This window comes from Sinohyriopsis cumingii, chromosome 9, assembly GCF_028554795.1.
Source record: "Sinohyriopsis cumingii isolate HCF-2022 chromosome 9, ASM2855479v2, whole genome shotgun sequence".
NCBI classification, from domain to species: Eukaryota; Metazoa; Mollusca; class Bivalvia; order Unionida; family Unionidae; genus Sinohyriopsis; species Sinohyriopsis cumingii.
The window spans coordinates 120,986,882-121,058,970 of record NC_142969.1 but is presented as its reverse complement, the minus strand read 5'-3'; the positions used below and the strand labels follow the sequence as shown (position 1 = coordinate 121,058,970).

Genomic DNA, 72,089 nt, shown 5'->3' with positions numbered 1-72,089 from the left:
TAAATACCCCATCAAAAATTTCAGAAAGTCAAATTTTTGATCAAAATTATATAATAAATAATACAAACACACACACCTTCGGGGAATACACAACACGTAACAACTTTTCCTTTTTTTCTGGAACGGGGGTTGGGGGTTGGTATCTGTCTGGTGCCCCCCCCCCCAAATCCTTTCAGTCCATCTGAATGAAATATTAGACAACCTGCCGCATCTCTTGTGTCAAACCGAGCACCATTCATATATACTGGCAAATTTAGGTCAAACAGTCGTTTTTATACAATGTTAAGTTGTAAAGATATTGTTTAAGCATAAACAGTATGAACTAAACAAACGTTCTATAGCCTTGCGCGACGAAATATGGTACCAACAGAGTAATCAACGTTGAATTATCTATGTAACCACTGTAGGTAAAGTACAGGTAGTAATGCAAAATGAACTGGCTTGTATCATGGCTCGTATGGCTCTAACTGACTGGTCACATCTACTTGAATAATGCATCAGAAAGAAATAGTATCGAACCGATCGACGCGATTAGTAATAAACACATATACGTACTGTCTTTTGATCAATATTTACGTTGTCATTAAATAATCTAGAGAGTCTGAAGAAAGAAAATCTAGTAGAAGATCTTACCTTCGCGTCAAGGAGTAGATTAAAATGTATATAAGTCAGGACAGGTGTGTTCATGTTGTTTACAAAGTCGGGACAGGTGTGTTCGGCTTGTTTGTTAAACGGCATACGTCATGGTAAGTGGAGTGAGACTTCGCAGGGGATTCCCAGGTGGAGTTGCTTCCCATTTCAAATAATATAAGTGTGTGGCTCCGGTATTTTAGACTGAGGTCTTTCTAGGCCTCAAGCTTAATAGCATCATCCTCATTTATTTTGTGAGCCGAATGGAAAATGTATGCGCCACCTACAGGTCGCTTGAGGCCGTCTTTTAACAGCCAGGAATAAAGAGTCAATTGGTATAATTTATGTAGGTGCATTCTGCCCTCAAACATTGCTGATATTTGATCTGTGGGGTAAATTAATATATTTTCACGTTTAGGTGAAGTAATATAAAGTGCAGTTATGTTGAAGACATAGTGGTTATATAATTGTAGCCAAATTGACAATTGCATTCCACAAAGACACAGGGTAATCATCAGTCTCGTGGTACTGCCACTACCTACTTACAGAGGTGGTGGAGGAGAGAAATTATTCTGCGTTGGGTCTCTTAGAGCTGTGCTCTACAGACTGATAATTTTTCATATATATATTTAATTGATTAAAATTAAGGTACAAAATTTGCACCGCCTGTTGTTAGGCCAAACTATGTTATGCAATGGAACACCTAGTTACATACTAATAATGCTGCTGGTACTGCTACTACCCTATCTCTGTATATGTCTGTCTGTCTCTGTCTCTGTCTCTGTCTCTCTCTCTCTCTCTCTCTCTCTCGGGGCCCGGGTGGCGAAGTGGACTCACTCTCTCGTCTTGAACGATCAATGACATCTCACTTCTGTCCTCTTTGTTTCTAGTCTCAGGTTCAGCCAATGTGGGAATGCGAGAAAGCTTGGCCGTAGCTTCCGGTACGGTGCGTTGGTGGTTCTTATTAAGAGATGATATATGACTGAGATGAGATAACATGCTTAGATTTTGGGCTGTTCATATTAGAAATCTTAAGTTGCATTCCTCTAAATTGGTTTTATAACAATATAGGGAACATTGATGGCTTTGTATCTTAATTTTTTCAATGAGCGGACGATGTATGTACTTATGAATAATATTCTTCAATTAATTCACTATTAATTCACTGTTCACTATGATTAAATTCCGATAAAGAATAGAACAAGAAAATATAAATGTCTTGTCAACAATAAATATCACAAAGTAAATTTAGTAACTTACGTTTGTCAAGTCCTAATAAGAAGATTGCAAGGGATAGATGACAAACGGAAGACAGAATATGCCAATTGTAAAATCTAATTTTTTCATTTATTATTATTTTGTCTTTGTCGCAGTCAAACAGGTATCTTGTACAATCTGAAATTAGACTTAATATTAAAAATGATATCCTTATATAGTCTGCAATTAGAATATGTAATTAGACTTAACATAATTCATGATACCAGATTTCTTATAAATACATAGACATATATTTAGTTAGCTTTTGAGAGGAAAGGAAATAACCTGAAAGCTTAATACGCACAGCTTTAGGAAAGAATTGACGCACTTGTTTAATATATGTAAACAGGTAAATGTTAGTGTCTCTTCTTATGATAACGTAAAAGCCTCCTGTTCTGTATGATTTGTTGTTTGAGATTTCACTGTAGTATGTACCAAATATTCATATATTATAAGACATTAATATATTGAAAACATTTACAGCAAAGCAACACAAAGTACGCTGTGTAACACAACGGAAACGCAGTGGTGCTAACTAACGTCTCCATTATAAAGGACTATCTCGATGCTGGAGGGATCGCTCCTGTGGCCTAGTTGTTAGAGCGTCCACCTTGGATGCGGGAGGTTGTGGTTTAGATCCCAGGCCGAGTCATATCAAAGAATTTACAAAAATGGTACTTACAGTTGTCTTGCTTGGCGCTCAGTATTAAGAGGTTAGTGTTAGGACTGGTCAGCCTGGTGTCAGTATAATGTGACTGGGTGGGGTATCATGCTACATATCTGCAGCATGATGCCCCAGTGCTAGACATCACTATAAACAGCCACATTCCAGACTTCGTAGTGATATGACTTAAAATTGCTAAAGCTACGATAAAATCAAAATCCCAATCACAATCGACGTTTGAGAATGGTTGTAATGGTATCGGTCAGCAACGGTCCAGTTGTAACGGTAGGTGACGTCTGCATCGATGGTTAGCACGCTGGACAACAGTTATAACGATTTTTTCGACAACTGAAAAGATATATATCCACTGTACAGTTGTCTCAGTTTTGTGAGCACAAAATTAATGAAATAACAATGTTAGTATTTGATAATTTGTCAATATAGCTTCTATCATCATTTTCATTCTGCTCTATACAATTTTCCTTTCGTATTTCAATGAATTCGCTCATTGCTTAGAAATACACAAAGATGTATGCTAAATGTATATCAAAGAGTTAACTTGGTAAGTAAATACATCCATAAATAGCCAATGAAATTCAAGAAATTTGGACATGTCAAAATATGTTTTATTTCAATGAGGTATTTAATAGTCTATTAAACAATGACATAATAAAGAATTTTTATGAATGTAATTAGACCTTACGTCTAACATCACTCTTTCGACTTTACATCTTGCAAATTCTTTGTTCTAATATAATGGTTGCTATAGTAACAAAATAAATAATATTATGAAATGGGGTGTCAGAGGCGTCGGGGAGGGATAGCACCTCTCAGGACAGTTCATCAACCTTTGGCTCCCCCTTGGTTCACCGCTCTCACTTGTGGCTAGAAGAAGGTGTTAGCATACGATAGCGGTCACACCCTGATACTTTAAACCTCTTCGACAGATGGGCTAAGCCAGGTGAGGATAGCCGACGGGTCATAAACCGTCGAGTAGTTAGGGCTTGTTTACCTAAGCACGTGAAGAATGGACATGGCGGACTGCGCGGAGGAAACCACCAGCTCGTTCGACGGGCAGAAAGGCGAATCTAGCAACACGTCATGGAGCGTGAAAACTATGGTGAGCCACCTAGGTCAGCATGGCCATCCAATGCGTCCAGACCTGTCTATAGTTGTCTCAACCATGTCTTACTACTGGATCCAGATAGACCAATGTGAGAGATTGAGGCTGACAAACTCCGCAACTCTCCCAAACATCAATCCAAGTTAGGCACAAGTCACGAGAAGATAACACGTAAGCTGTAGCCATGAACCTGCGCACAGGTGGTTCAGGGCATAAGGTCGCTTTCGACTGGAACTAGCCAGCCCCCAACGTGTCTGAGCAGCCCATTTCAGGATCGCTGTACTTACCTCCATAGCATGGCGAAGGGGCTAGAAAAGGTGCATAAGCAGAAACTGCTTATCTTCACCCTGGCCAATTTACTTCAGCTGACGAGGATCCCCACCTTGCGGTCGAAAATCAACAAAAAACAAACGATGACGGTGCTTACCTTCGACACATGAAACGTGCAAACTCTTTTGGAGAAATCCAACGCAGATAGACCAGAAAGACTGAATGCACTGATTGCTTGACAATTGTCACGATATAATGTGGACATAGCAGTTTTGAGCGAGACTCTCCAATCAGACGAGAGTCAGCTGTTAGGTGCTGACGGCGGATATACGCTATTCGGAAGTGCCCGTCGCAGTGTGGAACGTCCAGTGGCAGGTGTCGGATTCGAGGTGAAGTCACACCAAGTGCACAAGCTTACCATCCTTGTCAAGGACCTTAATGATCGCTTAATGAATTTTCAGTTCTCACTGGGTACAAGAAGAGTCCCATGTTAATCATCGTCCACAGTTCAACAATTACCAACTCAGATGATGTGAAGGATACGTTCTCTGATAAACTAGATTCGCGCATCTAAGCCACACTGAAATCGAAAAGGCTAGTCATTCTAGGCGACTTCAACGATACAGTAGCGACTGACCGCCATACTTGATACGGATTTGTTGGAATACTCGGCGTCGGCAAGTGCAACATCAGCGGGTTCCTGATGCGCTGCACATAATCTCATCAACAACACATTGTTCCGCCTACTACCTGAAACAAGACGTCATGGATGCACCGCAGCTTAATGGATTGGCATCTCATCGACTACGCGATCACCAGGAAGAAAGGCGGACATGAGGTACGAGTGAAGAAGGCCTTTTGTGATGCTGATTGCTGGACGGACCACTTTCTAAATGTGTCTAGGTTCAACTTTCACATCCAGCCCAAGTGACGTCCCCAATGGAAAAAGACCGTAAAGAGACTAAACACATTCAAGCTGAAAAATAATTAAATCACCGAGAGCCTCTCAAACATCCTGAATAGTACACACAGACCAGAAGATTGACCATGCTACTATTGAGTAGGACTGGGTCCCCCTTTAGAGTGTGTGTTTGTGTGTGTGTGTGATTTGGAATTTTAACGTAACTTCAATAATTTTTCAGTCATATCGCTACGATGTCTGAAGTGTGTCAGTTTTAGATATGTCTAGCACTAGGGCATCATGCCGCAGACAAGTAGCTTGATTTCCCAGCCAGTCACATTATCCTGACACCAGACTGACCAGTCCTAACACTAACCTCTTAATGCTGAGCGCCAAGCGAGACAGCTGTTAGTACCATTTTTCATAAGTCTTAGGTATGACTCGGCCGAGGATTGAACCCACGACCTTCCTCATCCGAATCGGACGCACTAACCAATAGGCCACCGGAGCGGTGTCTCCCCCTTTAGAAACACTGTCTATCAAATCTCTACTTACATTTGAGAAAGACGGTAAGCGAGAACCAGGACTGGATCGACGAGAACGACCAGGAGACACTACTCGCAGAAAAGCAACACCTTCATAAAGCCGTTCTGAAGATCCTTCATGCGCGTCCAAGAGGGCAGGTTTACCAGTATGCACAGGACATATCAGGCGAAGCTTCGCAAGATGTAGGATTCTCTGATCCACAGTAAAGCAGACGAGATTCTGGCCTATGCAGACATAAACGACACAAAGAGCTTCTACGACACCCTGAAAGCTGTCTACGGCCACCAGTCCTCTAGTTCCTAGCTTCGTCAGTTCAAATCGAACATGGGTCCTCTGCAGCAAAGCGAAGATGGATGTGATGCCGGCCCTCGTGACAACCTCGGTATCAGGAATTTCGTTTGCCATCTTATCCGCATAATCCTGCGAATGATATAGCATCACATCCATCTTCACTTTGCTTCACTGGACCCAAGTTATACAGGCGGACACTTCGTCCGCATACCCGATGAACGGATTCCGAAACAACTGATCATGGCGAACACTCCGAGGGAAAGCGCGCTGTTGGAGGACAAACTATGAGATTCAGTGACTCTCTGCAGGTGTTTTTGATAAACCTTCATACCATTATTGCCTTATGGGAGACCCTTGATCAATATAGAAAGATCACTGGCGCTGTTGGAGGACAAACTATGCGATTCAGTGACTCTCTTGCAGGTGTTTTTGATAAACATTCATACCATCAGTATCTTATGGGAGACCCTTGAGCAAGATAGAAAGATCACTGGCGTTTGCGCTGCAGGACAACAGAGAAATGCCGATTTTCAGAGAAAACTTGCCACTCTCCTGGCCAGAGCTGTCAACAATTTTACTTGTGTACAAATCCTTGTGTTTACCACATGCGGGGACGACTTACTAGTAATCTCTAGGCACACGACTTGAGAACATAGAACTGAAGCTGTGGTCGTCATAGTCACCGGTGAACGACTACTACTGTCATGAAATACGCGTGCATAACATTTCGGATCTATAGTCATTGCTTCATTTTGTTTTATGTTTTACTCAACTACACGTATATTTCAAATATCTAATTTTCAATTGCTCTTAGGGAAACATATGTATAATTTCTAAGCTATGATTTCGTTTCATCTTTCGTCAGTGTAGACGTCACAAACTCAATATTACATCTTTGTTTGAAGATACTTCAAAAATATTCAAATGAATTTGAGAAAATGTGCTATTTTTAGTGTTTAGGGATTAAAAATGTTATTATTTTATGAAAATGGAGAGAGTTTGAGGCAATCATAGGTCGCTTCGTTTATTTGAGTAAATATCGAATGAATTCATTGTTCATGTACGTTTGCTATGACATACTTGATGTTTCTTGAAGAAAATTTCCTACTGTGGATGCTGACTTTCCTTTTTGTGGAACAAATATTGATTTTGCATCATACCGTTACTTTAGTTCGTACCCTCTGGGTCACAGCCTCAGTGCCGAAGCTTAAAATGTTTTAAAATCCCCACCCTATATGCACGTATAAACGCTTCCTTCGCTTGAAAAGACTCACTAAGTAATACGATGTTCTCTTATTCTTTTCAGTTGAAATTTTGGGCAAGGATCTTACAATTTATTTTGCAGAAAACAATTTTTGTCTTCTCCTGGCTGTCAGACATATACTTTTTTAAATATTGAAATGTTTAGTACAAAATATTGCCCTAATACCCTGTCACGTAGACCAGATGGTGCTGATTAACCTTTCCCCATAACAAGTAAACAAAAATGGCGAATATTTACCATGAACATCTTTGTCTGATAATAAGCCCGCACTTTTAATTTTTAGGAACTATTCTGCATTCTTTCTTCCTTTTCGTTCAATTCCATTGCTAGTTTGAATATATTTTACGTCATAAATTTGTAATTGAAGCTTACAAAACGTACGATAATGAAAGTAAATGATTAGAACGAATGACAACTGGCTTAAAACATTAATGCCCGTCTCCTTTTACAATGCAAATATAGTAAATATATGTGATATTAAGTTTTAACGACAAAAACTTAGTTTTAAAAATAAAAGCGAAGAGTCTGTTAAACATTAGCATTTAGCCAGGCTATAAAAAGCAGGAGGACGAAGAACAAAGGAGTATGTGCAAGACGAGGATAGCTAGGGAGTATGCGAACGACGAGGATAAGGAGGGAATATGTGAAAGACAAGGATAACGTTAAAATGAGAAATTGTCAATCTCCTTGTTACACATGAACGCACATTAAAGTTCAACAAGAGATATAGAACCATACGTGTCACGTACACTGAAAACTATTGAAATGAAACGTGTGCTACGAAGCAGAAATGAATCAACTATTCATTTGTGCTTTCATTAATTGATTCTTACATCTCCGCAGGTGTCCATTTAAACAGGATAATACATGGTCAAAGAACAGAGCAGTAACGCAACAGTAAAGAAGTTTACGTTAAATATAAATGTACATCGTATTAGCTTTAGTTTTGTCTATAATTCTGTATTATGATATTTGTAATTGTATTCATGTAGTGTTGCACAATGTCGGTTGATTAAATATATCAGGAAATATTTAAAATGACACCGTCCATTCATCTCATGTCCTATAAGTCATTGGACATGTTTCATTACAAATATTATATGTGTGTCCGTTCCTTAAGATGGAAATTATTGCTTGAAATTTTAATTATAATCTGAATAATCTTTCTTGTTTCGTAACACGGTAAATTTCAGAGCTGGGGTGATTTAAATGTGTACAGTTTATTGTATATATCCATAACACAGAGCTCGGTTCTTCTGACTTGATACCATGCTGATGTTGATAATGACAGCGATGTTGACCACAATAATAATAATAATAATAATAATAATAAGAAGACGAAAAAAACAAAAAAAAAATCCCAAACAAACAAGAAGACGTAGAAGAATTAGAAATGAAAAAAAGTAAAATGGTACAGATATTTCTTCGTATTCCTCTTCTTCTTATCACTATTATCCTGAGCACAGAATTAGGCCCCTCTCCCTAGAAAAATCCCAAACACGACACACCCACCCACCCAAAAAAACAACAAAAAACCCAAACAAAACAATAACAATGAAAGAGCTAGAATACATTTACAAGGACAGTATATATCTTATACACCAGGGAAAATCAACCTAGACTGAGGAACGTGTGATAAGCTCACAAATTGCATTTTTGGTAGGGTGGTAACCGCTCAAACTTACCAAATGGGTCCATGTCGAACTAGTGTTTCTGTACTAACGCATCTTATCTCCCCTCCCGAATAAACGAGATGACAGAAAGGGGAGATATGAATGATGAAATATTTACTGAGATGGCCGAAACAATGGATTTGAGCACGTGAACCTTAATACTACAATTAGGAAATATAGTGCAGACATTTAAGGTTCACGTGCTCAAACCCCTTGGATGGGTAATGCATGTGATTGAATACTGCGATGTCATGCGGTTAAGTAGTGCAGTTTGTTACGATGGGTTACGTTGCCTCTTACCGTCGAAAGAGATACATATGGGTATAAATAGGGCGAAAGATATTATTTCATTCTTATGATTCTTATTTCCTATAGTCTTGTTTTATTTAATATCAGTCTTCAGATGGGTTTAATGTATTTTTATATAATTTTAACACGGAAGCTTATGCAATAAGCATTTATGTGCGAAGTTTGCTTCTACTAAAAGTGTCCTTGCTCAGGCAGTAGAGTAGGTCTTTGTTAATGTTCATCTCCATTATGTACATTTTGTCACCAGACGTAGTTTTATGCCCCGTGATTGTCGGAGCTTCTCCTTCTTTGTCCATTGGTGTTTTCATTTATTGCTAGGTATCAGGTTGTGGTTATTCCGCTGGTATCTGACAAGCTTTCTTCGGAATCCCTTGGTAACTGACAAGCCTTGTTTGGGTCGAAAGGTTGAACCTGTTGAGATTGAAATCCCTGATTTATGCTCTCCTTGTGCAGTTACTAAAGCTATGGCAAAAATAGCTCTTGATAATGAAGTTGATTAAATTATTCCTTTATGTGACACATATATTGGTCTTTTGATGAGGTCACCTTTCTGCCTAGTATTGATCAAATAAAAGTCATTGATCACGGTGATCCTCTTTTAACTACTCATTCTCTCAGTTCTAATCAGAGTGATAAATGACAATCTCTGGTTGTTGAACTGGAACAATATCTTGAGACCTCCTTATAGTTTCAGATGGTCGAATATCTACATAGGCCACATCTGATTGGAGAAATCAAATGTACTTTGATAGATTATGTAATACTTTATAACACACATACAAGACTTTTCCAAATAAATACACTTACATATAAAGTGTAGGATCGAAAAGTAATATTGCTGAAACTAGACTTTGGATAGGTGGAACGTACATTGAAACTGCGTTTTATGAATTCTTTCTGACCGAGGAATCATCGAGGCTTAGCTCAGTATAATAACTAACTAAATTAAGACAATATAGAAATATATTTACTTATATGTCTATGCTATGGGCTACTGACTCTCAAACACAACTCGACATGTGCATTGGATTCCAGAATGTTTATACAGCATCTGCCAGTTTATGTAAAAGCATGTCTTAGATCCGTTGGAGATGTTATACACATTATGTACTTCAACGAAATAAGAAATCATTTGAAACACATGGAACCCGAGAATCCCACAGTGAATGGATAAACTTCTATCACAGTAACCTAATATATTTTAGGTCAGGATCTTAGCAAAATGTGTCCAGACCAATTGCAGTGTGGCTTCATTTTGAATTAGAACAACGCCAATACACACCCATGTATGTTCGTAATGCAGACCTCACAACAACTTGGCATTGAAAACCTAAACCTAAACCACCAACCATCCTACCCAGATTTAGCTACTTGTGGCTGCTTAACGTTTCAAAAATTGAATGATTTGTGAAGAGGAAACTATCAAGAAAACAGAATATACATTGGTACTAATATCGGTGACTCGCTTCAAATGCCGTCAGCTGCTTAGATGCTACACGCACTAAGGACTTGCGTCACAAGATGGGAGGAGCGCATTAAATCGAAAGGAAGTAACTTGACAAAAAGTTAAAACTATTGTAAAGAGTTATGCATCCTTTATTAGCGCGTTTGTAATATAACATTTTGGAATAGTTATATATTTTTGACATGCTATATTCGATTCTTCCTCCGTGTGTTGAAGGTGTTCTCAAAGACTTTTAACAAATTTTGCCTCATTCTTTTTTTGTAAAAATTATAATCAAGAGACGTGATGATATATTTTTATAGATCTACATTACAGACATTCAAATAGGTCTTCAACTAAAACGGTCGAGAATGATATTATATATTGTTGTAAGAAATCACAACCTTTAGACCCAGTGAAATATATATTTGTACATACGAATTTCGAATTATGCCTAAGTTTAAACAGATTTCAACATTCTCAGACGTACTGCTTAATTAAGCATGTGTTTTGTCTGGCATCATTATATGTTTCCTTATTCACAATATACTAAACAAATGCTTGGAAACTGTTTGAGAGACTATGGAGGTTTGCTATTTGTCCTTCTTTATAGAATTAACTTTAAAGTTACATATTGCTGTACTAATATGATGTTAAAGTAAATCACGGATTCTTTTTCAAAAATATTCTTCTAACGAGGATTGCATTGGAATTGATTATGTGACTTATAGTTCTGCGAATGTATTCCAATATATCTAGGACTTTTGTTCACAGTGCAAAGAACACTACAATTCTTATATTAACAACATTAACAATTGAAACAATTTCTCTCCTGTGCACATTTTTATAAAAACCAGCAGATCTGTCACTGAACGAAGAGTTCATTTAATACTGGTTTCTTTTTTCATGTTTATACTTTGATCCAAAAGGAGTTTATTTAGTATGAATTAACACCTTTGAGTGTAGGTGAACTTTTTGAAATCAAAAAGTAAATACAGTATCCAATTACATATTATTTTATGTCTTAAACAGAATTGTTTTATTATTACTAAATTAATATATTATAGTAGCGACATGCACATGAGAACCTATTAGTAGACGATCTCCACATTAATTAACAACCCCTGAAATAGGACTATGAACATAAAGATGTATATTTAGTTTTCTAGAATCTGGTAAATGGAAGGAAATGATGTCTACTAAAATTGTCTAAATCTTTTATAATCTATAACTGGCAGCTCTCTTAAAATCCAACTTCTGTCTTACTTTTATTCTTATTTTGCTTTCACATAGATGAAGTGGATGACGAGTTTTATATTATGGGTTACGGTATATATATATATATATATATATATATATATATATATATATATATATATATATATATATATATATATATATATATATATATATATATATGTGTGTGTGTGTGTGTGTGTGTGTGTGTCCAAAGCCCTGTGTTAGGACTACTCCTTGATTGTATCATCAATCATCATAGTTATAAAAGAACATACAGCTTAAACAGTGATATAGCTAATACGATGTACATTTATATTTAACGTAAACTTCTTTACTGTTGCGTTACTGCTCTGTTCTTTGACCATGTATTATCCTGTTTAAATGGACACCTGCGGAGATGTAAGAATCAATTAATGAAAGCACAAATAAATAGTTGATTCATTTCTGCTTCGTAGCACACGTTTCATTTCAATAGTTTTCAGTGTACGTGACACGTATGGTTCTATATCTCTTGTTGAACTTTAATGTGCGTTCATGTGTAACAAGGAGATTGACAATTTCTCATTTTAACGTTATCCTTGTCTTTCACATATTCCCTCCTTATCCTCGTCGTTCGCATACTCCCTAGCTATCCTCGTCTTGCACATACTCCTTTGTTCTTCGTCCTCCTGCTTTTTATAGCCTGGCTAAATGCTAATGTTTAACAGACTCTTCGCTTTTATTTTTAAAACTAAGTTTTTGTCGTTAAAACTTAATATCACATATATTTACTATATTTGCATTGTAAAAGGAGACGGGCATTAATGTTTTAAGCCAGTTGTCATTCGTTCTAATCATTTACTTTCATTATCGTACGTTTTGTAAGCTTCAATTACAAATTTATGACGTAAAATATATTCAAACTAGCAATGGAATTGAACGAAAAGGAAGAAAGAATGCAGAATAGTTCCTAAAAATTAAAAGTGCGGGCTTATTATCAGACAAAGATGTTCATGGTAAATATTCGCCATTTTTGTTTACTTGTTATGGGGAAAGGTTAATCAGCACCATCTGATCTACGTGACAGGGTATTAGGGCAATATTTTGTACTAAACATTTCAATATTTAAAAAAGTATATGTCTGACAGCCAGGAGAAGACAAAAATTGTTTTCTGCAAAATAAATTGTAAGATCCTTGCCCAAAATTTCAACTGAAAAGAATAAGAGAACATCGTATTACTTAGTGAGTCTTTTCAAGCGAAGGAAGCGTTTATACGTGCATATAGGGTGGGGATTTTAAAACATTTTAAGCTTCGGCACTGAGGCTGTGACCCAGAGGGTACGAACTAAAGTAACGGTATGATGCAAAATCAATATTTGTTCCACAAAAAGGAAAGTCAGCATCCACAGTAGGAAATTTTCTTCAAGAAACATCAAGTATGTCATAGCAAACGTACATGAACAATGAATTCATTCGATATTTACTCAAATAAACGAAGCGACCTATGATTGCCTCAAACTCTCTCCATTTTCATAAAATAATAACATTTTTAATCCCTAAACACTAAAAATAGCACATTTTCTCAAATTCATTTGAATATTTTTGAAGTATCTTCAAACAAAGATGTAATATTGAGTTTGTGACGTCTACACTGACGAAAGATGAAACGAACGCATAGCTTAGAAATTATACATATGTTTCCCTAAGAACAATTGAAAATTAGATATTTGAAATATACGTGTAGTTGAGTAAAACATAAAACAAAATGAAGCAATGACTATAGATCCGAAATGTTATGCACGCGTATTTCATGACAGTAGTAGTCGTTCACCGGTGACTATGACGACCACAGCTTCAGTTCTATGTTCTCAAGTCGTGTGCCTAGAGATTACTAGTAAGTCGTCCCCGCATGTGGTAAACACAAGGATTTGTACACAAGTAAAATTGTTGACAGCTCTGGCCAGGAGAGTGGCAAGTTTTCTCTGAAAATCGGCATTTCTCTGTTGTCCTGCAGCGCAAACGCCAGTGATCTTTCTATCTTGCTCAAGGGTCTCCCATAAGATACTGATGGTATGAATGTTTATCAAAAACACCTGCAAGAGAGTCACTGAATCGCATAGTTTGTCCTCCAACAGCGCCAGTGATCTTTCTATATTGATCAAGGGTCTCCCATAAGGCAATAATGGTATGAAGGTTTATCAAAAACACCTGCAGAGAGTCACTGAATCTCATAGTTTGTCCTCCAACAGCGCGCTTTCCCTCGGAGTGTTCGCCATGATCAGTTGTTTCGGAATCCGTTCATCGGGTATGCGGACGAAGTGTCCGCCTGTATAACTTGGGTCCAGTGAAGCAAAGTGAAGATGGATGTGATGCTATATCATTCGCAGGATTATGCGGATAAGATGGCAAACGAAATTCCTGATACCGAGGTTGTCACGAGGGCCGGCATCACATCCATCTTCGCTTTGCTGCAGAGGACCCATGTTCGATTTGAACTGACGAAGCTAGGAACTAGAGGACTGGTGGCCGTAGACAGCTTTCAGGGTGTCGTAGAAGCTCTTTGTGTCGTTTATGTCTGCATAGGCCAGAATCTCGTCTGCTTTACTGTGGATCAGAGAATCCTACATCTTGCGAAGCTTCGCCTGATATGTCCTGTGCATACTGGTAAACCTGCCCTCTTGGACGCGCATGAAGGATCTTCAGAACGGCTTTATGAAGGTGTTGCTTTTCTGCGAGTAGTGTCTCCTGGTCGTTCTCGTCGATCCAGTCCTGGTTCTCGCTTACCGTCTTTCTCAAATGTAAGTAGAGATTTGATAGACAGTGTTTCTAAAGGGGGAGACACCGCTCCGGTGGCCTATTGGTTAGTGCGTCCGATTCGGATGAGGAAGGTCGTGGGTTCAATCCTCGGCCGAGTCATACCTAAGACTTACGAAAAATGGTACTAACAGCTGTCTCGCTTGGCGCTCAGCATTAAGAGGTTAGTGTTAGGACTGGTCAGTCTGGTGTCAGGATAATGTGACTGGCTGGGAAATCAAGCTACTTGTCTGCGGCATGATGCCCTAGTGCTAGACATATCTAAAACTGACACACTTCAGACATCGTAGCGATATGACTGAAAAATTATTGAAGTTACGTTAAAATTCCAAATCACACACACACACAAACACACACTCTAAAGGGGGACCCAGTCCTACTCAATAGTAGCATGGTCAATCTTCTGGTCTGTGTGTACTATTCAGGATGTTTGAGAGGCTCTCGGTGATTTAATTATTTTTCAGCTTGAATGTGTTTAGTCTCTTTACGGTCTTTTTCCATTGGGGACGTCACTTGGGCTGGATGTGAAAGTTGAACCTAGACACATTTAGAAAGTGGTCCGTCCAGCAATCAGCATCACAAAAGGCCTTCTTCACTCGTACCTCATGTCCGCCTTTCTTCCTGGTGATCGCGTAGTCGATGAGATGCCAATCCATTAAGCTGCGGTGCATCCATGACGTCTTGTTTCAGGTAGTAGGCGGAACAATGTGTTGTTGATGAGATTATGTGCAGCGCATCAGGAACCCGCTGATGTTGCACTTGCCGACGCCGAGTATTCCAACAAATCCGTATCAAGTATGGCGGTCAGTCGCTACTGTATCGTTGAAGTCGCCTAGAATGACTAGCCTTTTCGATTTCAGTGTGGCTTAGATGCGCGAATCTAGTTTATCAGAGAACGTATCCTTCACATCATCTGAGTTGGTAATTGTTGAACTGTGGACGATGATTAACATGGGACTCTTCTTGTACCCAGTGAGAACTGAAAATTCATTAAGCGATCATTAAGGTCCTTGACAAGGATGGTAAGCTTGTGCACTTGGTGTGACTTCACCTCGAATCCGACACCTGCCACTGGACGTTCCACACTGCGACGGACACTTCCGAATAGCGTATATCCGCCGTCAGCACCTAACAGCTGACTCTCGTCTGATTGGAGAGTCTCGCTCAAAACTGCTATGTCCACATTATATCGTGACAATTGTCAAGCAATCAGTGCATTCAGTCTTTCTGGTCTATCTGCGTTGGATTTCTCCAAAAGAGTTTGCACGTTTCATGTGTCGAAGGTAAGCACCGTCATCGTTTGTTTTTTGTTGATTTTCGACCGCAAGGTGGGGATCCTCGTCAGCTGAAGTAAATTGGCCAGGGTGAAGATAAGCAGTTTCTGCTTATGCACCTTTTCTAGCCCCTTCGCCATGCTATGGAGGTAAGTACAGCGATCCTGAAATGGGCTGCTCAGACACGTTGGGGGCTGGCTAGTTCCAGTCGAAAGCGACCTTATGCCCTGAACCACCTGTGCGCAGGTTCATGGCTACAGCTTACGTGTTATCTTCTCGTGACTTGTGCCTAACTTGGATTGATGTTTGGGAGAGTTGCGGAGTTTGTCAGCCTCAATCTCTCACATTGGTCTATCTGGATCCAGTAGTAAGACATGGTTGAGACAACTATAGACAGGTCTGGACGCATTGGATGGCCATGCTGACCTAGGTGGCTCACCATAGTTTTCACGCTCCATGACGTGTTGCTAGATTCGCCTTTCTGCCCGTCGAACGAGCTGGTGGTTTCCTCCGCGCAGTCCGCCATGTCCATTCTTCACGTGCTTAGGTAAACAAGCCCTAACTACTCGACGGTTTATGACCCGTCGGCTATCCTCACCTGGCTTAGCCCATCTGTCGAAGAGGTTTAAAGTATCAGGGTGTGACCGCTATCGTATGCTAACACCTTCTTCTAGCCACAAGTGAGAGCGGTGAACCAAGGGGGAGCCAAAGGTTGATGAACTGTCCTGAGAGGTGCTATCCCTCCCCGACGCCTCTGACACCCCATTTCATAATATTATTTATTTTGTTACTATAGCAACCATTATATTAGAACAAAGAATTTGCAAGATGTAAAGTCGAAAGAGTGATGTTAGACGTAAGGTCTAATTACATTCATAAAAATTCTTTATTATGTCATTGTTTAATAGACTATTAAATACCTCATTGAAATAAAACATATTTTGACATGTCCAAATTTCTTGAATTTCATTGGCTATTTATGGATGTATTTACTTACCAAGTTAACTCTTTGATATACATTTAGCATACATCTTTGTGTATTTCTAAGCAATGAGCGAATTCATTGAAATACGAAAGGAAAATTGTATAGAGCAGAATGAAAATGATGATAGAAGCTATATTGACAAATTATCAAATACTAACATTGTTATTTCATTAATTTTGTGCTCACAAAACTGAGACAACTGTACAGTGGATATATATCTTTTCAGTTGTCGAAAAAATCGTTATAACTGTTGTCCAGCGTGCTAACCATCGATGCAGACGTCACCTACCGTTACAACTGGACCGTTGCTGACCGATACCATTACAACCATTCTCAAACGTCGATTGTGATTGGGATTTTGATTTTATCGTAGCTTTAGCAATTTTAAGTCATATCACTACGAAGTCTGGAATGTGGCTGTTTATAGTGATGTCTAGCACTGGGGCATCATGCTGCAGATATGTAGCATGATACCCCACCCAGTCACATTATACTGACACCAGGCTGACCAGTCCTAACACTAACCTCTTAATACTTAGCGCCAAGCAAGACAACTGTAAGTACCATTTTTGTAAATTCTTTGATATGACTCGGCCTGGGATCTAAACCACAACCTCCCGCATCCAAGGTGGACGCTCTAACAACTAGGCCACAGGAGCGATCCCTCCAGCATCGAGATAGTCCTTTATAATGGAGACGTTAGTTAGCACCACTGCGTTTCCGTTGTGTTACACAGCGTACTTTGTGTTGCTTTGCTGTAAATGTTTTCAATATATTAATGTCTTATAATATATGAATATTTGGTACATACTACAGTGAAATCTCAAACAACAAATCATACAGAACAGGAGGCTTTTACGTTATCATAAGAAGAGACACTAACATTTACCTGTTTACATATATTAAACAAGTGCGTCAATTCTTTCCTAAAGCTGTGCGTATTAAGCTTTCAGGTTATTTCCTTTCCTCTCAAAAGCTAACTAAATATATGTCTATGTATTTATAAGAAATCTGGTATCATGAATTATGTTAAGTCTAATTACATATTCTAATTGCAGACTATATAAGGATATCATTTTTAATATTAAGTCTAATTTCAGATTGTACAAGATACCTGTTTGACTGCGACAAAGACAAAATAATAATAAATGAAAAAATTAGATTTTACAATTGGCATATTCTGTCTTCCGTTTGTCATCTATCCCTTGCAATCTTCTTATTAGGACTTGACAAACGTAAGTTACTAAATTTACTTTGTGATATTTATTGTTGACAAGACATTTATATTTTCTTGTTCTATTCTTTATCGGAATTTAATCATAGTGAACAGTGAATTAATAGTGAATTAATTGAAGAATATTATTCATAAGTACATACATCGTCCGCTCATTGAAAAAATTAAGATACAAAGCCATCAATGTTCCCTATATTGTTATAAAACCAATTTAGAGGAATGCAACTTAAGATTTCTAATATGAACAGCCCAAAATCTAAGCATGTTATCTCATCTCAGTCATATATCATCTCTTAATAAGAACCACCAACGCACCGTACCGGAAGCTACGGCCAAGCTTTCTCGCATTCCCACATTGGCTGAACCTGAGACTAGAAACAAAGAGGACAGAAGTGAGATGTCATTGATCGTTCAAGACGAGAGAGTGAGTCCACTTCGCCACCCGGGCCCCGAGAGAGAGAGAGAGAGAGAGAGAGAGACAGAGACAGAGACAGAGACAGACAGACATATACAGAGATAGGGTAGTAGCAGTACCAGCAGCATTATTAGTATGTAACTAGGTGTTCCATTGCATAACATAGTTTGGCCTAACAACAGGCGGTGCAAATTTTGTACCTTAATTTTAATCAATTAAATATATATATGAAAAATTATCAGTCTGTAGAGCACAGCTCTAAGAGACCCAACGCAGAATAATTTCTCTCCTCCACCACCTCTGTAAGTAGGTAGTGGCAGTACCACGAGACTGATGATTACCCTGTGTCTTTGTGGAATGCAATTGTCAATTTGGCTACAATTATATAACCACTATGTCTTCAACATAACTGCACTTTATATTACTTCACCTAAACGTGAAAATATATTAATTTACCCCACAGATCAAATATCAGCAATGTTTGAGGGCAGAATGCACCTACATAAATTATACCAATTGACTCTTTATTCCTGGCTGTTAAAAGACGGCCTCAAGCGACCTGTAGGTGGCGCATACATTTTCCATTCGGCTCACAAAATAAATGAGGATGATGCTATTAAGCTTGAGGCCTAGAAAGACCTCAGTCTAAAATACCGGAGCCACACACTTATATTATTTGAAATGGGAAGCAACTCCACCTGGGAATCCCCTGCGAAGTCTCACTCCACTTACCATGACGTATGCCGTTTAACAAACAAGCCGAACACACCTGTCCCGACTTTGTAAACAACATGAACACACCTGTCCTGACTTATATACATTTTAATCTACTCCTTGACGCGAAGGTAAAATCTTCTACTAGATTTTCTTTCTTCAGACTCTCTAGATTATTTAATGACAACGTAAATATTGATCAAAAGACAGTACGTATATGTGTTTATTACTAATCGCGTCGATCGGTTCGATACTATTTCTTTCTGATGCATTATTCAAGTAGATGTGACCAGTCAGTTAGAGCCATACGAGCCATGATACAAGCCAGTTCATTTTGCATTACTACCTGTACTTTACCTACAGTGGTTACATAGATAATTCAACGTTGATTACTCTGTTGGTACCATATTTCGTCGTGCAAGGCTATAGAACGTTTGTTTAGTTCATACTGTTTATGCTTAAACAATATCTTTACAACTTAACATTGTATAAAAACGGCTGTTTGACCTAAATTTGCCAGTATATATGAATGGTGCTCGGTTTGACACAAGAGATGCGGCAGGTTGTCTAATATTTCATTCAGATGGACTGAAAGGATTGGGGGGGGGGGGCACCAGACAGATACCAACCCCCAACCCCCGTTCCAGAAAAAAAGGAAAAGTTGTTACGTGTTGTGTATTCCCCGAAGGTGTGTGTGTTTGTATTATTTATTATATAATTTTGACCAAAAATTTGACTTTCTGAAATTTTTGATGGGGTATTTAATCCCTAGTATTATCTAAAAGGTTGTTCGTCCGACCCTGGGTTAAAACCCCGGTACTTCCCTTGTTTGTTTGGTGATCTATGCCAGAGATCTCTAAGACCCGTGTGTGCTATATGTGTATGCTATATGTGTGTGTCCTATATGTTTCTATGTTGGGACGGCTTCTGTAGTCAAATTTCCCCAGTTGTCTTCTCGTATACTATTAGGCTAATAATTTTTTATTTTTATTTTCCATTAATTATTTAGATTGAGTTTTTGAGATTTGATAGAGAAAACGGTGTGAAAGGATGAGCAATAACGTGGCGACGAAAACATTGGGCAGAATGGACTGAACTGTTGCTGCCTTCTTAGCCTATCTAAGCGACATTCTTTTATGACTGACTGACTATTTCCTCTTCAGAAGAGATTTCATTCAGTTAATTTTTCATTATTACACAATAGAGATAGGAGCATAGCTTAACATTAATGGATTTACAGCACACTAAACATGTAATATATATATATATATATATATATATATATATATATATATATATATATATATATATGTATGTATATATATATATATATATATATATATATATATATATATATATATATATATATATATACACATCCATACATACATACATACAAGCATATACATACACACATACATACACATACATATATATACACATACACATATACACACCAACCCCACCCCACCCCACCCCACCCACACACACACACACATATACATACACATACATACACATGTATAAGCAAAGAAAACACTATCTAAACACATGAGTGAGATAACTCATTGCAAAAGAAATATATAAGCAACAGAGATTAAGAAAGGAAGAAAAGGAATTGGAATTATTTACATTCGCCTAGAACGGTTTAAATAGATTATCATATTGGCTCTCACTTAGAACACCTGTAAATAATTTATGAGATCGAAATGAAATGGGTCCATTTCCTTAATTTACTGAATAAGCATAATATCATATTTCATTTTCAAGTTAATTTGTTCTTCTGTACATTGTGTCTATTCCTTTAGCCAACACACACATGAATGCCTGCCATGAGTGATCATCCATAGAATCAAAGATGTCCTCTCTCTTGCTCAAAAGGATATGAAGTAATGTTCATTGTCCTGACATAAAAGCCAGTGTAAGTCTAGAATGTCTATTGTATCTATTAGTTGTTCAAACATAGTATTACGTTCGTCGTTTAGGGCTTAGCAGTATAGTAAAAAATGCTTGGCTGTCTGTAGTCAATCTTTTGCAGAGTTTACAGTTATATTCATTCTCTGTTGAAATTGAGCACATAGTTAAATAGGCAATGTTAACGAAGGTCCACATTTTATAAGGAAAACATTTACCAAGCTTTCCGACAGCAAATATTTGAAGAGTACTAAGGACACTTGCATAATGTAAACGTTCAGGTCTCATTCCAAGTTTAGATCTCCTCAATGATTCTTCGCAGCAGTGAACTTCCGTTTCAATATTCCTCCTCCAGACTGGTTTCGGGACAGAATATTGGGTGTTTACGTATGGGTGGAAACAACCGCCAAGCTGGTATTTCAAATGAACACGATATGCATCTTTAACAAAACCAACCCTGTCGCTTTCATGTCTCAGGTAGTCAAGAATTCTTCTGTTGAATATAATTTTCCTTGCTAGTAAACCATTAGCTCTGCAGATTTTATTGAACAAACTTACAAGAGCTCACATAAGAGGGACTTTAATAAACTGCTCCTTATTGCATGTCCATTCAGGTAGCGGAGCTTAAACAGTTTGGGTAAATCATAGTATATTTCAATTTGTATGTATATATGTATATATTACTTTCACATTTTCTCAATTATCATTATTATTAATATCATCATAATGAACATACAAGAAAGTGACTTTTTACATTTTATTATTATTCATGTTAACACGTGTTATATATATATATATATATATATATATATATATATATATATATATATATATATATATGTATATATATATATATATATATATATATATATATATATATATATATATATATATATCAGCAAATGATCGTGTGTCAGAAATTGATTCGACTAATTGTACAAAACTGACATCGAACAGAGCAAAACTAGTTTTTAAGCAGCCTGAGCGTTTTTGACTCGCAGTGAGATGCTGTCAGTGTAATAATGCAACAGACACAAACAATATTTATTGTTTTTTTGCCTGCAACCGGCGTTCAAACACCAGGAAGTAAAAGAAATCTTACTGTTTGCCGCTCAGCATAAAGAAGCTAGTGTTATGACTGTTCGGCTCGGTGTCAGGATAATGTTACCGGGTGGAACATGATGCTACATGTCTGCAGCATGATGCCCCAACTATCAAAGTAGTACACAGTAGACATCAAAGCGATACCTCTCAAATTGTTAAACCTACTTTAAAAATCAAAAGCATACATACTTATTATAATAATAATAATAATTATTATTATTATTATTATTATTGTTATTATTGCGATTAATGTTAATAAAGTTTATCGAGATATAATCTATAGTTACACAACTTTAAATGAAGAAACGGATGGCGCTCTTGCTCCTCCTTTTGCATGTCTATACCGACTGGATTACAATATTAGCATTAGAGCTTGAACCGATAAGTTGTGGTAGCCACATTATTCAGATTAATACTTCCATTAATTGCAAAATATTGAAACGTTTTGTCAATTATAACAGTTTTGTATGTTTATTGTTTGTCGCTGTCCTTTACTGGATAAAGACTCGGTGAGAGATTAAATCAACTGGTCTATTTAAAAGCAAGTTTTACCCTATTTATTGTCAGTTTTGTTCAAACAGTCTAAAATATTATAATTATCTAAAATATTATAATTGTCTAAAATATTTTCAGATGAATCACACAAAAATCAATGAAACAAATTAAGTCTCCTTCAATGATTATTGCATTGTCGATATGTACGCTTGTTTGGCATTAGCCGGAAATCCCACCCAATCCACCCCACCCCACCTCACCCCACTCTCTCTCTCTCTCTCTCTCTCTCTCTCTCTCTCTCTCTCTCTCTTCCACTGTCCTCCATGCATTTTGTAATACTGCATTTCTAGCCCATCCCTATCCCGGGGATAAATAAAATTCAACACAACTAAAGGAGGTTATACTAAACATATAAGCAAATGCAGTTCCTCGGTGAAGATAAATTGTACATATGCATTCTATTAAAGATAAAACTTCATGTGCGTTCAGGGGATGAATGGGTGTAACTATTTACACAATTCACGTTCTAAAGTGCAAGACTTATATAATTAAAATGTAAAAACTAAGTCAAAATTAACAGAAAACGAAATGTCTAGAATTCCGATAGTTTGTATGCATTGCTTCTCTTCCGTACCTGTTACTGAATGTTGTACTACAGACGTTAAGTAAATGTATTCAAATTTGTACATCGATTCGTCATAAATGTATACATACTTATCTTGATATACCAGAAAGAGATTTCCCCTGCACTTAACTGATTCACTAACTTTGCTTTGATGAGTTTTCCCTATAGTGAATACTCTTTTACAACTATGAACAACCGGGAAAATGGGTAGAAATACGAACCATTAAAATTGCTTATGAACTGAGTTTATAGATTCTCATTAAGCCTCAATACCGCTGTAATGATGAGATAATTAGACAAATTCCGTGTGTGACTGATCTAATAACAACAATAGTCGTACGTGGCTCACAAATTGGTTCGAGGAGGTATGAAGAGAGGCAGGTTCACTTCTTTTAAGCGGATCTGAGAAGAAAAAAACATACATTATATAAAAATAAGACTCGGATGAATATTATTTATCAGCTGGGGCGCTCTAATAAGGATTTAACTTGGGCTGAAGACTATTCGACATCGCGTGGTGTTACATTCTTACGTTTACATTGGTGACATCATCAACTCTTTTGTTGCAGCTTTCAATTGAAATCGGTTGATCCACGGAGGTCGCAGATTAATTCGTACATATGTGAAAAATAGCTGGTTCTCAGTTCGAGGGAGAAATTACATGGCTCATTATGTGATGAAATGTCAATAGTATTTGGTTTTAATGGAACCCAACGATGTTTAGAACCAATATATTTCAATATTCAGTATTATTCAAATGAGTAGACATACACGACTCTATGCACATGACCGCGGCATAGGGGCTTTAACGATCTATGAAAACCGTTTTAATTTGGGCAGTACAGTGCTATATTGTTATTTCTGCCTTGGGGATAACACCGTTTCTCAGCGCAAGATATGCCATACATGGCGGCCAGTATCACGGTTGGAGGAAGAACCCGGTAAAAACCCCAAGAAGAACCACGGACCCAAGGGAAGCTACCGGCAAGCTTTATCACATACCCACATTAGTCGAGCCCGAAATCCGAACCCACGCTGACGGAGGTGATATGGCATTGATTGGTAAACTAGAATGCTACAGACCATTCGGCCACAGAGATTAATTCGTATTCTACTGATATTCCAACTTGGGTCCGCAGGTAAAGGCACACAGTTCCGTAGCAGTTTTTCATTAGTCGCAAACCAATAGTACTATACGATACAGAGGGCAGAAAACAAATAATATCAAAATACGCTAAGACACATAAACGTTTATTTTACTAAGAAAATATAAATGATACAATGACGTCCATATTATTTCTTTTCTTCTTTTTTTTGTAACGCAGCTATCCAAGGACAAAGTTGATTATATTCAGGACATTGTCCTAACTGTCAAATGACGAAGTAAATTGGTATGTATTGTTTACATATTATGATATATTTGCAGATATTGGATAAGTCATGGAATTCAATCAGAAGAATATAAACTTTGGGGTCCCGCTGGTGGAAGCTGCTTTGCTTCATTTAGATTTCCTGCGAGAAGTCAACAACAATCCATCTTTAAAAAGAATGGATGTTCTCGACAGGGCCATTTATAGATACGAACACTTCTGGCTTCCTCTTGCTGCAGAAAATCAAAATGAGAACCTGGTGGCGCCTTTGGATATCCATTGGGTATGGCACTGTCACATGCTTTGTCCAAAAGTCTATGTAAAGGACTGCATGGACATCGTAGGTGTAGTAATCGGCCACAAATTGGTTAAAGATAGATGCAAAAATCTAAAGAGATCGCAAAGTCTGTGGAACCAAAAGTACCAAGAAACACGTGAACCTTTCGAATTGGACCTTCACACCTTGCCTACACAATCAAAGACTATTACATAAATGTCCCGGTTATCATACGATATCAAGGAGGCTGCATCTAGACAAGCCGTTTTCTACTATCAGGTCTCTCTGTCACACTATAGAGATATAAAATTTCTTGAGAATGGACTTCTTCGTTACAAGAAGTTCATTTTCCTAAAGCAACAGAACCCAGGAGAATTTCTGGTGCCTTGTTATGATATCGACCTCATTTGGCATACACACCAGTTACATCCACATATCTATAAACGTGACATGGAGAATCTCGTTGGCAAACTTTTTAACCATGACGACACTGTAACTGATCGTAATCCTGGATCCAAACTGAGCACAGCTGACCTGAAAACACGCGACCTATGGAAGAAAGCTTTCAACGAATCCTTCTCGATGTATGGAGCCATGTATCGTGGAAATCCGCCTCAAGGAAAACTGAGTATCCTCGAACCAATGGATATTCACACCTTTTCCACCAAGACAACTGATGTTAAACTTGACGAAGTTGTTCTTCATACCGCTCCTGGTCAACATTCAAAGTTTAAATTAGAAATCTCATGCTGTGCTGATAAGACGTCTGGACGCCCTGTAATTACTCTGAAACGTCCAAAGGGAACAATGCAATCGGACAAAATTTTGTGGAGGAGTCCACATCTGAGCACGTTCACGTTTGATACTAGGCTCCACAACAACTTAAGAATAAACATGTCAGAAAGGGTGCTAAACGCTTGTTGCGGTTCTGAAATTGACGTTGGGGCGATAGAATACAACATTCTGCCTCTTGTAGAAAGTAGTTCAGCTACATCAGGCTGTCCCTTAGAGGTTAAACTGGCTGTTTCTCGCGAACTAGTCTGCGATTTGAAAGGCAGCATTTCACCGACTAAACGTGGAAACGCATTATTTACCCTGGAACAGGGGCGATACGAAAGAGCTGTGATACCAGAAAAGGTAGAGCAACTGTGGGGTCCGATTCCATTGTCGCATCTTCCTCCAGGAACGGACAACCAATGTCAAGTGGCAAACCACAGGTAAGGTTGTGTATAAACTAGCATAAATTCAAGAATAACTGCTGGGTAGAAATTAATGATTGATTAATGCAAATGTTCCTTGTGTTAATTCAAAAATGTAATACTAATCTTTCCAATAGCGTCAGCACACAAGTCATTTAAATAGTCAATTGGCACTTGAAATCACTTTCGGTCCAAATTCAAAAACGTCCGTTCTATGAAGAAGCCGCAAATGAAAGGTTTTCAATAATCTGTTTAATGTAGCTGGTGAAGACGCTGTCTTCAGGAATGCAACATTAATGGTCACCTTAACACTTCAAAATTTTCACATTTTATAGATGTTGTTGTGAAACTGGTCTTGTAACTATATAGCGTTGCTTGTGCTGTGGTTTATATTTTATTTGCTATTTGATATTTATGTAAATTCACAATGAAATAGAAATAATTTAATGTTTCTTTTCCGTTCATTTTTCTATCTTGTTTTGTTTCTCTTGTGCCTCCACGTTTTGCACTTTATCGCCGAGACACGTGTTTGTATTGTTTGTTTATGAGCTTTTTTGTTGTTTTTGTATGGGGGCACTACACCTCCTACTCAATGCTTGCTACAGGATTTTTGTAATCAGTTGTTTATCTGTCTTCTGTTAAGAAGGACTGAAAACTATTTCTACACTTCAATAAAAGAGAATTATTGTACACGAAAAGCATCGGAGTATTTGTCCAATCATGCTCTAAATTACATTGTATCTTTACAAAATATCTACAGAAAAATACATACCTTTTGGTAAATAACGAATAATTTCCTGCAGAGGGCTCTGGTGTGTTTAGTAGTCCTAATTCCTTTTATCAATGTCGTTCGATACAACCAATGGAAACAACCTGGACTTGAACACTGTGGAAGAGTGCATTTTATAACATATCTTTTGACTTCCATTTTGACCAATTTACTCTTTGTTTGGCACGTCCATTTAATTATTGTCTGCATCTGTACGAATTTCATTGATTGTGCACATTATGGTTGGAGATTGAGCCGGCCAATCGGCACCAGTAGTAATAATCAATTATCGGTACAGCTTTGTCAGGCAATAATCGATTTTGAATCCTTTTACGGGATGTACTGAAAACAATGGAGCAGATAAATGTATTTAAGTTCCACTAGTGCGCCTACAAAGAACACCGAACCACATTAACTTGCACACACCGTGTAGGATAGATAAGTACAAACTGTCGCCATATGTGTTCCTGTACGAAAGGAACAAGCAGAAACTTCTCAACAGACGAATGTTTCACTCACATTTTTAATGAACTGAAATCCAGCTGTCGTACTTTTATAACGTATTATATGCATTTGATTGATTGTCTGATTTTATTGCAAGATGCATTTGCAAATATGACATTATTCTTTCACAGATATTGTAAAACCAACGTTCAAATCAGGTTATTGCAAGATTATAACTCGGAACAATTTCCCTGATCTCATTGGTCAGATGACTTACATTGATTCTTAACAGTGAAACATGTGTTTGTCACTGCCTCGCTTCTTCTTCCACTGTACGACATGGAATGAAAACTTTCCTAAAAATAGTATTGCTTCGAATATCTAATGTCAAGGTCGTGTTCGTGACATTAAGCAGCTGTATTACTAAATTTAACTTAAGAGTTTTATATTAATGCCTACCAAAATTGCCGATTGCATAACATCTATTCTATACCTATAATCGATCTTATCTCGTATATCGATTAGCTTGCCAGTTTTTATCATATTCATTTCCAACTGTCTGATACATTAGGTTTTACGACAGCCATTTTGTTTAATAGAGACAGGTACATTTTACAATGGTTAAATATAAACAAGTGAAACTGTCCTTTATTTCCAGACTGAAAAATCATACTGGACAAGTGATATTCACCTGCAGAATAATTCACAGTTTATCTCTACTGATGTCCGCGGTCCAAGTGTATCACCATGACAAAATGGTGGCAGTTGCACATCTGATTGGGTCTGATCAACTTCCTTTACCTACACAGGTATAGTGTCGTGTAATACAGCAATTAAAATCTTCGTGTATATACGTGTAGCTGTACGTGTGTGTACATGTGTATACTTGTAGCTGTACATGTGGGTGAATGTCTATACTTACTTGTAGCTGTACGTGTGGGTGCGTGTGTGTACATGGAGCTGTACGTGTGGGTGCATGTGTGACGTTTTGAATTTGAGATTAAACGAATATGTGAACAAAACGAAAGGCTTCAAACAGGGATCACCACATTTTGTATATCAAACTGTAGATGAACGAAACACGGATGGTGGTCGTGGTGGTGGTGTAGGCTGTAGCCCTAGTGAAGAAAGGTGCAATTAATTTGCTTTTAAATTATATTATTATCTATAAGAAATAAGGGACGTTCGATGAATTCATAATATCAGCATTAAAAGAATGGAATAAACATTTCGTTTCCACAGGTTAAAAATCAAGGAAGCTGTGTGACGCTTAACCCCAGAGCCAATGAAAGGGCAGTTCTTATAAAAAATGCTGGAGGGGATTGGGGTATTTGCCTTGGTAAATGGACTGGTTTCCGGAAAGGGATCCCAGGTGTTACAGGTTGGCTGTTGAAAATTCCTTCTTCATTGAAAAAAAAAACATTAACCTTTAATGGAAATATTCTTTCTCAAAGTTTTTACAGCTATTACGAATGCAAAGTTTATATTTGTAATTTATTCTCTCTCTCTCTCTCTCTCTCTCTCTCTCTCTCTCTCAAAGTTTCTGTAATAACTTGTTCTATTTTAAAGTTAGGCCTGATCAAAGCTTAGAACTCTCTTTTATTGTCAATCAAAAAGACTATTGTTTCAAATGATATTAAATTGACAGGAACTCGAGGCAATCCGGGAAAACGCGGTGTTCCAGGATCACCGGGTACAATGAATGTGAGATTCTTCAAGATCGCTACGGGAAAGTGGTTAAACGTGGAACTTAGGTATCTACAGAACAACTTCAAACTCAACATGGAATCAATGGAGGTTGATTTGAAAAAGGGAATAATTGAGGTTGGCACAAGAAGCAATGAAGTTTCTGAAAACTTGGCGCTCGCATTTTCTGTATCCCTTCTTCACGTCCTATGCGTCCCTCGACCGGCAAACTGGACAGAAGGAAACAGGGTCGCTATGCAAGTGTCCTCACGTGGAGACCGTGCTGTACAGACTGTGCCTTCAGATGATATGGCTTTCATTCTTGCTTGTGGACTTCTTTGGAGCACACCAACTAATTTCTACATTGGGCAGCACTATGGAATCTACGCCTGTGCCGGTTGTGGAGGCGGAGATGGTGTTGGAGACTTCGGACATGTTTCAGGTGACCTACCCTGTGCCACAGATGGACATGACTGTGCAGGTGGTGATGGGTCTGGAGACGCTGGAGTAGATGGAGGAGGAGACGCAGGTGGATGTGGTGGATGTGGAGGATGCGGAGGATGTGGTGGAGGATGCGGAGGATGTGGTGGAGGATGTGGTGGAGGATGTGGTGGAGGATGTGGGGGAGGATGTGGGGGTGGATGCGGAGGAGGATGTGGAGGTGAATAAGAAAACAAGTTGGCACACAATGTATGCTCTTTGTTCCCCTTGTTTCCCAGATTGTATATAAATATTCAGACATTATTTACTCAAATGATGCAGCTGTAGTAAAACACTATTCTTGTGGTAAAAAAAATTCTTTGTTACACTTTTCAGTTTATAGTCTGTTGTTTTTTTTAAATAATATTTTGAGTATTGTATATTTTATATGACACATGTTTTCCAGGTACGGTTTCTTTCATCCAATATTTCATTTTTATGCGTGGGTTTTTCCATCCTCTGTGATATTGTAGTTTCATTTCTTTTCTTTGTACACATTTTGTCAAGTAAATATTGCTACTCTACGACAGCCTTTTATGAAATTACTAATAATGAATCTTAAAATGACATGACAGCTGAACCTCGGTGTTGCTTTTACTTATTGTATAGTTCTTGTATATAATAGAAACTGATATTTTAAATAGAAATATTTTATTGCATTTTTATTGGGTTTTTAGACAAACGATGCCCGCTGTTTTCTTTTTGATGTCTTGTACGTAAGAAAATAACCTGTGATATAAACCTCTGTTTTAATAGAAACGTATAGTCAAATATGTTCTATCAACTATCTTTGTATTAAAATCGAGTTGGTTTGGTCTCATTTCTAATAAATTATTAACTGTTTATTTAGATTTATTTGAACATCACCAGCTTTTGAAGATCACATTTATATACGGCACAATCTGTGGTTCATTCTTACATGCAATTTAACAGCTACATTATTCAAAATTAAATTTATATTCGATGATCCACCTGACTTTCATTATTTTATTAATAACTTTTTGAACAGTTTAAGCGAAAGATATCGGCTGTACTTGCACCGTTAATATAATGAGAAGAAAAAGAAAAAAAGAATATATATATATATATATATATATATATATATATATATATATATATATATATATATATATATATATATATATATTGCATGAATGACTACTGTAAAAGGCCATCCCCTCCTTTGTAAAGGGCGTGGGTTGATTGGCGGATTGTATCTTCTTTCAAGGTGTCCGATTCATTCGGTTCTTGTTATCTAGAAGATGATCTCCGTCGGTGTTATTGCCAGGATCGAGAAAACGTATAAGTAAAATACATATAGATCTGAGCAGATATAAAGAACAGAATGAATCGAGCCCCCGTACATGAAAAATCAAAATTTAATGAATTACATAAACAATGGTGATGATACAGTACATTAGGAAGATACGCGTTATTTTGGAATAAATCTTGCACCGAATTTCAAAACACAAATATATCTATAAAAATAGCTGATCTGTTTTACTGATAGAATTAGTTGATCATACGATCGAGTGAACAATCGAAGATAATGCCTTGTACAATTGCATAACCTGCTTATCTCTGGTTCACTCCAACTCCACTGTAGCTGTTCTCTGTTCTTTCTCCTTTTCCTCTCTTTCCTTTTCCTTTTTCTCTCCATCCTTCCTACTGTTTTGTCTCCCTTTCGCCCTCAAACGTTGTGTGGGTAGGTGGATATGTAAGCATGTAGGTACGTCATATGCTTGGGTACTTCAGTGCGTAGGTACACAAGAGGATAATTCTTGGAATACATATGAAGAGCTATTTTCCCCTTTTAAAATAAACAGAGAACGAACCTAAATGTCCTGTCGGTTATTTTACTGGGAATATGACATTACTCCCCTCTCGTTACCAGATCCTACCATCGGTGTTGAAAGATATACCACAGGTTATTTAATCGGGCCAAGCATGGCAGACCAAAACAATCCTAATTTCATAAGATTAATGTACTTCCTAATGCCTAATTCATTACGTAGCATTATCACACGAGCAGGGCCGGCGCTACCACATAGGCAAACCAGGCAGCCGCCTAGGACGCTGATTTCAGGGGGCGCATTTCTCCAAATCAACAACAGTTTTGAAAAATCAATAAATAAATCTCAGTTTTACTGAGGGTCTTTTTAATCCTGGTTTATTTCATACAGGGACAAATAATCGGGTAGATTCAGTCTGACCGGAACAAGCAAAATGAGTGAGTGAAAATCGCGCGTATACGAAAATTTCAGGACGTAATTACGTTCGCGTGTTTTTATAGACCACGAGTTTTTCCGTGGAATCACGCGTATACGAAACCTTCAGTTTGCCGCGGAAACCAAATTGAGGGAGGTAACTCCTTATTTTAATGGTATAAACAAGGAAAGAATTGGGCAGACAAATTTGCCCATTTCATGAACTGGGCAATTTGACAGATCGGCCGTAAAATATATATTTTGCAGCGTGCCATGGCGGAAAGAAAAGAAAAACCATCTGGAGCCCAGTGCCGCAAACGAAAAGCAGAACAAATTAAGGGGCTAGCAAAGCAAGAGGGGTTCTTCCTGAAATACCTTCGTCCAGAGGAAGCAAAACAATAACACGATGAGTGTGCTCTTGCTGAAATTAGCACTGTGGGCACTGAATATTGTGAACCTACTACACATGATCAAAACTCTAAAACTGAAGTTGCTCAAGCTGGGAATATTTCTGGAAGTCTTATAGAGGAGGAGGAAGAGGACAGCAAGAAAAGTGAGATTCCTGCAAAGTACCCCAGAAAAGATGATTTAGCACCAAGCTTGGCTGACAGTGATCCTGTCACATGGCACTCCTGTTGTAATGATAATTTGCGACAGCTTCTAGTACAACATGGTCCACAACAGGTTGTATTAGATGATTTTCCCAAAGACTCAAAAAACAGAAGATTTTCTCCTATACACTACAAGAGGAGACTAACAAATGATGAAGAAGTGCGCCGTCAGTGGTTGATATATTCAATCTCAAAAGATGTGGTATTTTGTTTTTGCTGTAGGTTATTAAGGAAAAGAAATGGTGCATCATCTCTCCAACAAACAGGTTCAAAAGACTGGAAGAACATTAGGTCAATTCTGTCTTCACATGAGAGGACTGCTGACCATTTAGAAAACGATCAATCCTGGCGTGAACTTGAACTGTGCTTAGCTAAAGGAAAAACAATTGATGATATCGACCAACAGAAAATTAGGCAAGAGGAACATTATTGTCATCAAATTTTGCAAAGCTTAATTGCTTTGGTACGAGTTCTTGGCATGCTAAACTTGGCATTCCGTTGTAGAAATGAAAAGTTGTATTGCCCTGGTAACGGAACTTTTTTGAAGTTTGTAGAATATTTATCCCGTTTTGATCCTATCATGAATGAACATTTGCGCAGAGTTAAGAATCACGAAACACTGGTTCACTATCTTAAAAAAGATATCCAAAATGAGCTTATACAGCTTCTAGCCAATGCTATAAGAAAGCAAATTTTAACTCGTGTAAACTCTGCTAAATACTATTCCAAAATTCTGAATTGCACACCTGATGTAAGTCATATAGAGCAAATGACAATGATTGTCCGTTTTGTTGCTGTAATCAGAAAATCAGATATTATGATACCTGAGCCTGAAGTCATCATACGAGAGCATTTCCTGAGATTTGTTCCACTAAAGGAAACTACAGGCGCCTTTATAGCAGAAACTCTTATTGAAGAGCTTGGGCAAATTGGATTATAAATTGAAAATATGCGTGGTCAAAGTTATGATAATGGGAGTAACATGAAAGGCAAATAAAATGGCGTACAAAACAGGATCCTAGACATAAACCCACGTGCTTTTTTGTGTCCTGCAATGCACACTCTTTGCAACTGCTAGTCAATGATGCTGCTAGGTGTTGTCTTGAAACAACTACTTTCTTTAATATTGTTGGATAGATCTATAACTGCATCTCTTCATCAACTAAGCGTTGGCAAATTCTAACCAGTCTTATATCAGACTTGGGTATAACTCATAAACCATTGTGTGAAACGAGATGGGAGACTCTGATATAATCTCTGAAGCCACTAAGATATCCTCTAATTGATATATATGATGCTCTGATGCAGATCTTTAATGATGCAAGCTTAACAGGTCCCTCTGGCAATAATTCCCGAGATGAAGCCAAGGCCCTTGCTGGTGCAATCAGTAAGTTCAAATTTGTAGTATTACTCGTTACATGGTACAACATCATATTCGAAGTCAACCTTACAAGCAGGGCACTACAAAGTCATGAAGCTGATTTAAATGCAGCTACAGGACAGTTGCAGACAACTAAGAACTATCTCGTGGACTGCAGGACTCAAGAGGGATTTCAAAACGTTTTGGCAGATGCTACTGAAATTACAAATGAACTAGAGATAGTACCAGACTTTGAAACAGATCAAATTAGAACCAGAAGAAAGAAACGGCAGTTTAAATATGAGGCCCAAGAAGAGACACCAAAAGATCCAGGCCACCGGTTCAAAGAAAGGTTATAGTACATAACAAAAGAACATCGTATCTATTGGAAGATTTGTACATGAAAGTAATCAGAATTGCATTTTTAGAATTGGGTGATATATATATATATATATATATATATATATATATATATATATATATATATATATATATATATATATGAATGACGCATTTCTTAAAGCACATAAGTCAACTAAACATAATCTATTGCTCAGGCCGAGTTGCCATGGATACCTGTAAATATTATCATCCCTTTATCTGGTCCAGATCTACCACTGTCGATCCTCAACCCAGTCATCTGGCGTAGTTGTAGAAAATTCCTGCAAAGTGATTTATCTTCCTTACGTCTTGATTAGCCAAAGCATACATTTCTTCGTCTTCAGTATAATTAAATTCTTAAAAGAGGTCATTAACACTATCATATTTGTTATAAGCTGGCTCCGTACTCGTATACGCATTAAAATTGCCCGCAATTATTATTTCAAAGTCAGCATATTTCATTTAAAAGGTGAACTAATTCATTTTCTATAACGGCATATAGGCCTACTGTTTCTTCGGAATAAACATATGAGTATTCAGGCGACAAACAGACAAAACCAAATGTTTCTCGCATAAGCCAGGTATATTCCATACCAAACATACCTAACACAGAAATAGAACAGCTCTCCTAATACACACATCATGTAGGCATTGGCCGGAGTCCTATCTTTTGTCTACAAGAACAGCATCATTTCTAATCTCATCAAATACATGCGTGTAACCGTCTATTATTAGCATCATTCCTAACCTCATCAAATACGTACGTGTAACCCTCTATTATTAAAGTGTCATGTTTATAGAAAGCTTTGTTTCTTTGTTCTATCGCTTTTTTCAATGTCGGGTTGGCACAAAATGTTCTCACTCTGGACGGAAAATAACTGGTCTGCTAGCTAGTTGCCGCTGTATCTTCATTCTTAGCCGTGATCTTGGTGGCTGCTTCACTGGCTTCTTTCGTAGTTTCTCTATAGCATCTCAAGACTTTCTCCTTTTCTTTATAATTTGAAAATTTGGCAATCACTGGTCTTGGGTTATCTTTTGATCTCCCTGCATCTAAACCGAGTGCATTCCTCATATATAATTGAATTTATTTTTCTGCATCCTCCCACGTCTTATGTCGGATTTCAGGCACCCAATAAAACACCAGATTCTATAAACGGGAATACGCATATTGCTACTCAAGGGTTTGTTCATTAAAATACAATTTCATTAACTATCTTTGCCAGCTTCTCATTCTTCTTGCATAGGGCCATGTTCTGATTTGTATTTATTATTTTTTCAGCTCACCTAGGGAACATTCAATATATATAAATCTTTCATTAAGTTTCCTTACTTCATGTCTTATCTCTTTCATTCAACTTCTCATGTTTGAACCCATTGCCGTCTTTATAAATGTGTCATCATTAATATATTTTCTTTCTGTCATGCTGTTTGCTGATGCGCGGGAATTCTGCTGCGATAGTACAGAAACACTAACCAGATTTGGATTTGTCAGATTAGGCTGAGAGTTACCCATCCACGTAAATAATGTATTTTGTAATATCGGTAGCCGTTCCTCGGTAGGATGATTTGACCTGGTATTACTAAGAGAGCTATATGTCGTTTGTGACCCTTGTAGATGTTTTCTGCCTCTTGAATGATTTTTGGTCTCCCTTTAGACCCATGATCTGGTTTAGTCTCCACTCCGTGCATACATGATAGGAAAAAGAATACACATTTCACTGCTCGAAATAAATCACTGATTTCCACTTTAGTGATTCATATAGATTTCAATGATTTATGAGGCTGGAAGAAACATCCGATGCCTCCAATGCTCCAAAGCTCCAAAGCTCCAAATCCAATACCCGTCTTAAAACGTAACAGACGACAAACAGTATAATTCAGCTACGTGTAGTGTTCCCTGAATCCGCTTCTGCACGGGTTATAACCTTCTGCGTTTACACTTTCATTCTAAATAGACAATTTTCTAACAGTCATCTTATTGTCTATGCATATTTGAAATGATAAAGATGTTAATATCACGAAAACCCACCCATGTTTTATGTGTATTAAAGAATTTTTTAAAAATAATAAAATAAAAAATATATATAAAAAAATCTCGACTGTCACTTCGTGTGTATTGGAAATCCAATCCCTTTGAAAACAGATTATATCCTACAAGCGGACAAGACCGTCGCTGTATTAAATAATTTGCACCATAAATGTATACCTTCAAACATGTATGAACATATCTATTTCTAAAGTAGGGATATTTATCTTACATTAACGGCAAATACACAAAGGTAGAAATAGTTAATTCATATTTTTACCACGGTTTTTACCACGGAAAAACAACATCCCCATTCTACATAGTAAAGAGAGAATACCTTGCCAACGAAATGTAAGAGCGACGGCCCTGGATAACTTTCTCTGCTTTAGGTAGGTACTATTTTATTTCCACGCATCAGAGACAAATCCTACAGTCATTGGGAATCAGTTTTATGCGATTTGACGCCTGGTATAATAATAATAATAATAATCAGAAGAAGAAGAATTGTACTTCATGAGCTTGATTCAACAACAGAACTGGTCTACTTTAAGATCCACTACGCTATATGAATAAATATATACGGAATGAAGTAAGCGACAATCAAACACACACACACACAAACACATGCACACAAGTTAAAAGGACACGGATTAATTAACTACCCATATTAACTGTATACACGTTTACAGACGTAACTACTGTCAATGTTCACTGGTCAAAATTAAATTTATCCATAACACGTACCACCATAATATTGTAAATACAAAATGAGCAGAACGTGTTCAATTAACACTTCTATTTTATCTATATAATGCACCTATTTTAAAAAGCTGATATACTTGAATTCGTTGTGAACATTAGTCTATATTTATGTCCAAGTGTGCTGACCGACTAGAAGATTCAATGATTTGTTTTGGGATATCATTTCATATTAAGAGCCAAGAGTATTGAACAAATTTTAGATCTTGCTTAATTTAGTTTTGGAATTCGAAAGTTTGTGGATGTGACTGGTCTAAAAATTCTGACCGTTGCTGCGTTATTTGCCTTTAAACCTATTACTAAAGTAAGCTGTGGCAATATCATTACGCGTCATTTTTGACGGTAAAGTAGTTCATGCAAAAGATATGATTTAAATAAACTGTTGCCTCTTGAATGCTTCCAATTTATCAATGCGGTATTATTTAACGGACTCGCTTTTGCAACCGAACAGTTTTCTTAATATGAATACCAGACGTATTTCCCCGTATTACATTATAATAGTCAGAATGAGGCTATTTTTCTCCATTGGAAAAAGTGACAGTGATGGTTTTTAATTAATTTTTGGGGATTTAATAGCCACATATAAGAGGGTTTCTTTCTTTTTTGCTTACAAACAAACATTATTTATTCTGTTATGTTATTGGTATAACAATTTCAAACAAAACAATATTTCAACCTTGTGTTCAACATTTCAGATGTCGTTCAGTTAATGAATTTAGCTTGAACATCGCGCAGTAATCCTTATGACTGTCTCAGCGTTGATGATACGTGGAGGGTACATTTGGAATTGGAGTTAATGACGAGTTTTGCTATGGTATTGTGATCCATCGATCTTGGTTAATACCTCATAAATCAAATAGTCTTTGTTTTAGCAGTCGCTTGTGTTTCAGCAGTCGCTTGTGTTTCATTAACCTCTTAAGATCGGACCGCTCGGGTGACCTAATGGTTATAGCGTCCGCCTCCGATGCGGGAGATCGTGGGATCGATCCCCGGCCGAGTCATACCAAAGAATACAAAAATGGTACTAACAGCTGCCTCGCTTGGCGCTCGGCATTAAGAGGTTATTGTTAGGACTTGTCGGCCTGGTGTAGGGATAATGTGACTGGGTGGGACATCATGCTACATGTCTGCGGCATGCTGTCACAGTGCTAGGCATCACTATAAACTGCGACACTGCAGACATTGAAGCGATATGACTGAAAAATTGTTGAAGCTACCTTAAAAATCCAAATCGCACACAAACACCTAGTACAAGATCAAAATGCAGAGTTTACCATGCATAAACCTGCTTAACCAATCCTTGCGAGCGTGAGTAAAATCTCGCCATTGTGACCCAATATGACCTTCCACCTTGATTTAATGATCCAAAGTTTCTCTTTCAAAACACAACCGATAACAACGGAACTTTGAATTCTGTGTTGGAAATTTACATTGTTTTGTTGATGACGTATATTTGTTTACCCGAACTGATAAAAAGTAGGATATCTCCGCACATGCAATCACGGGTGATAAAGGAGCATATCCGATTATCTCCCGTTGCTTTCAATGCTGACAGTAGTGAAGGGGGGCACTTTACGGACAATGGGAATTACCATTAAAAACACCCCTGGGTCACTTTACGGACAATGGAAATTTAACATGGCGAAAAATCGTGGGTCACTTTACGGACAAGGGGAATTTAACATGGGAATAAATCGTGGGTCACTTTACGGACAAGGGGAATTTAACATGGGAATAAATCGTGGGACAATCTACGGACAAGGGGAATTAACATGGGAATAAATCGTGGGACAATCTACGTACAAGGGGAATTTAACATGGGAATAAATCGTGGGTCACTTTACGTACAAGGGAAATTTAACATGGGGAATAGATCGTGGGACTGTCTAGGGACAATGGGAAATTTAACATTACGGAAACCCCTGGGGGATATAGCCTCAAGTGAATTTAACATATGGAAATTGAACATGGTGGATCTGTATAGCGTCAAGGGGAATTGAACATGGTGGGACTATCTAGGGACAATGATGGTAGAGGGTCAAACACAACAGAGACAGAAACATACATACACTAGTACAAGCGTGGGATTTATATATAAAGCATTACCAAGACCTGAAATCTTGCTGGGGTGTTCAAAAATTTGCATAATTGTAATGATGCTATAAATAGCTATAATCAAGGAAATGCTCAACGACAAAATGGATGTGACTAAAAGTAACGTTAAAATGACGAAATTGTCCCAGAATTTAAAGGAAAATAAACATATCCCCGAAAATTAAGTTACAATGGTTTAGACTAAAATGGATGAAATTAGTAACTACTTACAATATCAACTTCTGTGACGATCGTGGATAAATACCTATGTATCTATAATCAGCTGAAATTCCTATGAAATCCCACTATCTATTTATAGCTCCAACTTGTGGGTTTTTCCTTTGGAAAATCCCACTATCTTTTTATAGCCTCAGCTTGAGTGACGTTCCTGTTTATGAATTCTAGTATATATGTATAGCTACAAAATGTGGAAATCCCCAAGTCGATATTTATAGTCTCAAAATTTCCAAAAAACGTGGAAATCCCCAAGTCGATATTTATAGTCTCAAAATTTCCAGCCTCAGTGACGTCACTGTACTGAACACTAGGGGCTAAATGGCAACAGTGTTGCAAGTGGCTGACCTGAATACGCGCTACTGTAGGTAGGTAGGTAGAGTGTATCTGATAGGGATAAAGTGAGTTTTATAGGGACAAACAGAGACCAATACACACACACACACACACACAACATACGCGCAGACACACTCACACACACACACACACACGCGCGCACACACACACACACACAACATACGCGCAGACACACTCACACACACACACACACACACACACACACACACACACACACACACACAGAGGGAAGAGGAAAAAACAAACCCCAAATATACTATCCACACTCGGGAGGAAGAAAAAAAACAACCAAATATACGATCTACACAACGTACGCTAACACACACACACACACACACACACACACACACACACACACGCGCGCGCGCGCGCGCACACCACAGAGGGAAGAAGAAGAAAACCATTATACACTATCCACACGGAGTGAAGAAATAACCCTTTATATATACTATCAACAGAGAGTGAAGAAAATAACCCATTATATTCCATCAACACAGAGTGAAGAAGAAAAAGTTTTTTGAAAGCACCTAAGCCCTCACCTGCAATGACCAACTCTGCCAAACACCTACACCCCACCCCACCCCCACTCCCAACACTACAAAACCCATTTAACCCGTTATTTTATGGCATCAGTGTGTGCTTTAGGAAACATCAAGACACAAAAATGATGGATGAATAGACTGACTATTGTTTACGGACTTGCATGCCTAAAGAGCGTGCGTGAAGGAAAACATCCTTCCATTTCAATTCTAACTAAAACATGATCCAGAGGGACAGAGAGAGGTGAAAGAGCACAATTTCATAAAGTGTGAGTAAAAACAAAACACGCCATCCTTATTATACAATGTCAAGACCAAGAGACACGTTTTCTTTCTAGTCTATTCTCTTTTAGAAGGTAGTATGAAATTTCACATCAGGGCCAACGCATCGGCTCACATTGTCAATTTTTCCATTTCCATGTCTTTACTGGTACAAGTTCTTCATCATCTTCAATTTCTTCTTCTTCTTCTGAATCCCTCTTCTCTGTTTCGTCTTGTATTTTGTTTATTCTCTTTTCTCGTAGGGCACTCTGAATTCCAGTGTCCTTTCTCCTGACAACGATATTAGGTATCTTGACTTTTGTCTCTCTTTCTTAGACGAAGCAGGTATTTTGGAGACAAATACCCATTTACCTTTGCAGATATAGCAAACTTCATTAGCACTTACACACTTTCGTATGACTCTCATCAAATCAACGACCAAAAGAGTAAGTTTTGTTGCCACTTTCGCATGTGAATTATGCTTTCGTATGACTTTTAGCAAATATTTGACCAGCAGGTCGATCTATGCTGACTCTTCCATCTTTGATCGTTTGAGAGCGGAATGAATACTCTGACGCTAAGACACTCTCCTTATATACAGAGACCTGCTGCGTATGAAACCTAGTCAAATGTAATTTTGCAATAAGATGAAACGATTTCATTGAGGAAGTAAAAGGCAATGATGTACCGTATCGCCTCACACAAAACCTGAAGTGTTAGTTCAAATCCGTGTCAGCGATTTCGAAGACGACATAACTGGGCTTTAATCAATGCTCTCCATTACTGCCACAAAACCACGAGTCCTGATTCATGCCAAAAGAAATTTCGTTCGGTCCATACAAAATAGTATCACATCTGATAAACGCAAAAACGAACTTCCAGAAAACTGAGAACGACGGCTTACACCTACAACGTAAATGTATGAGTTCAAGTAGTGCGTAAAACTTAGTCAAATTAAATTTTTATAGTCAAGACGAAACGATCTCTTTTCGAAGAAGAAAGTAGACACCAAACGACAATGGCGATCCGTGTCACACAACACTTTTCAAAATGTGTATGATCAGAGGTTTGTTTAGCGATCTGCACGGTTAAATTAAATGTTGATGTATTTTGCAATAAGACGGACACAATTTCCATGGGATCGCCCATGGTACGATTGTCCGTGCATTAGTTTAATTTTTAAAAATATTTTTTTATATAAATCGCCTATAGGATAGACCCAGTAAAGCATGGCCATTCTCGTCACTGTGTGAATAGCTACTCAAGTCAATTCGAAGCGAACGCGGTAAGAAAATAAGTATAGCCAATGAAATGGCTTACAACGGGTGATGCATTGTTTTGTTCTAGGACTGTGTGGCATAATAATCCCTATGTTCTTGCGTTGTTACCATTACAGTGCAGACACTGAAATGTGAACTTACAAGCCCTCTTTGTGTGTGTGTGTGTGTTGTACTATTTCCTCTTACCACATCAAAATACTGAGCGTCACAGTATTGGTTCGCGTTTTCAAGCTGACCATTTTTTTATATCTCACTTAAACATTTCGACATAAACACTCACACTCACATCGGTAGAATCAGAACAAACGTGTTACAGTATTGAGGGGCATGTTATCTTTTTTTTTTCAAACTAATAAATTTGGGGTTTGTATGAAGTAAAGAACCGAAAGTACAGTGAAACTCAAGGATGATGACCCAATCTGTCTGTCTATTGATGCGTGTATTTACTTAAGAAGAAATATGACCTCTAAAACACAAAGAGATACGGCAAGCATGATTAGATTAAACACAACGATGTTTTTCCTTCACGCCTGTGTAATTTAGAGTTTCAATCGTCTTTGAAGACAAACTTGGTCTCCTTTTGTAGGGCTTGAAATAATAAAAAAAGCTGAAAAATCTTAAGCACTTTGCTATAGATAATTTCATCAACAGACTAAACAACATAAATACCGTTACAACAATAGAAAGCCTTAAATCTTCTATCAAAAAGAAATGCATGAAAAAAATTAAAGATTAACGATAACTAACCAATGAAACCGAATTTAACAAAGGCAATGACATGTGAAGAAATGCCTCTCACTTTGGAAAGGTAGGCGAATGTACTCTGTCATGCACCATCAACTTGAAAAAAATTATAAACAGAGAGAAACCTGAATTCAAAATTCAGTTGTTTTTTTTTTTTTTCAAAATTATTTCGTTTCTTTTTTCTTTTTGTTTTGGAACAAATCTAAGCACTAATATAGAGTGGAAAAGGGAAAATGCACATACAAGCTTTGATATTTCTGAAAAAATGAGGGGATATTCCTAATGTTCATAACCACCTATATATGCTTGGACTTGTCTGTGACTTATCCACAAAACAAGATGTACATATTTCTGGTCAAGCTGCAAGTGTGTGCGTGTTTTTGAAAATGGTAAAAACTTGGATATACAATTTTCTCGTGACACTTATAAAGTGAAGAGTCTGTGCAAGTGTCAAAAGCCAAAGTCATATAAGTTTTGTATTTTGTACGGCTTGTAAAGATTTCCACTTTAGGAAATGTGAAGTATCACAAGTTATTATCACAAACAGAAGTGGAACATAGGGGCTTGCAAGAAAGAAAATAACCCAGACAGTTGGTGTCATCAAGAGTGCTAGAGACGGTACCCGAACTTGCTTGCTTGCTTACTTGAATTAAAGTGATTTTCGCTCTAATGGAGCATGTATCACTGGTTCAATAACGCACCGCGTGATTTTTAATTACTCCTGGGGAAGGAAAGAGAGCCTCATCTCCCAGGCTTTTATGTACTCACAGACTATTTTTAAATTTAGCCACTCAGGTGTAGGACTAACTAGTCCTTAACAACCTGACTGAAAGGCTTTACACATGAGTGGGAATTGTCTCACCACACACTCATTTTTCTGTCCGAGCGTGGTAAAGGAGGAAAAAGGTGCTCAGCAAGACAGCCATGGATGTTAAGTACTCACCAAAACGCTAGCCCGTACTTATTTCAAATCAAGTCGTGTCACCAAAAAAAGACAACGTGTACGACATCAAAGGCATTGTCAAACGCAGAATGCCTCATTGCTAACTGGCTAGGTCTGCATTTCTTGCTCCCGCTGCTGTTGAGTATGTTTTTTCCCTCCACACCGAGTTCTGGGCCTAATTCTTTTAATTTCGTTGTACCCGAACTTACATTATCCATATTATCACCAACAAAAAAAAAAAACAAAACAAAAACGCACAGACCTAAAAGAAACACTCACTCACTTTTTTACAGAACATTACTATTTTTAAAATTTTGATAAGCGACGGAAACGAACAACTTAGAGTCACACTTTCTAACCAAGATAAAGAAATCATGTGCTGATAGACTCACTTCTGTATTTTTTCTTCTAACTGACTAACATATCATAGGCAATGCAATGTTATTTCTTTTCGAGAGTATGGGGTAGCCCTGAAATGTTTTTGGGAACTTGAAGCTATGGCGATCGCTTAGGTTATAAGATGGCGGCCTCCTCTGACGACAGGCTTTCTCACAGGATAAGATCTGCTTCTTAGGAAAAGAGAAGAAGAACTCTTTGGTGTCGATACGACAATCGACAAAGCCTTTGTCAGGTTCATGCTGCTGCTGTTGCTGCTCTCTCTCTCTGCCGTTTATGAAGTCTGTACTTCTCCATCCATTCTTTTTTCTCCTTCTTGAATTCCTCCTTGAAGAGCTCTTCTTTCAGGTCTTCAGTGACTTTCAACATTATGATATTGTCTATCTCTTCAGGTCTCGGTATCAGACTTGTCATGACCCTATGCAAATTCACATAGGCTTCGTTCAACTTGGCTAATCTTGAGCACATCTACGTAGGAAGATAAGTTAACAATGGATGGGCAGACTGGAGACTTCCCCGTTTTTATTGTCAAAGCGCGGACGTGAAGGAAAATATTGCTACACGGTTTTCGAGCCGGAACGTTCAAATAGTGTTATGGGAGGGATAGAAAGAAGTCAAAGAGCATGAATCAAGATTCCTATAGCCAAACAAACCACAAAGGCATTTTTTTCTTCAAAACACAACATTTTTTTATTCATACTAACAAACAACTCTAACATTTTTTTAACAATAATCTAACACTATAACATCAAACATTTTTTTCAAATACCAAACATTTTTTTTCAATTCACACTCTACTTTAAACAGGGCTGACAACGTTGTGAATGAAATTGTGATTTCCACTGTTGGAAGTCATCAGGCCATTGATTGACACTAGGTTTCCTAGCTTGAGACAAAAGATAAGCATAATGGTCACAAAACCATTGATCTACTTTCACATCATTTCTAGAAGAAGAACGAGGATCAAAATGAGTCACTAAATGTTCTAAGGAATAGCCCAGGCTGCGATGATGCAGAAAATACACACAATATTGTCCACACACCAAGGAATCTGTGCCTTGTAATTTCACATTATTGAATCGGGTGGTTTGAGCATTTCTTCTCATAAAGTCGATGATATCGTCTTCCAAAGGGGGCAATCCGTACGAATCGAAATATTCCACACATCCTTCTTGAGGAAAGTAAACAGCTACCCAGTGGGTTCCTGGGAGATGACTGTCGTCCGTGTTGATCACGTAAGCTAGATGGTCTTGAGGTTTGCGATGAGGGAGTTCATCTTTAGCACAGACGACAGGATTCCAAGAAGACGTATACGAACTGTGGTTCAAAAGGTAATAAAGTTCCCAGGTATCTATGTTTTGTGCGCTTTTTTCTTCTTCTTCACAGGTAATAATAAGTCATCAATTCGATCCTGACTTTTTGCTTGAAAATGTCTGACAAATAACAGTTTCTTCGTTTCGTTTCCTCACTCTGATTCAGGAGAGCTTCGATACGATCGATCTCTTGAGTGTTTAATGGTGGACAAGAATGTTCACGCAAGTCTTTATACCACTGATGCAACACGACTTCGTCCGAGATGAGACTCCAAGCTTCGTCCAGATATTCGTCCAATTTTTCTTCTTGACTCAGCATTAGGCATTTATCGTGTTGAATTTGACTGGGATGATCGTTATGACATCCATAGCAATCTTTCTTGATCAATTCCTTAATTTTTTTTCTGTCAAGACTATAGCATAACAGGAAACTATATGTGATTCTTGTTCTGGCCATCTAGACTTCATCATGATGACTTCTTCGTCTTTGTCTTGGGGTTCTCCTTCCTCAGGATCTTCACATTCCATGTCCAAAGAATCCCTACTATACAAACATTGATAAAAGTCTTCCATGACTTCTAATAGTGTAGAATGACTTCTCTCAAACTGTTGGTTTATATCGTATTGTCCAATTCAGCATACAGGAGGACGTTCACCGTATTATCTGCGCGTAGATTTTCTGCAAACTGAAATTCCACACGCATCTGGCCGGATTTTATAGGGTGAAAATGTCCCTCTTCGCTGTCTTGACTTACAATTCGTTAGAGAACCGTTTTCGAAAATGGAGTTTCACTGTAACTTTCCCTTTGGAGAAGGGAATATTTTGTCCCAGATCTCCTTTTATAGCAATGTTGACAGTGTCTAAATACGACTTACTGACGGGTAAATAGTGAGGATGTACAAATTCACGGTGTACGTGATAGGTGTTTGCACCTTCCTGGTCATTGTTTGTGGTACTATCCACTTTGAAAGGAATGACACGCAGTAACGGAACAGAGGTGTGTCCCACCACGTTGTACTCCACCACATCGGAATACACAAAGATCAAATTAAGCCCTTGGTTCAGTTCTACCGGGTTTCCAAAAGCTCTGTAAAAATCCATATTACTTTTGATCTTGGGGCTCATATTGTTTGCGACCATTTCTGCATGTCCACCCAAAATTTCAAACAAACTACCATTGAACCTGAGGGACAATGTGTCCGTATCTTGAAATTTGATCACGAGACGATGAGCCACTTTATGGTACTCAATCTTCACACTTTTTTTGGCTCTGTTCAGTGCTTTGCCAAAGGCTAAGTTGAACCTGTCCACAATAGTGTCCACCAAATGTTCACCACTAAAATAATAACCTGAAGGAATTTTCAAGGTGTAGATAATGAAGGCTGGATTGCTGGCTGGTCTTGTGTCCCCTAAAAACCCGATTTTGTTGATTTCTTCCTCCAATTGGGCATTCAGGATTTCCACCTCGAAAGTGTTTTGCTTTTCGGTGATGTTTTTGATTTGTGTTGGGTGAATGATTTCCACTAAAGCCACTTCCCAATGGGCTTCGTGATCTAACTGGATGGTCTGAGGTAATTTGACCGTGTAACAGCACAACGTGTTGTTGGGAAACACCTCCATGGAACTGTCACTGGGTAAGGTTAAGTAAAATTGGCTGTTATTGCTCATAATTCCAGAGTTTTGTGGCTCTCCGAGGCGATACTGGAAGTCAAAGGAGTGTCTCCGCCCAAAATGGAGTTGTTGTTGGAGTGGTGGCTGGCACTGACACTGGACACAAGGTTCCCGTGGTTCCCGTTCGAGGAGAATTTCAGGGAGGGATTGGGAAGCAGGTAACCGATGTAACTGCTCAATACAATGGTCCAGAATTGTTTGTCTCCTTGTTGCAAACTCAAATTGGCGATGGCTGCCCCGATGACACAATACAACACGAAGATTTGGCAGAAAAAGACGATTTGCGTTTTAGGCACACGTTCTCTATACCTCACCCACAAGGGCTGTTTTTGTAAATCTTGCAGAGAAGAATTGGGTGAAGGAGTGATCGCAGTAGCTGAATCTGTGTGAAAGGGCATGATGGTCACTTCTTTTTATAGTCGATGACGTGCGAAGCGTCGATCCAAGAATGATAACTGGTCGGATATCCTTTCCAACGTACTTTAACTTCTTTGACGTCGTTTGCCCACTTTACGGTTTCTGCTAGTTAGCACTCCACCCACCTCGAGAACACAAATAACATCTAGTCAACAGCCGACTATACCTAACAAACAACCCGTCCCGGAAAGAGTGGTGGCAAAACAAAGGTCCAATTATGTTAGACAAACGGTATGGCAAACTCAAATGTAATTATCGGTGGCACTACGTTCTTTTCTCACTCCGATACTACAGACAATCTCAGCTGAAATAACAACCACAACAACAATAACAGCGACAGACACCATAGCGGCGGATTTGAAACTATCTACATCAACTGAAGAATTAGTATCAGAACCAGAAAAAGAAATTGAGGCGGTTGAGGAGGAGGAGGGGGACGCTGACCCTCGTTGAAAAGTACACCGAAATGGGGCTAGATCAAGCATTGTATGACGTCAACATAGCAGGGCAGTTTATTAGAGCCATACAATACGTTGCCTACAGATCTCTAGACACCTTTAAACCAAGACCTTCTCAATGGGGATTAGGGGTCAGAGTTCTTCCCCAATTCTACAGACATACCTACACTGGATACCCCCTCAGTCAACTGGTAGAAGCCGCTGCTTACATTATCGCCCATCATGGCTACGCATTTCCTGATATCAAGACTCATGAGACTAGGAGTGCGGGAAAGAACGTGAAAGCAAAAGAGAGACGTGTTACCTTCGAACAGAAAAAACAGACTTTTTTTAGGGCTCCAAAAGATTTCTTTTTATTAAATAGGGAACCATATTTGGCTTGGTATCCCGCCTTGACTAAACTATTCTCGAAACAAACTTGACCCATTGGAACACTGCAACAAACTTAACTTTTTAAACCTAACAGTGACCAAACTGGTATATGTCGCTTAGACATAATAATTTAAATAAGATCAGTATGGCTATTTTTATGTACACTAAGTACTAACATTAGATAGATATGTTAGGAAATTTAACAGACTCGTTAGATTTGAACTAATTGCACAGGTGGTTAACACATTATTGGTACTTATTATTGTCGATTAGCAAAAAACGGGACTTGATTTGAAATAAGTACGGGCTAGCGTTTTGGTGAGTACTTAACATCCATGGCTGTCTTGCTGAGCACCTTTTTCCTCCTTTACCACGCTCGGACAGAAAAATGAGTGTGTGGTGAGACAATTCCCACTCATGTGTAAAGCCTTTCAGTCAGGTTGTTAAGGACTAGTTAGTCCTACACCTGAGTGGCTAAATTTAAAAATAGTCTGTGAGTACATAAAAGCCTGGGAGATGAGGCTCTCTTTCCTTCCCCAGGAGTAATTAAAAATCACGCGGTGCGTTATTGAACCAGTGATACATGCTCCATTAGAGCGAAAATCACTTTAATTCAAGTAAGCAAGCAAGCAAGTTCGGGTACCGTCTCTAGCACTCTTGATGACACCAACTGTCTGGGTTATTTTCTTTCTTGCAAGCCCCTATGTTCCACTTCTGTTTGTGATAATAACTTGTGATACTTCACATTTCCTAAAGTGGAAATCTTTACAAGCCGTACAAAATACAAAACTTATATGACTTTGGCTTTTGACACTTGCACAGACTCTTCACTTTATAAGTGTCACGAGAAAATTGTATATCCAAGTTTTTACCATTTTCAAAAACACGCACACACTTGCAGCTTGACCAGAAATATGTACATCTTGTTTTGTGGATAAGTCACAGACAAGTCCAAGCATATATAGGTGGTTATGAACATTAGGAATATCCCCTCATTTTTTCAGAAATATCAAAGCTTGTATGTGCATTTTCCCTTTTCCACTCTATATTAGTGCTTAGATTTGTTCCAAAACAAAAAGAAAAAAGAAACGAAATAATTTTGAAAAAAAAAAAAAACAACTGAATTTTGAATTCAGGTTTCTCTCTGTTTATAATTTTTTTCAAGTTGATGGTGCATGACAGAGTACATTCGCCTACCTTTCCAAAGTGAGAGGCATTTCTTCACATGTCATTGCCTTTGTTAAATTCGGTTTCATTGGTTAGTTATCGTTAATCTTTAATTTTTTTCATGCATTTCTTTTTGATAGAAGATTTAAGGCTTTCTATTGTTGTAACGGTATTTATGTTGTTTAGTCTGTTGATGAAATTATCTATAGCAAAGTGCTTAAGATTTTTCAGCTTTTTTTTATTATTTCAAGCCCTACAAAAGGAGACCAAGTTTGTCTTCAAAGACGATTGAAACTCTAAATTACACAGGCGTGAAGGAAAAACATCGTTGTGTTTAATCTAATCATGCTTGCCGTATCTCTTTGTGTTTTAGAGGTCATATTTCTTCTTAAGTAAATACACGCATCAATAGACAGACAGATTGGGTCATCATCCTTGAGTTTCACTGTACTTTCGGTTCTTTACTTCATACAAACCCCAAATTTATTAGTTTGAAAAAAAAAAGATAACATGCCCCTCAATACTGTAACACGTTTGTTCTGATTCTACCGATGTGAGTGTGAGTGTTTATGTCGAAATGTTTAAGTGAGATATAAAAAAATGGTCAGCTTGAAAACGCGAACCAATACTGTGACGCTCAGTATTTTGATGTGGTAAGAGGAAATGGTACAACACACACACACACACAAAGAGGGCTTGTAAGTTCACATTTCAGTGTCTGCACTGTAATGGTAACAACGCAAGAACATAGGGATTATTATGCCACACAGTCCTAGAACAAAACAATGCATCACCCGTTGTAAGCCATTTCATTGGCTATACTTATTTTCTTACCGCGTTCGCTTCGAATTGACTTGAGTAGCTATTCACACAGTGACGAGAATGGCCATGCTTTACTGGGTCTATCCTATAGGCGATTTATATAAAAAAATATTTTTAAAAATTAAACTAATGCACGGACAATCGTACCATGGGCGATCCCATGGAAATTGTGTCCGTCTTATTGCAAAATACATCAACATTTAATTTAACCGTGCAGATCGCTAAACAAACCTCTGATCATACACATTTTGAAAAGTGTTGTGTGACACGGATCGCCATTGTCGTTTGGTGTCTACTTTCTTCTTCGAAAAGAGATCGTTTCGTCTTGACTATAAAAATTTAATTTGACTAAGTTTTACGCACTACTTGAACTCATACATTTACGTTGTAGGTGTAAGCCGTCGTTCTCAGTTTTCTGGAAGTTCGTTTTTGCGTTTATCAGATGTGATACTATTTTGTATGGACCGAACGAAATTTCTTTTGGCATGAATCAGGACTCGTGGTTTTGTGGCAGTAATGGAGAGCATTGATTAAAGCCCAGTTATGTCGTCTTCGAAATCGCTGACACGGATTTGAACTAACACTTCAGGTTTTGTGTGAGGCGATACGGTACATCATTGCCTTTTACTTCCTCAATGAAATCGTTTCATCTTATTGCAAAATTACATTTGACTAGGTTTCATACGCAGCAGGTCTCTGTATATAAGGAGAGTGTCTTAGCGTCAGAGTATTCATTCCGCTCTCAAACGATCAAAGATGGAAGAGTCAGCATAGATCGACCTGCTGGTCAAATATTTGCTAAAAGTCATACGAAAGCATAATTCACATGCGAAAGTGGCAACAAAACTTACTCTTTTGGTCGTTGATTTGATGAGAGTCATACGAAAGTGTGTAAGTGCTAATGAAGTTTGCTATATCTGCAAAGGTAAATGGGTATTTGTCTCCAAAATACCTGCTTCGTCTAAGAAAGAGAGACAAAAGTCAAGATACCTAATATCGTTGTCAGGAGAAAGGACACTGGAATTCAGAGTGCCCTACGAGAAAAGAGAATAAACAAAATACAAGACGAAACAGAGAAGAGGGATTCAGAAGAAGAAGAAGAAATTGAAGATGATGAAGAACTTGTACCAGTAAAGACATGGAAATGGAAAAATTGACAATGTGAGCCGATGCGTTGGCCCTGATGTGAAATTTCATACTACCTTCTAAAAGAGAATAGACTAGAAAGAAAACGTGTCTCTTGGTCTTGACATTGTATAATAAGGATGGCGTGTTTTGTTTTTACTCACACTTTATGAAATTGTGCTCTTTCACCTCTCTCTGTCCCTCTGGATCATGTTTTAGTTAGAATTGAAATGGAAGGATGTTTTCCTTCACGCACGCTCTTTAGGCATGCAAGTCCGTAAACAATAGTCAGTCTATTCATCCATCATTTTTGTGTCTTGATGTTTCCTAAAGCACACACTGATGCCATAAAATAACGGGTTAAATGGGTTTTGTAGTGTTGGGAGTGGGGGTGGGGTGGGGTGTAGGTGTTTGGCAGAGTTGGTCATTGCAGGTGAGGGCTTAGGTGCTTTCAAAAAACTTTTTCTTCTTCACTCTGTGTTGATGGAATATAATGGGTTATTTTCTTCACTCTCTGTTGATAGTATATATAAAGGGTTATTTCTTCACTCCGTGTGGATAGTGTATAATGGTTTTCTTCTTCTTCCCTCTGTGGTGTGCGCGCGCGCGCGCGCGTGTGTGTGTGTGTGTGTGTGTGTGTGTGTGTGTGTGTGTGTGTGTGTGTGTGTTAGCGTACGTTGTGTAGATCGTATATTTGGTTGTTTTTTTTCTTCCTCCCGAGTGTGGATAGTATATTTGGGGTTTGTTTTTTCCTCTTCCCTCTGTGTGTGTGTGTGTGTGTGTGTGTGTGTGTGTGTGTGTGTGTGTGTGTGTGAGTGTGTCTGCGCGTATGTTGTGTGTGTGTGTGTGTGTGTGTGTGTGTGTGCGCGCGCGTGTGTGTGTGTGTGTGTGTGAGTGTGTCTGCGCGTATGTTGTGTGTGTGTGTGTGTGTGTATTGGTCTCTGTTTGTCCCTATAAAACTCACTTTATCCCTATCAGATACACTCTACCTACCTACCTACAGTAGCGCGTATTCAGGTCAGCCACTTGCAACACTGTTGCCATTTAGCCCCTAGTGTTCAGTACAGTGACGTCACTGAGGCTGGAAATTTTGAGACTATAAATATCGACTTGGGGATTTCCACATTTTTTGGAAATTTTGAGACTATAAATATCGACTTGGGGATTTCCACATTTTGTAGCTATACATATATACTAGAATTCATAAACAGGAACGTCACTCAAGCTGAGGCTATAAAAAGATAGTGGGATTTTCCAAAGGAAAAACCCACAAGTTGGAGCTATAAATAGATAGTGGGATTTCATAGGAATTTCAGCTGATTATAGATACATAGGTATTTATCCACGATCGTCACAGAAGTTGATATTGTAAGTAGTTACTAATTTCATCCATTTTAGTCTAAACCATTGTAACTTAATTTTCGGGGATATGTTTATTTTCCTTTAAATTCTGGGACAATTTCGTCATTTTAACGTTACTTTTAGTCACATCCATTTTGTCGTTGAGCATTTCCTTGATTATAGCTATTTATAGCATCATTACAATTATGCAAATTTTTGAACACCCCAGCAAGATTTCAGGTCTTGGTAATGCTTTATATATAAATCCCACGCTTGTACTAGTGTATGTATGTTTCTGTCTCTGTTGTGTTTGACCCTCTACCATCATTGTCCCTAGATAGTCCCACCATGTTCAATTCCCCTTGACGCTATACAGATCCACCATGTTCAATTTCCATATGTTAAATTCACTTGAGGCTATATCCCCCAGGGGTTTCCGTAATGTTAAATTTCCCATTGTCCCTAGACAGTCCCACGATCTATTCCCCATGTTAAATTTCCCTTGTACGTAAAGTGACCCACGATTTATTCCCATGTTAAATTCCCCTTGTACGTAGATTGTCCCACGATTTATTCCCATGTTAATTCCCCTTGTCCGTAGATTGTCCCACGATTTATTCCCATGTTAAATTCCCCTTGTCCGTAAAGTGACCCACGATTTATTCCCACGTTAAATTCCCCTTGTCCGTAAAGTGACCCACGATTTTTCGCCATGTTAAATTTCCATTGTCCGTAAAGTGACCCAGGGGTGTTTTTAATGGTAATTCCCATTGTCCGTAAAGTGCCCCCCTTCACTACTGCTGACCATTGACGTGAAAGAGAAATTGTCGTCGCACATATTGTATCAAAGTCAGTTTGACTCTCTCTCTCTCTCTCTCTCTCTCTCTCTCTCAAACTAACGGAAACAACAGCCGATCACTAGCCGTCCATTATCAATCTGTATAATCATATTTTTCTTACAGTTGAAATATCTGGTTGAATTAAGATTTCTCTTATTTAATTTGGATTTTTCTTTGGATGAAGGACAGATCTATTGATTCTCCATCACTGATACGTTGGATAAATCTTTGCAGTCGTTCTCGGTGTCTGTTGGCAATCTGATTTATGATGTGGTCAGCATTCCACGTTTCCGTCGGTGTTTTTATTTAGTCGTAGTTACTAGTAATACACTTGAGGCGGACACGTGCTTACCACGTAGAGAAGTGGCGATAATGTTTACTTAACTATGGTCGAACTACACGTTTGAGTGACAAATAAACCTTCAGAACACGCCTTGGTCATAAACGAAACTCATCCAAAGTCAGGTCATTAAAAAAGTTTATAAAATTGTTGTCTTTATTGGAGAAAGCAGTAAACCATGGTTTATCGACAACAATGCAAGACTGCTTAAAGCAGGAATGTTTTTCATACTGTTATGTATATTTAATTTGCAATGTTAGTTAGATAGCTTTACAGTTTGTTTTCATCATATGCTATTGTAACTTAACATTATATGTTGGACTTAACTGTCTCCAAAATGTTTAATGTTCAACTTAACCTGTATTGTTGACTTTTTAACATTTTATTCTGAAAACAACTAACACATAACCATCATTTTTTTGTGTGTTTGGTTTAATATTAGGATCATTAATAATAGAAGTATACGCTTTATTGGGTCTATGTCTAAGTTATTGGATTTTCCCTACAATTTCTTTTGTGTGTCTGACTTTGCCTAGGTTATATATTATAATTTTAGTAACATACTTTCTAATCATAACTAGCATTATGTTTTGCAGATATTAAGATTTTTACCAGATCTGGGTATAATGCGCCGGCAGATTTAAGTATATGCAGTTTCTTAGGAGCGATCAGTACACAAAACAACATGGACCCTGATCTACAGGCGCATTGTGCTACGACATATTAGAATCTGTGTTGTTAGCTGTCTTCCTCGACTTATAAGCGAGTATATAAGTTAGTTATTTCAATAAATCATGAGTTTAAAATAAAATATAGAGGTGAAAGAGTAAAAGTATTTCAATCTAACAAGAAGTGGCCGACTCCGTAATTAAGTTGTTGAAAATGAATACATTGGTATGATGATTAATTCAGTGACGGACGTTGTAACTGTGGATTCTGTAACTTGTTTTGCAACGCATTACTGAGTGCATTTTACCGCGGACAGTGTGACACGTAACAAATCAATTTCAAGATAGGTTTAGGTACCGTATTAAGTCGCTAGGCTGCATCGTTTAATGTTTCTGGGTTAAGTTTGGTTGAATGTTAATCAGAGTCCGTTCATAACGGTCACACAGATGGACGAGGCAAGGTGACTTTGAGGATGTAAGTTTCAACAAATAACAGAGCTGAAATGATGCAGAAAGAAGTGTGGTGCCAGTTGCAATAAGTGTCATGAGATGAGACTTTTAAGAAATCGTTTTTTTTATGTTAATGCAAGAATACGAATAGTTACTCAAACCTTGATAGGCGTGTGGTAATTTTTTGCTTATTAAATACATTTGAACTTGATTGGCTAATCTAAATGAGTGGTGTGTGTTTCCTAGAGGAAATTCAATTTTTTAAGTATTCTTCTCGACAGAAATTTGCCAGTCAAAGTTTCTGCTGAAAGGCAAGAGGTTCTTAGCTCCAGAGGAGTAAAAAGAATTATCCTGTTATAAATTGTGCGAGGGACGGGATAACGGAAGTTGAGAGACACGGAACCTTAAAGGTACCGAGAGATTTTGTTACGAAAGAATCGAGCGAGTATCGAAAGCACAAAGGAAATTATATATATATATATATATATATATATATATATATATATATATATATATATATATATATATATATATATATATATATATATATATATATATATATGTGTGTGTGTGTGTGTGTGTATGTGTGTGTGTGTGTGTGTGTGTGTAAAGAGAGAACCCAGAGCAGAAAAAGAAATTAAGTTTGAATATCCGAAAAGGCTAGATGAAAGAAAGAGAGAGGGAAAAAAAGGAATCCGTCGACTCTAACCATCAACGTTAACTTTGGAGTGACAAGCAAGCAGCCGGGTTATGTAGGCATGCTGAACAATTCAGTTCGATCGCTCACTTGATATCATGATAATATTTGTCTTATCAGTTGGAACAGCACAACCGGATTCTTTTATAAACTTGGCAATTATTTCTAAGAAAAGTATATTCTTCAAATGTCATGTTTAGTTTCGTTTTCTTTATATAATTGTTTAAATCCTTATATTTATATGCGGGCGCTCGTATTAATCTATTCTATATCTCTGCTCAATTCTCTGTTTGTTCCATCCATTAATTTTATATTGTATTTTGATCATTTATTCGATATAATATCGTCATCCATCATCTTCTAGATAATGATCTTCCAACACCATCACCACGTAATAAATACATTATATCTACCTTTCATTCTTGTCTTATAGAATTGTTGAACGGTGGTTTAATGTAAAGATATGAATACATTTTTCATTTACATTTTAAATGCTTCCATGAAAGGGAAAGTTTAATTGTTGGCACCAGCCAATCGTTGATTTTGTTTCCTGTCAACTCGACTCTTTTTCAGCGCGCTACTTCCTTTACACATTTTTGCAATAAAATGAAACTTAAAGAAGCAATCATATAGGTTTCATTGAAGAACGAATCTTAAATCTTTTTAAACGGTTCTAGTAATTACATACATCTATTTCTAGAAATACAAAAATGATACTTAAATGTCATTGTCAACGTCAAACAACTATATTTGATAATAAACTGTTATCTTTAACATTATAAATCTGTGTAAGGTGTGTGTGGGGGGGGGGGGTAGTTATAGTTTTAAGATTTCTAACATGTGCCACACTTTAAATATATGCACACTAAAAGTATAAACGGACACTCATGAACTAAATATATCGAAATATTATGGGTGGATTATCCTTGTTGACGTATATCATGCGAATAATGTTTTCCGTTGATCTACCCGAATAATCAATATCATTGTAAATGGCGTTCCAATATGTTCAGTCTGTGATAACAAAGATTTCTTCTGGAGTAACACCTGTATTGTATGTGCATGTGTGTCTGTGTGTGCTTGTGTCTGTCTGTGTGTAAGTTTTGCTCATATTTGTATGCATGTATATTGATTAAGGACAGATAATCGCACTCCTGGCTATATTGTAAAAAGTGACTTTAGCTCTCTCTAAACTGGCATGCAGAACAAAGCAAAAGGCAGAAAAAGGCAAAACTTTAAAATACAAAATAGTTTCTTTTATATTAAACTCCAGCGTTTTTAAAACCTCCAAGACCTCCTCTGTGTGAACATAATCTAAGGACGGTTCCTAGTTTTAAAATCTATTAATCGCCATTTACAACATATAGGAGGGCGCACGATGACATTTCTGCATCCACCAGCCTGTGGGAAATCAGATAGTGTATGTCACAAAAAGGTCTTTACTGCTATGGAACTGGGGCGCATTTTCTTGTTTTTATACAATGATTACAATAGACATAATGTTTACGGATCGTATGCGGATTGCAAAGAGAAAGCAGACACTATTTTATCATATCTGAGCATTCTTGTGTGTGTCCGTTATCTGACTGCAATGTAGTGAAAATTCCTCAAATCTTTCAAGAGAACAATTTCAAACTTTATATAATGAATGGCAAAAAGAGGTAGGCGTGCAAAGGTATCGATTTAATACGTTCCACACAGAGGAGAGAAAGAATTGAGGTTGTGGCCAAACATGTAGATGCAGAAGGCAGAGAATGGCTTGGATATAGTTGTACTGTCAAACGCATTCTTTGCCATGTCCTGCCTTTATAGCTAAATATAAAAATGTTGCTTTCTTGGAAAGATATTTTAACCAGTGAATTTCTCAGTTTATTCTGATTTAAAAGGGACCAGATATCTACCGTGTCTCAAGAATCTCTCATGAATACTCTCCCTAAGAACAAGCACAACCTTTCCATAATCTGACCTGTTCCATTATATAAGCTATATTACCATAGTCCTAAGAAAGTCCAGAATATACTCTACCTTGACTTTAGTCCCTAAATATCCATTATGATGGAACGTTTACTACTCACTGTGTCTGAGTAACCTCGTGCTCTTTTGCGTCCCACAAGTCCATGTAAATGGTCTAATATATTTTTTACCTCTTGTCCCGATTTTTCTTAAAAGAAATTTCTGATAAGTTCAAAAGGTTTCATTGTAATGTTCCTTAATACCCCAAAATAAACATTTTTTAAGCCAACGTCTTGATACGGTGCAATTTGATGTGTATGATTGATCTTTAAGCACATGAGTAACTTCCTTTGGTAATAACCTGGTTACCTTTTTCAACGTTTGAAACATGGCGATTTTGAATCCCTTTTCAAATCCCTGCACTCTCTGGAGAATGAATGAGTGGCCATGTGGTCTAAAGCGCTGACCGTATATCACTGTCATCTCACCTCTGTCTACGTGGGTTCGAGTCTCGGGCTCGGATGAAGTGGGTAAGTGCGAAAGCTTGCCAGTAGCTTCTCCTGGGTTTGTGGTTCTTCCCAGTGGGTTTCCAGGGTTCTTCTTCCACCATTTATTCTGGCCGCCATGTATAGCCACTCTTGTGCTGAAAAGGGCGTCAAACCCTACAACAAAAACACCAACAACAACATTTCCCCAAGACCAAAACAAAATGTTGCTTACATCATATGTATTTCAGCAACGAAGGCATCAACTTTGTATTGTCGAGAGACTATTTAAGAACATTACTGTAAATTATATTTCTACATCCCAATTCTGACCTCCTCCAGAGACTAAAGAAGGGATACAATCAAAAATATATTGTTTGATAGTCATCATAATAAAGACAAGAGAACTACGAACTATTTGTTTGTTCATCTCAAATATTTAGGAATAGATATGGCATACGATTGACAGATGGACTAAACTCAGACAAACAATGTGCATCACCAAAACGTCGATTCTAAAATCTGGCGAAAAAAATACTTGTAGTTTACACAGCATGTACAATATTTTTATATGTGTGGTTTAATTACTGCAGGTACTGTACTTCCTATTTGTGAGGGAATGAGATTCTCCAGAAGTGTGTATTGTTTGCAACGTTATTAAGACTATAATCTTGTAGCGTTAATTTGTCAGTATGTGCTGAAAATAATTGCTCTGATTGGTTGATTGTCTCACAAGGGATTTTCCTCCGTGACCTAGGTGTGTGCCAATTGATTCTTCATTATACCATGTTTTCCACACATGGTTGCTCATCTAAAATTATTGATATCCGTATCACAAGTGTCTAACTGCACCTTTTACACCCATTTTTAAATTCCATGCATAATTCTCCCAAAATAGTAATGTTGACTGATGATTGCTTTCCCAGTTAATCCAACTGCTCTGTAAGGTGGCTGTTTTGCGCGTTTGCTCCTGGTATCCGTATATACGATAGAGTCTCTAGCATCGTCGTGTTTACAAATTAAAATACTTCGCAATTTTTAGACATAATTACGAAATATCAAAGTATCAAAATACGTGGCCGCCTTAATTTGTTTTTAATTTTCTTTATTTTGTTTGCAAAATCGTTTGAGGAAGGAACAATAATTGTAAACAACCTCCAGTAGCCTTACTTGGACAAAATGTCAAACAGGATGCACTTAATGTAACTAGTTTTCCAAGATGCTGAAAAAGAAACGTATTTAAGCTGCATGCTTCTAAAAGCTGAAAAAGAAACGTATTTAATCTGTATGCTTCTAAATGCTGAAAAGGGAACGTATTTAAGCTAAATGCTTCTAAAAGCTGAAAAAGAAACGTATTTAAGCTCGATGCTTCTAAAAGCTGAAAAAGGTTAGTATTGTTGCTTAGATATGTCGAAAAACAGGTACACGCAATTTCTTGTATTTATTAACCGCTCCTACTATCTTCCATAAACAAACCCTCTCTTAAGTCTGCATTGTTTTACTACCTGTGTGTATGTGTGCGTTTTGGATTTTAACGTAGTTTTAACAATTCTCTCAGTCATATCGCTACAGGGATGTTTAGCACTGAAACATCATGTCGCAGACATGTAGCATGATGCCCCCCCACCCCACCCAAGTCACATTATCTTGACACCAGGATGACCAGCCCTAAAACTAACATTTTAATGCTCAGCGCCGAGCGAGGCAGTTGGTAGCACCATTTGTATATGTCTTTGGTTTCACTCAACCGGGGTTTAAAGGATCGACCTCCAGCATCGGAGGCCGATGCGCGAACCTCTATGCCACCGTAGATTATTAACGTATTCGACTGAGATTTGCATTACTTATCCATAGTATTTTTCAGTGCTTATGAAATATGGAATTGGTCCTGTAAACAAGTAATTTCATGAGACGCTAGTGGCGTTGTCTCAAAGTTTTACGCCGGCCAAAAGTAGAGAAAAAAAGTTGTGATCTTTAATTTCTATAACTTGAATTGAAAAATCGATGGGGTAAGGGAACTAAATGGTCACGAAGAATCGGCACTACGCAAGTAGCCGGCGCGGTAGTAAAATGTAGACAATCGAAACATATGTCAGATAATTATATTTTGAAATATGAACCTCTTTTCAATTCATTATTTTGATTCTAACTTGAAATTCTGTACACCTCGTTTCATGCACACCACACTGAATTATTATCACAACAAACAAGAGTGGCATAGAATTTTTTTTTATCAACTCGAGCGTGAATCACGTGAATGAACAATGACGCAGTCACAAATATACCTACAAAAAGAACATAACTACCCATGCATACCTAAGCAGTTCAGTTCTCCTCACCGTCAAGGAAAGGTTTGTTTTATTAGTTGTCCATTACATGATCTTCTCAAATTATTTTATTATTTTCTAGGTAAATATTAATCAAATGGAATATGCTCATATAAACGCGCACACACACACACACACACACACACACACGCTCACACAAACACACATATAAGAAGTTCGCCATATTATATCTTAATCAATTTTACTCACAATCGACTGAAACTTTAAAATGAAGAAAACATACGGTATGGTCTGTCAAGGGACTACAAACAGAATATAACTTTATTAAATATCATTTTGGCGCCATTTTGATATCGATGCACTTTCGTGGTAAAGAGCGGTGAACTATAGTTTAATAAACCAAAGCGATAGAAACTGAAAATATTGCTGTAAAATGTATTTTATTCTTGGTAGATAGTGCAATTAATGTATTAAACATGATAGATATTTTAACGTGTTGTATCGGTGTCTAACGCGTCGAAAGTTACTTTTGTCACATCAGTTTTAACTTCTGAGGATATCCTATAAAACAAAATCCTGACATGTTATACCATTACTTTAGGAAAGTACAACTAACTCTTCAAGCACAGATTTTTTTTCTTCTGACGCGTCAACCAGCCAGTTGGAATATACACTCAGAATAATTTTTACACATCAAATTGCTTTAGGATATGTTGTGATGTGATGTGATTTCGATTGTTAACGTAGCTGTAACAATTTTTCAGTCATATCGCTATGATGTCTGCAATATGGCAGTTTATAGTGATGTCTAGCACTGGGGCATCATGCCGCAGACCCAGTCACATTATCCTGACACCAGGCCGACCAGTCCTAACAATAACCTCTTAATTCTGAACGCCAAGCGAGGCAGCTATTAGTGCCATTTTTGTAAGTCTCTGGTATGACACACCCTGGGATCGAACCCACGAACTCCCGCACCCGAGGGGTACGCTCTAACCACTAGGCCACCGGAGCGGTTCCAATTGCTTTATTAATATAAGCTCTTGAGTGATAAACCGGGGTTCGATTCACGTGGAAGTCATTTAGTATCGCCACATAAAAGTGCAGTAAAGAAGAACAATGAAGACAACAGAGAAAACGTTGTGACTGATCCTTTAAGAGGCGAAATCCTATCACATCAGCATCCAGGATAATCAGAGACTATTAATAAAATGCAATTAACATCCATTGTATACAGTGATGTTTTCCTAAAAATCATTTTTTTTGCAAGCTCAAACTGGAAAGATTTTACACCAATTAGCTAACTTTATCCACCGGGTAAATGACACGTAAAAGAATGCCCTGTGTTAAAAGTATACGTAGCTATAAATGACTCTGTTATTATGGTCATAAACAATACTTGTCATCCCAATATTACGCCATTAACATCTGTTTCCATTGTATAGCTGATATGGTCGTTCTGAGCAGTTTTGTATTTTAACAACTCTCTAAGGTATAAGATGGAGTGGTTGAGTAAAACATAAATGATGCAAAACTCCGTCAGTACGTTAGTTTATATTGTTCTGTTTGGATAGTGGATTGGCCTGTTTAGCAATTTGTTCATAGCACTAGTAAACAGATAAGCTTTCCTTATGTAGTTATGTATATGAGTTACAGAGGTGATATCCCAAAACTGACATGGTAGAGGGAGAATGAGAAGTACGAGAATGTATTACGTCAATAGTGAATCTTAATCATGCGTAAGAGCTATATTATTTACTTGTGCCTCCTTATGGTCGAGAAATAATATAAATAGGTCTAAATTCTCAGTACTGCGCATTGTAGACACATGGTTGAAGTAAGTTTGGTTCATTCTAAAACTACCATTTGTTCCTGGAATCAAGGCGAATATTTACATGAACTCATCCTCTCCTCCCCACCCCTCAAAAAAAAGAGTTTTCGTTTCACTTTGTATCTGTACGTAGAGTATGATACGATACAATATATAAACTGTGTAAGTGATAAGTATATATCTGCCTTTGTGTACATATACACATTGACAAACATTCAGTCACACATATACATAGATTGATTAATAATAAACAAACATGGGTCAACAGATGTACAATATTAGCACGCGCTCACAGTTTACGAGACCTGCTATCATTAAATGACCCTTGTATGTGCTTCACCAAGATTAAATATCAATGGATACAGTTATCATTGAATCTTAATGTTCAACAGTCATAATCCATTAATACTTTTCATTCATTATAACTAGGTCCTCTTGCTTATGAAGAGAAGTACTATACGAGATAAACAAAGACCTAACGTGGTTATTGGAAGTTACGTTAACAAATCTAGATACGGATTGTGAAAGTGTATAGTAAGCCATCACAGGTGGTGAGCATAACATTGCACGTTAAACTCATTATCAGAAAATGTTTTAGTGCTATGAATATCTATACTGTGTATTTATCTTTTGAAATCAACATGCTACATAGCTAAGTTTTTCATGATTGTAGATTATACTCTAAGTTAATGTAAACCTGGTGACAAGTAGGCCTACGTGCCTTTTTTCTTGTTCGCAAGTTATAAATAGGCTGTTTACTTCGATTTGATTTAGCTTGATGTAGCAATCATCAATGAGTACCCATGACAGCTGTTCCGTGAGATTTTTGTCAATGAATCTTCAGATATTTAATATGTATGAATATTCATCATTAGGAACAGTAACGTAATAAAAACCGATCACATATGTATGTATGTATGTATGTATGAAAGTGTGTGTGTGTGGTGTGTGTGTTTGTGTGTAGACAGGTAGGTAGGTATGTCTTTATTCCTACAGTTTGATTGTGTCGAAATTAGGTAGCAAGGCAAGCATGCAAAAACACACATATATATATATATATATATATATATATATATATATATATATATATATATATATATATATATATATATATATATAACATGGCATTTAAAGTGCTGGTATAAAGTAAATTGATATGCCAATAATATTGGTATATTAAATTGTGATCTGCCCATTGCGCAATAATACGAATATATAAACATTCTTTCAACCGCATGCCTATAGATCAATGATGAATTTCTATTCATTCATTAATCATAATTGACATATGAAGATAACGATACAAAGTATTAATAGTCCCTGTTTTCTAAATGAAATTAAAATGGTACACAATTTCATCGGAATCCTTTCTTTTTATCCATTCCCCTCTCGTGCCTAAATGACAAAATAATCACAAATCTGGAGTGAGAGAGAAAAACATATTGCGCTGGACGAAAACTTTAAAACTGACCTTACAGTAATCTAGTTCGTCGTAACGGTATGTTTACGCTTTCCTATTTTAGCAAATGATCGTGTGTCAGAAATTGATTCGACTAATTGTACAAAACTGACATCGAACAGAGCAAAACTAGATTTTAAGCAGCCTAAGCGCATTTGACTCACAGCGAGGCGCCTTCAGTGTAATAATGCAACAGACACAAACAATATTTATTGGTTTTTGCCCACAACTGCAACCGGAGTTCAAAGACCAGGATGTAAAAGAAATCTTACGGTATGCCGCTCCGCATAAAGAGACCAGTGTTATGGCTGTTCGTCTCAGTGTCAGGGAAATGTTACTGGGTGGAACATGACGCTAGGTATCCTGAACCAAGATGCCCCAAAATGCATCACTCTACAACTGTTAAACTGCAGATATCACTCAAATTGTTAAAACTACTTTTAAAAATACAAAGCATTATTATTATTATTATTATTATTATTATTATTGCTGTTGTTATTGTTGTTGTTCTTAATAAAGTTTATCCGTTAAATAATCTATAGCTACACAACTTTAGATGATGAAGCAGATGGCGCCCTTGCTCCTCCTTTTGTATGTCAATACCGACTGGGTCACAGTTTTATAATCAGAGTTAGAACCAATAAGTTATGGTAACCAAAGTATGTGAATTAATAATCTGACCTGCTCCATTATATACGATATATTACCATAGTCCTAAGAAAGTCCAGAATATACTCTACCTTGACTTTAGTCCCTGAATATCCATTATGATGGACGGGTAAAACGATCTACACAATTCATGTACTAAAGTGCAAGACCTAAGTAATAAAAGGGCCAAAACGAATTCAAAATCAATAAATAACAACAACATGCGCACGTGGCTCACAAGTTGATTCGAGAGGGTATGAAGAGAGGCAAGTTCCCTTCTTTTAAGCTAATCTGACAAGAAAAAGCATAAATTATAGAAAAATAAGACTCGGATACATATTAGTAATCAGCTGTGGCGCTCTGATAGGGTTTTATCTTGGGCTGGAGACTATCCGACATTGCGTGGTGTTATATTCTTACGTTTACATTGTTGAGATCATCAAATCTTACTTTGCAGCTTTCAATTGAAATCGGTTGATCCACGGAGGTCGAAAATTAATTTGTACACATGTGAAAAATAGCTGGTTTTCTCAGTTCGAGGGAGAAATTACAATGCTCATAATGTGATGAAACGTCAATATTATTTGGTTTTAATGGAAACCAACAATGTTTAGAACCAATATCTTTCAATATTCTGTATTATTCAGATCAGTTGACATACACGACCTTTTACACGTGACGGCGGCATTAGGGCTTTAATGATCTATGAAAACCGATTTAATGTGGGTAGTACAGTGTTATATTGTTTGTTTTGGTTTTTTGGGGCCTTGGGTATACATCCATTTCTCAGCGCAAGCTAGGTCATACATGGCAGCCAGTAAAACGGTTGGAGGAAGAACCCAGGTAAACCCCAAGAAGAACCATGGACCCAAGGAAACATAACGGCAAGTTTTTTCACAAACCCACATTAGTCGAGCCCGAGATCCGAACCCACGCTGACAGAGGTGAGATGGCAGTGATTGGTAAACTAGAATTCTTCAGACCACTCGGCCACAGAGATCAATTCGTATTCTAATGACAATAAAACTTGGGTCCGCAGGTAAAGGCACACAGTTCGGAGCAGTTTTTCAAAGGTCGCAAAACACTAGCACTATAAGATACAGAGTGCAGAACAAATAATGTCAAGACACGCTAAGATACATACACGTTTATTTTATTATGAAAATATAAATGATACAATAACGTCCATATTATTTCTTTTCTTCTATTTTTAACGCTGCGGTCCAAGGACAAAGTTGATTATATTCAGGACATTGTCCTAACTGTCAAATGACGAAGTAAATTGGTATTTATTATTTACATATTATGATATATTTTGCAGATATTGGATAAGTCATGGAATTCAATCAGAAGAATATAAACTTTGGGGTCCCGCTGGTGGAAGCTGCATTGATTCATTTAGATTTCCTGCGAGAAGTCAACAACAATCCATCTTTAAATAGAATTGATGTTCTCGACAGGGCCATTTATAGATACGAACACTTCTGGCTTCCTCTTGCTGTAGAAAATCAAAATGAGACTGGTGGCGCCTTTGGATATCCATTGGGTATGGCACTGTCACATACTTTGTCCTAAATACTATGTAAAGGATTGCATGGACATTGTAGGTGTAGTAATTGGCCATAAATTGGTTGAAGACAGATGTAAAGCTCGACAGAGATCACACAGTCTGTGGAATCAAAAGTACCAAGAAACACGTGAACCTTTTGAATTGGACCTTCACACTTTGCCTACACAGTCAAAGACTATTACAAAAAAATCCCGGTTATCATACGATATCAAGGAGGCTGCATCTAGACAAGCCGTGTTCTACTATCAGGTCTGTCTGCCACACTATAGAGATATAACGTTTCTTGAGAATCGACTGCTACGCTACGAGAAGTTCATTTTCCTAAAGCAACAGAACCCAGGAGAATTTCTGGTGCCTTGTTTATGATATCGACCTCATTTGGCATACACACCAGTTGCATCCACATATCTACAAACGTGATATGGAGAATCTCGTTGGCAAACTTTTTAACCATGACGACACTGTAACTGATCGGAGTCCTGGATCCAAACTGAGCACAGCTGACCTGAAAACACGCGACCTATGGAAGAAAGCATTCAACGAATCCTTCTCGATGTATGGAGCCATGTATCGTGGAAATCCGCCTCAAGGAAAACTGAGTATCATTGAACCAATCGATGTTCACGACTTTTCTACCAAGAAAACCGATGTTAAACTTGACGAAGTTGTTCTTCATACTGCTCCTGGTCAATATTCAAAGTTTAAATTAGAAATTTCATGCTCTGTGCTGATAAGACATCTGGACTCCCTGTAATTATTCTGAAACGTCCAAAGGGAACAATGCAATCGGACAAAATTTCGTGGAGGAGTCCACAGCTGAGCACGTTCACTTTTGATACCAGACTCCAAACCAGCTTAAGAATAAGCATGTCAGACACGGTGGGAAACGCTTGTTGCAGTTCTGAAAATGAAGTTGGGGCGATAGAATACAACATTCTGCCTCTTGTAGAAAGAGGATCAGCTACAGCAGGCTGCCCCTTGGCTAAACTGGTTATTACTCGTAAACTAGTCTGCGATTTGAAAGGCAGCATTTCACCGATTAAACATGGAAACGCAATATTTACCCTGGACAGGGGCGATACGAAAGAGCTGTGATACCAAAGAAGGTAGAGCAACTATGGGGTCCGATTCCATTGTCGCATCCTCCTCCAGGAATGGACAACCAATGTCAAGTGGCAAACCACAGGTAAGGTTGTGTATTAACTAGCATACATTCAAGAATAACTGCTGGGTAGAAATTAATGATAGATTAATGCAAATGTCCTTTGTGTAAATTTGAAAATGTAAAACTAATCTTTCCAAAAGTGTCAGCACATAAGTCATTTAAATAGTCAATTGGCAGTTAAATCACTTTCGGTCCAAATTCAAAAACGTCCGTTCTAGGAAGAAGCTGAAAATGAAAGGTTTTAAAGAATCTGTTTAATATAGCTGGTGAAGACGCTGTCTTCAAGAATGTAACATTAATGGTCACCTTAACACTTCACAATTTTCATATTTTCTAGCTGTTATTGTGAAACTGGCCTTGTAACTATATAGCGTTGCTTGTGCTGTGGTTTATATTTTATTTGCTATTTGATATTTATGTAAATTCACAATGAAATAAAAATGATTGAATATTTTTTTTCCGTTTCATTTTGCGATCTTGTTTTTTTTTCTTTCTCATATGCCTCCACGTTTTGCACTTTATGGCCGAGACACGTGATTGTATTGTTTGTTTGTGAGCTTTTTTTTTTAGCTTTTTATTTTTGCATGGGCGCAATCCACCTCCTAGTCAATGTTTGCTACATGATTGTTGTAATCAGTTCTTTATCCTCCTTCTGTTAAGAAGGAATGAAAACTATTTCAGACTCATGCTCAACACTTCAGTAAAAGAGTATTATTGTACACGAAAAGCGTCGGAGTATTTGTCCAATCATGCTCCAAATTATATTGTATCTTTACAAAATATCTACAGAAAAATACATACGGCCCTAGTGTGTTTAGTAGTCCTAATTCCTTTTATCAATGTCGTTCGATACGAACAATGGAAACAACCTGGACTTGAACACTGTGGAAGAGTGCATTTTATAACATATCTTTTGACTTCCATTTTGACCAATTTACTCTTTGTTTGGCACGTCCATTTAATTATTGTCTGCATCTGTACGAATTTCATTGATTGTGCACATTATGGTTGGAGACTGAGCCGGCCAATCGGCTCCAGTAGTAATAATCAGTTATCGGTGCAGCTTTGTCAGTCAATAATCGATTTTGAATCCTTTTACGCTATGTACTAAAAACAATGGAGCAAATGAATGTCTTTAAGTTCCACTAGTGTGCCTACAAAGTACACCGAACCGCATTAACATGCACACACCTTGTTGGATAGAAATGTACAGACTGTCGCCATATGTGTTCCTGTACGAAAGGACAAACAGAAACTTCTCAAACAAACAAATGTTTCACTCACATTTTTAATGAACTGGAATCCAGCTGACGTACTTTGATAACGTATTAAATGCATTGATTGATTGTCTGATTTTATTGTAAGCTGCAACTGCAGATATGACATTATTCTTTCACAGATATTGTAAAACCAACGTTCAAATCAGGTTATTGCAAGATTAGAACTCGGAACGATTTCCCTGATCTCATTGGTCAGATGACTTACTTCGATTCCTCTACAGTGAAACATGTGTTTGTCACTGCATCGCTTCTTCTTCCACTGTCCTACATGGAATGAAAACTTTCCTAAAAATATTATTGCTACGAATGCTACGAATATCTAATCTCAAGGTCATGTTCGTAACATTAAGCAGCTATATTACTAAATTTAACGTAAGGGAATTATATCAATGCCTACCAAAATGACCGATAACATAACATCTATACAATATCGATAATCGATCTTATCTCATATATCGATTGACTTGCCAATTATTTCATTAGTCAAGTTTGCCCTTTTGAAAAGATTGTCTTTGTCATATCTTGCCAAGGATTTTGTCTTTACCAGTTTTGCTTGGTACTGTATAGCCAGGATTGTGCTGACGTGCCGTTTACCACCATATATGTATTTTGTATTGAAGCTGAAGATACTGCAAATGTAGTGAAAAAAGCTTGCAGTGATTTGTTTCTTTTATTGAAAATGCTTTCTAAATTTAGTATAGTTTTAGAACAACCATCCATATTTTTTCAAGGCAAGAGAAACATTTATCTCAGATTACCGGCTTCTTAAAAGTATTTAGAAGATATCCGACATTGACGATGATTTCAGTATCTTTTTTAATATTGCATGGATTTAAATGAGATGACATAGAAGTGTAACAATTTAATTCCTTCCTGTTTACTAGGATAACGTTTTAATTTAAGAGAATCCTTTTACCATTAAACATGACACATTTGTCTAGACGATAGCTTTAAAGCTGCTGAGGGCATACCGATTTGTTTTTTGTTTTTAATTTGAGAACTAAATTTCACAGTTAGTGTCAGTTTAGCGAATAAAGAGATTGTTTCAATGTACGCTACTGTCTCGTCTTTGATAAAATGTATACGGTGTAATTTTAGATAGTTATCCTGCACAAGAGGGAAGACCTATTGTTTAATATTAAAAACATTCTCAAACTATAAATAAAATCCTTCTTAAATGTAAATATGTAGTCTTTCTCTTGGGTTTATGATTCAACAATGACTTCTTTTCAAATATTTTTGGATTTGTATTGAGGGTTGTAATTCTAGGCTCACGTTATTTATATGTATATATGTATTACGTGCCTACATTAAACTCTAATAAAGTAATAAAGAACTTTTCCCAAGGTTTAGAAAATTGATTTCTGTAGGAATTAGTCTTGGGATTGATAAATAAATGAATATATCGTTAGAAAGAAATGTTGTCCACGAATATTTATTGATATTCATTTCCAGCTGTCTGATACGTTAGGTTTTACTACAGCCATTTTGTTTAATAGAGACAGGTACATTTTACAATGGTTAAATATAAACAAGTGAAACTGTCCTTTATTTCCAGACTGAAAAATCATACTGGACAAGTGATATTCATCTGCAGAATAATTCACAGTTTATCTCTACTGATGTCCGCGGTCCAAGTGTATCACCATGACAAAATGGTGGCAGTTGCACATCTGATTGGGTCTGATCAACTTCCTTTACCTACACAGGTATAGTGTCGTGTAATACAGCAATTAAAATCTTCGTGTATATACGTGTAGCTGTACGTGTGTGTGCATGTGTATACTTGTAGCTGTACGTGTGGGTGAATGTCTATACTTATTTGTAGCTGTACGTGTGTGTGCGTGTGTGTACATGGAGCTGTACGTGTGGGTGCATGTTTATACTTGAAGCTGTACGTGTGGGTGAATGTATGAGTTTTCAGATTTGATATTAAAAGAATCTGTAGAAAAACGAAAGGCGTTAAACAGTGATCACCAAATGTTGTATGTCAAACTTTTGATGAACGAAAAAATGAACTTTCTGTTTCCTCAGGTTGAAAATGAATTATATTGTGTGACGCTTATCCCAAGAGAGAATGAAAGGGCAGTTCTTATAAAAATGCCACAGGAGATTGGGGTATTTGCCTTGGTAAATGGACTGGTTTACGGAAAGGAATCCCAGGTGTTACAGGTTGGCTGTTGAAAATTCCTTCTTCGTTGAAAAAAAAACAACAATTAACCATCACTGGAAATATTATTTCTAAAAGTTTATATCAGCTAATACGACTGCAAAGTTTATATTTGTAATGTATTCTCTCTCTCTCTCTCTCTCTCTCTCTCACACACACACACACACACACACACACACATTGTGTAATAACTTGTTCTATTTTAATTTTAGGCCTGATTTAAGCTGTGAGTTCGCTGTTATTGTCAATCAAAAGGAATATTGTTTATAATGATATTAAATTGACAGGAACACGAGGCAATCCGGGAAAAAGAGGTGTTCCGGGATCACCGGGCACACTGAATGTGAGCTTCTTCAAGATCGCTACGGGTCAGTGGTCAAACGTGGAACTTAGATATCTACAGAACAACTTCAAACTCAACATGGAATCAATGGAGGTTGATTTGGAAAAGGGAATAATTCAGGTTGGCACAGAAAGCAATGAAGTTTCTGAAAATTTGGCGCTCGCATTTTCCGTATCCCTTCTTCACGTCCTATGCGTCCCTCGACCGGCAAACTGAACAGAAGGAAACAGGGTCGCTATGCAAGTGTCCTCACGTGGAAACCGTGCAGTAAAGACTGTGCCTTCAGATGATATGGCTTTCATTCTTGCTTGTGGACTTCTTTGGAGCACACCAACTAATTTCTACATTGGGCAGCACTATGGAATCTACGCCTATGCCGGTTGTGGAGGCGGAGATGGTGTTGGAGACTTCGGACAAGTTTCAGGTGACCTACCCTGTGCCACAGATGGACATGACTGTGCAGGTGGTGATGGGTCTGGAGACGCTGGAGGAGATGCAGGTGGATGTGGTGGCTGTGGAGATGTGGAGGATGCGGTGGAGGATGTGGTGGAGGATGTGGGGGAGGATGTGGGGGTGGATGCGGAGGAGGATGTGGAGGTTGATAAGAAAACAAGCTGGCACACACAATGTATACTCTTTGTTCCCTTTGTTTCACAGATTGTATATAAATATTGCAACATTATTTGCTCAAACGACACAACTGTAGTAAAACACTATTCTTGTGGCAAAAAAATTCTTTGTTACACTTTTCAGTTTATAGTCTGTTTTTTTAAACGTTTTGATTATTGTATATTTTATATGACACATGTTTCCAGGTACTGTTTCTTTCATCCAATATTCCATTTTTATGTGTGGATTTTTCCATCCTCTATGATATTTTAGTTTAATTTCTTTTATTTGTACAAATTTTTTCATGTAATTAGTGCTACTTTACAACAGCTTTTTATGAAATTACTAATACTGAATCTCATAATGACATGACAGCTAAATCTCGATGTTGCTTTTCCTTATTCTATATTGCTTGTATATAATAGAAACTGATATTTTAAATAGAAATATTTTATTGCATTTATACTTGGTTTTAGACAAATGATGTCCGCTGTTTTCTTTTTTATGTCTTGTCCATAAGAAAATGACTGGTGATATAAACCTCTGTTTTAATAGAAACATATAGTCAAATATGTTCAATCAACTATCTTTGTATTAAAACCGAGAATGTTTGGTCTCATTTCTAATGAATCATTAACTGTTTAGATTTATTTGAATATCACCAGCTTATGAAGATCACATTTATATACGGCCCAATCTATGGTTCATTCTTACATGCAATTTAATTGCTACATTATTCAAAATTAAATTTATATTCGATGATCCACCTGACTTTCATTATTTTATTAATAACTTTTTGAACAGTTTTAGCGAAAGATATCGGCTGTACTTGCGCCGTTAATATAATGAGAAAAAAAAAATATATATATATAGATAGATAGATAGATAGATATTGCATGAATGACTACTGTAAAAGGCCATCCCCTCCTTTGTAAAGGGCGTGGGTTGATTATTATCATTCAAAACTAAATTTATATTCGATGATCCACCTGACTTTCATTATTTATTAGTAACGTTTTGAACAC

General features: G+C 37.5%; 3 protein-coding genes and 1 pseudogene across 3 annotated transcripts; all 4 read left to right on the top strand.

Moving 5' to 3' along the window:
- Positions 1-19,006: 19,006 nt before the first annotated feature.
- LOC149792616 (uncharacterized) lies at positions 19,007-30,359 on the top strand. Its single transcript, XM_089971245.1, has 6 exons — positions 19,007-19,158; positions 20,836-20,948; positions 24,592-26,029; positions 27,883-28,033; positions 28,467-28,605; positions 28,873-30,359. The coding sequence occupies exons 3-6, from the start codon at positions 25,029-25,031 to the stop codon at positions 29,577-29,579; spliced, it is 1,998 nt and encodes a 665-aa protein (XP_089827371.1). The 5' UTR covers positions 19,007-19,158; positions 20,836-20,948; positions 24,592-25,028; the 3' UTR covers positions 29,580-30,359.
- A 1,511-nt stretch (positions 30,360-31,870) lies between these two features.
- LOC149792615 (zinc finger MYM-type protein 1-like) lies at positions 31,871-33,148 on the top strand. The gene is made up of 2 exons (XM_089969591.1): positions 31,871-31,947; positions 32,029-33,148. Exons 1-2 carry the CDS (start codon positions 31,871-31,873, stop codon positions 33,146-33,148), a joined length of 1,197 nt encoding a protein of 398 aa, XP_089825717.1.
- A 362-nt stretch (positions 33,149-33,510) lies between these two features.
- On the top strand, positions 33,511-33,927 carry LOC149792614 (uncharacterized). The gene has a single exon (XM_089969590.1). It carries the CDS (start codon positions 33,511-33,513, stop codon positions 33,925-33,927), a length of 417 nt encoding a protein of 138 aa, XP_089825716.1.
- A 31,335-nt stretch (positions 33,928-65,262) lies between these two features.
- LOC149792613 (uncharacterized) lies at positions 65,263-71,057 on the top strand (annotated as a pseudogene).
- The last annotated feature ends 1,032 nt before the right edge of the window (positions 71,058-72,089 follow it).

Excerpts from the sequence above, each read along its gene's own strand:
- LOC149792614 (XM_089969590.1), top strand. The coding sequence starts at position 33,511 with ATGCAGATCTTTAATGATGCAAGCTTAACAGGTCCCTCTGGCAATAAT.
- LOC149792615 (XM_089969591.1), top strand. The coding sequence starts at position 31,871 with ATGGCGGAAAGAAAAGAAAAACCATCTGGAGCCCAGTGCCGCAAACGA. Across the intron at positions 31,948-32,028 it reads CAAATTAAGGGGCTAGCAAA|CACTGTGGGCACTGAATATT; the intron begins GCAAGAGGGGTT and ends TGCTGAAATTAG.
- LOC149792616 (XM_089971245.1), top strand. The coding sequence starts at position 25,029 with ATGTCCCGGTTATCATACGATATCAAGGAGGCTGCATCTAGACAAGCC. Across the intron at positions 26,030-27,882 it reads TGTCAAGTGGCAAACCACAG|ACTGAAAAATCATACTGGAC; the intron begins GTAAGGTTGTGT and ends CTTTATTTCCAG. Across the intron at positions 28,034-28,466 it reads AACTTCCTTTACCTACACAG|GTTAAAAATCAAGGAAGCTG; the intron begins GTATAGTGTCGT and ends TCGTTTCCACAG.